This window comes from Melospiza georgiana, chromosome 3 (genome assembly GCF_028018845.1).
Source record: "Melospiza georgiana isolate bMelGeo1 chromosome 3, bMelGeo1.pri, whole genome shotgun sequence".
In the NCBI taxonomy this organism is placed as follows: domain Eukaryota; kingdom Metazoa; phylum Chordata; class Aves; order Passeriformes; family Passerellidae; genus Melospiza; species Melospiza georgiana.
Genome location: NC_080432.1, coordinates 23,107,086 through 23,178,333, shown reverse-complemented (window position 1 = coordinate 23,178,333; position 71,248 = coordinate 23,107,086). Strand labels below are relative to the sequence as shown.

At 45.4% G+C, this 71,248-nt stretch overlaps 1 protein-coding gene across 1 annotated transcript; it reads left to right on the top strand.

Moving 5' to 3' along the window:
• Positions 1-31,502: 31,502 nt before the first annotated feature.
• FOXN2 (forkhead box N2) lies at positions 31,503-62,246 on the top strand. Its single transcript, XM_058020276.1, has 6 exons — positions 31,503-31,575; positions 43,494-44,044; positions 50,704-50,828; positions 54,402-54,466; positions 57,434-57,502; positions 58,515-62,246. Exons 2-6 carry the CDS (start codon positions 43,508-43,510, stop codon positions 59,039-59,041), a joined length of 1,323 nt encoding a protein of 440 aa, XP_057876259.1. The 5' UTR covers positions 31,503-31,575; positions 43,494-43,507; the 3' UTR covers positions 59,042-62,246.
• Positions 62,247-71,248: the final 9,002 nt, after the last annotated feature.

Here is a 71,248-nt window from a genome sequence, read left to right as displayed (position 1 = left end):
CCTGGGTTGTTCTAGTTCATCTTCCTCATAATGATTCTCTCCTTCAGTTTCCATTGTGTGGCACATGATGTGATTCTTGGGGCTGCCCTGCGCAGGGCCAGGAGTTGGACTGTGAGTCTGTGATTTTATGTATTGCTATTTTAAATTAAAGTGAAACAATTTTGTTCTGTAAGATCACAGAAACAGATTCACAGCTGATATATTTTGGCTTTTCCTCATTTCCTCCAGCACAGCTATGTACAGTGATATCTTGGGGTCTGACTTCTTGTGTGCTTTCCTTATTAAAAAAAAAAAAAAAAAATCCATCAAGTGTAAGTCTAAACACAGCAGCAAATTGTTCATTAGGGGGTTTGGAGATAGGTAGCCTTCAACAACCTATGCTGTTAATACAACTTAGAATCACCTTTGAGTAGTTGTGCTGTCAATAAAATGCAGAAAGAAAATCAGTTTCCAGTCAACTTTTCATATGCAGAAACACCTGAGCTCAAAATTATGAAACTGTGTGATTTAGTATATATAAATGCCAGTGGTTTTATCTGAAAGTGCCAATATTACATGCTAATATCAGGATATACTCTTACTTGCTAGCTTTGAAAGTATTAATGCTTTGAAAGTATTAATGCTCCTGATGACTTTTTGTTTTCTGAGATACAGAACTGAGGGGGTTCAGTAGCAATTTTTCAGACATGAGCACTCTGGTTGCAGTTGATTAGTTCAGCACTTGGAACAAATGGTCTCAACATTGCCCTAATTTTGTGTGCACCTTGTGTCAGAGGCAGATGTTGCTGATCAGCAGCTGATAATGCAGGCACCATATCAGCGTGTCTGATCTTGCTTCCCCAGAAAATAAGTGGACATTGTTTTCTTCAGTGGTTAGAGGCAGCCCAAATCTCCTGCCTCCTCACACTTCAATATCTTGTTCTGTGTGGTGGGGGGAGAGGGAAGAGGAGAACCTCTTACCAGTGTGGCTTTTATGCTGTCTTTAGAGTGTCTGAGCCTTTGGTTTCTCTTATTTTCAGCCACATCTTGTACATGTGGCAATTACAGCCATGACTTATTCTGCAGAAAGCTTGTTGGGGAGGTGTGTAATTTCTGACACCGTAAATATGGGGAGAGCCATTACCAGAGGATGATCAGCTCCTCGAGGGTTATGAGCCACCACAGGGTTTAACAATTTTGGATCCATGTCACTTTGCAATGCTTTTGCCTGGGGACTGTATGAATGATTTTCTTCATCTTTAAAGATTTTTTGCTTTGAAGTTAGTTGCATTAAGATAGGAAATGTCCAAAGCTGTGCACAGTGAGCTATGGCTCCACTTATTCCCTTTTTTTTTTTTTTTTTTTTTTTTTTTTTTGAGGGGAGTGGTGTCTTTCCCCTGCAGAACAGAGGCAGAACCAGGGAGAGATGCATGGCCAGAATAACTGTAATTAATACCAAGCTCAGCATTTGGCCTCTGATGAACAACCCCTCTCTGTCTCAGGCTTCCTAAGCCAGGCCTCGCCTGGTGCTGAACCAGCAGCAGGGTTTGGACCTCTTGGACCCAAAGGAGGGCGTGAAGAGGGGTGGCACAGGGGGTGACAGCAGCAGGTGACAGCCCCATGTCCCAGCAGCTTCCTGCCTCTGCTGATTTCTGCTCCTCTGGCCAGCTCCCAAATGGGTCAGCCCCAGCCCTGGGGTGGATTTCAATAGCACTGTTACCTAGAAACTGAGCCTGTCTCTTCCTTCCACTGCTCACTGGCTGCAGGCTCAAGGGTGAAAAATTTGCTTGTGTTAGAAAACCTCAAAAAGAAAAAAAAAAAAAAGGAGAGAGGAAGAGATCCAGCTTGGTTAGCATTTCATTTCTAGACCACTGATAGTGCTGTCAACTGCTCTGCAACCTGCAAGGGGCCCCAAAATCTCCACTGAGCAAACGTGGGCTCTGCAAATCACTGATAGCTGGTGTTTGAGTCAGCACTTCCCAGCGTGTCCTGCTTGTCCTCTCTTCCAGTGAAACACACACTGAAATAGGAGCCCTGAATGTCTCCTTTCCTGATCTGAAGCAGTGGCAGAATACTGTCATTGACTGGCTTCTGTGACAAAATCTGCACAGTGGCTGACAGCCACGACACCAAATGCTATTTGCCCTTTTGTTGTTGTCAGCAGTGTTAACTCCTAATGAGCAGAGAATGACAAAGTGTGTATTCCCTTCCAGTGCACACATCCCTCTGCCACTGCTGTGGGGTGAGCTGTGGTACCTATTGCTGTGAGCAATCCTGCCTGTGCTTCAGCTGCTTTTCAGCAGCAAAACCTTTAACAGGATGTTTTCTTTCAGACTTAAGGTGTTTGCTGCACTCCTTTCATCTTGAAGGTGGATTAGGAGCAGTAGTGCCTGTGGTTACTTTAAAAAGTCCATTTATAGGTCAGGTCTGGGGTGGCTTTGGTCACAGGCTGTCCTTTGGCAGCAATCTGGTTTTGTAAAGTGGGATGGGGTCACACGAATATTTTCAAATGATTGTTTACTAAATCTTCTGGTCCAAGGTGTGTGTGTGTGTGTGTGTGTGTGTCAGAACTTTATTTCTAATAACCATGTCAGTTTATCTGTGCTTTCTGAACAGCTTGGTATGCTTGGCACAGTTTGACATGGCTTAAGTCTGTCTACAGCTGGCCTGTTGCTCAGTTTTTCCTTACACTAGAAAATATGAGGAAATTCTTTTCCTCTCTGTGGCAGTGCGTGTCCTTAATTATCCAGAAATCATCTGAGAAATCTGAACTCAGAGAAACACACTTTGATATCTGTGTGCTTGAAGCACTTTTGTTTCAAGTGCTTCTGCAGAGACACTTAGCATTTATGGAAAATCCATTATGGTCAATACATATCCTTCTAATTATATGATCAGGAGCCTGTGCAAAGTGAAAGTTCCCCATCTGGTTCAGTCAGAGATGCTTTTTCTATTTAAAAAAAAAAATTAACCTTTTCGCTATTTAATTTTCTGTTGATTTTCTCCCCACTGGACTCCTGTTTCCCTCTGCTGTTCCATTCCATGTCAGCTTGCTTCCCATCTTTTATTCCTTCCACAGTTACAAGAGGCTCTGTCCAGCAGGTCTTGCACTGGGTTCTGCCATGTGCTCATGTGCTGACACCAATGTCTGCTCCAGGAGCTCTCCCTTTCCTGACCCTTCCTGTGCTCATGCCCTCAGCTGGCCTGCCTTAAAAATTGCATATTGTTTTCCTGGGTTCTTCATTTTTTCCCCTTTTTTTTGTCTTTTTTTTTTTTTTTTTTTTTTTTTTTTTTTTTTTTTTTTTTTTTTTTTTTTTTGTTGACTCAGTGGTGATGGAGCAATGAACAAAGTTAAAGGATGCAGCTCCAGAAGTTGTTTCTTGATTTCCTAATTCTTGCGGGTTTTAAATTATTTTTTCCCCCATGCTTTGGATTTTATGCCTGACAACAGAATTGAAACAAATGAAGTGTTATAAATTTTGCTAAGCCCTCGCAGTATTTTGAGAGTAGCTCAGGAATCATGAGACTGTTTTTAAGAGATTAGAGCTCTTTTTATTTTGTCTGGGTTTTTGAGAAGTCCTTTGGCTATATTTGGGTGACATTTTCAAGCTTTGTTCCGCAACTGTGAAGGCTAAGACTTTATATTTTATAAAAAAATTGGAATTTAAGGGAGCATCACTTCAAACAACCAAATACTACATGACATAATTTGAGAGATGCCAGTTCTTCTGATCTCCCAAAATGTGTTTTTACAGTGACCCCTTCACTACATTGGAGGTCTCTGGGTTTTTATTTAATCAAGCCACTGTTTTTTTATTTGTTTTCATCCATTGCTTTTGAGCACAGCACATATGTGCAACCTGGGACAACTGTAAATTTCGTGATGGACTGGGAATAAATATTTCCATACTTAGCAAGAGCTGTTTCTTGCATTGACACTTCACCTCCCTTCCCTGGGGCTATAGGATCATTCCCAAATCCTCTCTGTGTGCAGCTGATCCAAATAGCACCTAATCCTCTTGATGCAGTTGGGTTCACTCTGAATCAGCATTTTCAGTGCTCTTAACCCCCACACTGCAGCCACACCTGTAGGGGGGCTGTTAATCTCATTTTGATCCACAGTGGTGGCCACAAACAGGTCACTCAGGGAGTGAATGTCAGCTGCTCCTCTAATTACTGCAGGAAAGTGATCCCATCATCCCGGATGGAAATGTCTCACTCCAGCCTGCAAAGCACTTTCAGTGTACTAATTCTGTTAATGCTCCATTACTGCTTCACTGGAGCTGTGTAGTCCATCTCCCAAAGTGAGGCAGTAAATCCCCAACCAATTCCAGGGAAAATGTACAGACTAAAACATCATTGACATTATTGGGCATTGTTTTCTGTTGGGCTTGCTCTGTTTCTTGAAGTTTATCTGACAGATCTTCCCTGCTAACTCTTAGCTTTAGAGGTTTTCATCCTCCACCTTGAAGGGAGTGGGATGCCAAAAAATACCCTGTGGATGTGGATCTGATCTCTCTGCTCCTTAGATACCGAAATATAAAATAAGAATATAAAGCTACACAATTGCAATACCTTAAAGATTATCAGGGCCTCAGAAAACTTGACAGTGCCACGCTTATATATATCTATAAACCAGGTTTATACATATATGTATACTAACTCCCTCAAACACAGAAGTCAAGAATGCCTTGAAACATCTGGGTAGGTATCCCTGAGCTTGATATCTTGCTTCTCATGGCATGAAAAGCTCCACAGCAGTCTCAGTCCATGAGAGATAACCTGGGCTCTGTACAACAGCAAATGTTATGGGAATAACAGAGACAGGATTCCACGCTGCCCTTCATCCAAAGTCCCCACTAGCTATGTACAAAGGGGCTTATCTTCCTAAGTTTGGAAGGCTTTAATTTTTATCTTTTTTTTTAAGTAAGCGGGGATCCTCAAACTGGCATCTTTAGAGATTCCTTGGATTTCTTCCAATCATCCTCACTGCCATTCCTCCTGAAGCCCACTTGTATGTCTCCTTTGAGATGCACAAATTGCTTTGGAATTCGTTGTCAGGCAAAGTGCTTTTGAAGAACAGAAGGAAATGTGTTGTGCTGGGAGCTGCTGGCTGGCTTGGTTTTGAAAGGAGCTCTAAATGAGGTGTGCTCACTATGACAGATCAATAAATGTGCCCAGATGCCTGAGCTGCCTCTAGGCATCCCCTGTTCACTTCTCAGCTGAACTGCAACGACTCTTGAAGACTTCCTTGGAAGTTGTAAATGGAAGGCAAAGTGAGAGCTGCTGAGCTCCTTGTAGCTCCTGGGATAGCAGGGGCTGGCTGATGGTGGCTCCTGCAGGCTCTGCTTGACTGATTCTCCCTGCATGTCCCGTCCCTGGGATCTCTGTTAGCCAAAATTCCCTTGCACTGAGTCTCATGGAGTTCATACCTCAACAGTAACTCCAAGCTGCTTTTATATTTCTGCTGCTCTTGTTTTAAATGTATGAGCTGCATAACAGTGTTATAAATTGCGATATCGTGACTTAACTGCATTGCACATCCTGCAGAGAGCAGAACCTAAAGCTCAGAGCTCACTAATTCTGGCTATAGAAAAAAATGTTCCTTCAGCCCCTTTCAAGTTAAAAAAAAAAGACCTTTATGGTTCTAAATAGAAGTCTAGTATAAAACCTTGCTGTCTGAGAGGAATTTTTTTTTTCAATGCTTAGGAACCAGTGAAGTGAGTGGTTATGCATGAGGTTGGAACGTAGCCTTAATGACAGGATGTGCTGACACTGTGCATTATCCTGCTGTGGAGTGGCTTTATTTGTACAGACACAGTGGAAGCCCCTCATGTGAGAAGGCCAGGGAGTGTCAGAGTAACTCCTGTGATTTTGTCTGAAGGTGTGACTGCATCTGGTTGGGCAGTGCCTGATTGTTTATAACACAAGGTGTTCATGTCTCCTGGGACTTGGACTGTGATAAACACCCGCATGGAAAACTGCATCTCTGTTTCCATAGGGAAGGACCCCCCTGATATAGGGAAACACCAGCCCAGCAGGTGACACACACCTTCAAGGAGCCAAGGCTGACAAGGAGAGCGTGGCACGAAGCTGTGCCCCCTCCTGCTGAACAAGGGCTCGTGCCTTTATTCCCCAGCGCTTCCCAGGGCTCCTTGGCTGAGCTCTGCTCTGCTGGCTCTGCCTTGGGCAGATGTTGAAAGCGAAGGGAGCCAACCCATCTTGTTGTTGATCAGCATCAACTCCGATTTATTGATCAAATCAGTCATCCTTTATAATGGTGTTAATTAACTTCATGCATATTGCAAAATCTGAGCTCACGATAGGTTACAGAGAAAACTCTAACCCCTCCTTTTGTTTTACAATACCTGTGGTTTGCTTATTGAAAACAGGACCAGCATTCTCACTGTGATATGAAAAGTTCTCAAAACCTTCATATCTGTTCCCAGAGTAGCTATCTGTTCCCAGAGAGCCCAAGGACAGAATGTTTTGCCTGTTATGGGAAGACTGAGAATCTTATTGTTTATAAAGTGGTGCTTGAGAGAGCCTAATTATTTATAGACTCAAGCCTGGGAAATGCTGCTACCTTTTACTTTTCCCTCAGCTGTATACCTTCATGGCCTCTTTCTTTAAGCCATGCTAGAACCAGACTCTCCACAGGCAGATGGCTGATTTCCACAAGGAGGGGCTGATTTCCACAAGGAGGGGCTGATTTCCACAAGGAGGAGCTGGCTGTTGTGGCCCCTGTGTGACCACCCTGGAACCAGGCACAGGCAGCTGTAGCAGAGCACGTGAGAGCCGCATTCGTCTTCCCACTGACGCCGGGTCCGACCTTTCCTGAGGAAAACTGGTGGTGTCCCTTGGAGCAGATGGTGAACAGGAGCTTGGTGAAACATCTGTGGTGTCATTTTTAAAGAGTCCTGTCAGGCTGTTTGAGGGCTGGAACCAGGAGATGGCTGCTTCTCCTCATTCCAGAGGTGAGCTGCCACTGAGGGCGGCGTGCCGCTGATATGGGATGGAAAATGTGACTGTGCCTCCATGCAAGAAATTGCCAGCATTCCTTTGTGATGTCCTGAGCTAGGTGAAATGTAGACTATCATCTTCCACAGTGCTGGACCTGGCCAAATTATCCAGCAGAAAATGTTCAAAGCCCAGTGGTCATGAGGGGTCTGTTGGACACACTCAGGGAAGAGGCTGCACATGTGGATTGCTCGCTGGCCCTGAGACAGCTGCAGATGGAATTCTGACAAACCCACCCTTGTCAGCCCTGCAGCCATTCTCAGGAGCCTTTAAAATCCATTGTGTTGTATTTAACTGGATATTTAGCAAATTCAGCCTGACTGAAGAATCAATGTTTCATCTCCCAGAGGTAGGAGATGTCTAAAGAGAAAATGGGCACCACTCTGTGATGGGCTGGGGAATTTGGGAATCCCAGCTGATGGGGTTTTCACAGCCATTGCTGTGAAAACTGCTGTGTTAACCACTGTGTCACCCATACCTGTCCAAGGACATTTCTGTGCACATCTGAGGTGAGTCCTGGCTCTATCAAGGCTCACAAAAGTAATGGTGGCAAGGGAAGGGGATGGGAGAGATCATGGACACAGGTTGCCCAGAGGAGCTGATGATGCCCTGTCTCTGGAGGTGTTCAAGGCCAGGCTGGATGGAGCTCTGAGCAACCTGGGCTAGTGAAAGGAGTTCCTGCCCATCACAGTGGGGTTGAAACGAGATGTTCTTTAAGGTTCCTTCCAATTCAAACCAATCTATGAGTCTTTGAGCAGCAGGAGTGACTGAGGGGAGTGTTTAGAAGGGTTATGGGGAAAGGCTGAAAGCAATGGAAAGTTTTCATCAGTGCAGAGTGTTTCACGTTGCTGGGATAACTGGGCAACGTGAGAGAAAACAATCTCTGTGCTCAACATTCCTAGGCACTGTGAATTACCAGGGCCAACATGCACTTAGATTTAGGGTGTTTGTGCTTCTGTTGGTGCTTTCTGAGCCTGCACTGATTTCCCAGCTGTGTGATCTGCTTTGTGTGCTGTCTGCACCTGACATACAGATCCTGATGTGTCAAGCCTCTTTCAGGCAGCTCAGATGCTTTGAGTTATCACTTCTACCAATAATCTTACATCCTCCAGTATTTCCTGGTAACCTGACAGATTCCTGGAGATCTTGGCTTCCAAAACAAGAGTGCCTCTTCATTTTGTGTGTGGTGAACCTGGCCTGCTGAGGGTACAGGAGATGGGCAGTGCCCCATAGATGTAGGAGGTTTCTGTGCACATCCAGGGGGTGCTGTTTTTTTGTGTGCAGAGTTTAAGAGCTGTGCCATAGATGGGTGCCTGAAAGAGACCCTGTTTCAACTTCAGAGAATACTTTGGAACTGAGGAAGTGGTGACAGACAGGCTTGTCACCAGCAAGTGTCCTGACAGGGACAGTGTTGGCAAGGGCAGGTGTTCCTCCCAGCAAACCATGTGAACCATGTGAGAGGCTGAGGAGGAGCCAACAAAAAGCATGAGGTAATTGCTATTCCTGTCAGCTGGTTTATTTCTCAGTATAACCACCCAGTGTTTACCTGTGATATCCACACAGCACCTCTGTGTGCTCCATTGTGGCAACAAAAAAATGACACAGGGATGTGCCCATTTTTCCCTTCCCCTGGGCATAAAGGGAAATCAAAGCTGGCAAACAGGTCCCTAAGAGGTATTCCTTCCCTTCAGAGGGTCCCTGGGACTGGCCCAGGTCGAATATACACGTGGCTGTACAAATATGAAAGAAAAGAAGTGAAACACAGTGACAGCAATTCAAACCCTGGATTGTCTCTCTGAGGAGTGGGATAAATGTAGGGGGAAAGAATGTAAGAAAATAAAGATAGTGTAGAAAATAATCTCACCCCTAAGGAGTTGCAGCTGGGCTAATTATCAAAGATTAAGAACAGGCCTGACTTTACCAGGCCACAGCTGTAAGCAAGGAGAAGAAGAAGCTATAAAAGAGTGGGGTGGCTGGGTGAGAAGGGAACTGGAGTCGGTGGTTGCTTTGTGAAGAGGAAAGAGTCAGTGCTCTGAGGAGATGCCCACAAGAAACACCAGGAAGGTCTGGAACTTTTGTGATAAGAGGACAGCAGTATGGAACCCCTGCAATGAGATGACAACAGATAAAGGATGACTGGCTGGTTTGGGTGCAGTAGTAGCTGTCTGCAGCAGTGGGAAAGGGATTGCAATGGAGTTAGTTCACTGAGTGAATCACACATCCCCAGAGACCTGCGTGGATCCCCTCAATGGATAGTGTGAGTATCCAGGACTGTTTATTCTCTTTGGGATCTCTGAGCATCACTGTCATAGCAAAAGCTCCTTTCTCATACATTGGTGGTGCTTCTGCTGCCTTCCTTAGTGGGGACTCGTTTGTGTCCCCCAAGAAGCAGCAATATGTGCTGAGGACTTTGCCTGTGCCTGAGTTCACACATCCCCAAGCCTGCACCCAAACTGCTGTGTTCCCTTTGCAGTACCTGTCTGCCCCACATGTGCTTCTCTCTTCTTTGTCTGCTGCCTCTTGGCTCCTCCACACTCAGGGGATGTCTGCCCCTTAAAACACTGAGCCCTAAAAACCTGCTGGAACAGTTGAAATACAGCACTGGAACACCATACTCAGCAGACTCCCTGCTTTTTTGCCTCTTTTGTTCCTCGTCACCAGTTCTGCTGTGTGCCTTCAGGACAGAGCTGTTTGTGCCTCCAGCATTAACTGTGGCTGTGAAACACCATCCTCATGCTGCTCAAATGACAAATTCTTGTCCTCAGGATGAGTTGGCCATAGCAAGGTCTGCCAGAGCCCAAACCCACCAGGCACAGGCACTGCTGGGAGTGCTGCTGCTCCAAGTGCTGCAGGTACTGGACTGGAAGCGATCACTTTTGTTATCCAACACAAGGCATCCAGGCTGACTGTTAGGTTTCATCTGATCACAAGGCAGGCTTTTATTAATCCCTTATCAATGTCGTGCTTTTGATTGAAATCTGTCTCTCTCTTTCAGTCTCCTCCCTCCTTTTCCTTGCAGGACATAAAAGACAATGGAAGGGATAGGGCCAAACTGCTCTTCTGCAGACAAGAAGCCAATTGTCTAAAAACAACACTTCATTCAAGACCACGGGAGACTGAGGACAGTGGCAGGAGCATGAATATACAAAAGTGCCTACTGTTAAGGCCACAGCTTTAAGTGTTTAAATTCAAATCACATTTCCATTTGAGGTTTGAATTTATGGCAAGAACGTACACACAAGGGTTTCAGTGTTCTAAATAAATCTCATCTTACTTCTCAGGGTATTCCTCATGGCAACACATCAGAGCTGAGTGCAAGGGAGACTTGCTCTCCTTGCTCTATGAAGGAAAAATATTGAAGGAGGTTATTTTGGTTTGGCTTGGGTTTGTGTGCTCTGTGTTAGTAAATAACACAGCCTGTCATATCTAGGCTCTGGTTTTCTGATTGTGAGGTTAGTCCTTTGCTTGGAACGCTGTTGTTCTTGGACTTTTGCCTTGAGCTGGAGGGCTTATATGTGTGGAGGAAGAGGAGGAACCGAGCTAAAAATAAAGTGGAACAAAACTCTGCTTATTGCCATGGAGTAGATAATGTTTTCCTGGATGTCTCAGCAGCCCTGTCCTTGCAGGCAGTGGGGACTGGCACAGCCTGCTTTCGTCACATGTGAGCTGCGATTATCTGTGTCCCATATCGCCCTGCTCATATTCTGCCCTGTGCTCTATCTAATATTTTGCTCATGCTGATCACAGCAGCAGCAAGAGAAGCAGGCTCCAGTTTCCATTACACATCCAGCAAGGGGCATTTGCATTGCAGATGTAAGAGGCAGGTCAAGTTCCTTTGCTCCTCGGCTCCTTGGTGTCCCTCAGCGTGACCCTGTGGTGTCTGCTCCTGCCACCGCCCTGAACTGATGGCAGATGCTGAGAGCTGCAGGGAATGCAGCACAAAAATACCTGTGTGTTCACAGAACCTGGACCAAAACCACTCACTCTGTCTCTCTGTGGAGAAGCACTGAAGGCAGGGAAGGAGGGACTTCTTGCACAGCACTCTCTGGGACAGGACTTGGCACACACAGGAGCTGAGCAGATGTTAGATTGCTTATGGGAGCTATGAGAATATCCCAAATTACATCAGATCAGCTGCAAACCCCCAGATGTGAGACTACTGCCCTTAGTCAGGATTTAGAAGAAAGCTTCTGCTGGACTGGACATTCCCTCCTTGCCAGTTTTCATGCTTTCAATGCATGACCCTAAACCCTCACCTTTGAAACCCTGTTGGTGCTGGGTGTTTGGCTAAAAGCACAGCATTGACTCAGTGCACAAATGGCTCTGTTCAGTACAGATGCCAGAGAGGCAGGCAAAATATTCAGATGTTCAAATATTTTCCATGAAAATCTCCCAGCTGAGGTTGTCTTTGACCAGCATATCAACATCCACCATCACACAGATAAACAGTGACCAAGGAAAGATCACAGAGGCCACATCCTCTGCCTGCCCAGCCATGCTCCTCTTGCACTGATAAAACATTCCTGCAGCCTTACAAGTTCAAAGAAATGGGAAAAGGGCTTCTATCAGCAATGTGGTTTTAGTCAGGTTGTTGTGAATGATTTATGCACAGTATCACAAGGTGCTCAGTTTCTGAAATATTGGTACAAGCAGAATATCATTTAGAGTTTGGGCTCAGTGTCTCAGTACTGAGGCAAGGTGTATTTTTAGATGTTTTAGAAACTAAACCATAATGATATTTCTCTGTGTGAGTAGAGCACAGAGCACTGATGATGCCTCTGGTCTCCTTTCCCAGCATGTATTGCCTGTGTTCCCTGGGCCAGTGGCTATCTCCCAAGGATCAAATCAGGGTATCCTCACAGAAAATTCCCAGGTCTGGCATTTGTTTGGTTACATTATTAGCACACCCTGTTTCTTCTTTTAGGGCAGCTAATTGAGAAGCTGCAGCAGGGCTGTCTTTTCCTGAATCCCCAAAACCACAGAGGTCCCTTTTCCTTTGCAGCACTAATTGAGAACATGCAGTCAGATTGCCTTTGGGAGAGGTGAGTTATTAAAAATCAGCCACTTGAGTACTGGTTTTGTGAGCTGGAATGATGGTAGAGGGCAGACAGGCAAATCCCTTGTGCAGAAAGCTCAGGCAGGCCATGACCTCTTGCCAAATGCAGCTGTGTGGTGCTTCAAGTGTCTCATTCTAAAGCCCTGTTCATGCCTAGGAAAGGGGCTTGTGCACCCAAAGAGGTGGATAATTTTCTTCCTGTATGGGCAGTTGTTTTAGTAAAAGATGTAATCTCTTCTTACAAACCTTGTGTCATTTAGTGGGGAACAGAAATTTGAGTGTCATATGGGTTGTGAAGGGCAGGAATTGTCCACCTGCATCCCAGTCCTGTGTCTGTGCCTTACCTCTCTAGGAAATGGATGGTGAAAAAGAAACCCTGAAGCACCCTCTACCATCATGTTTTTCCACAATAAGGCATTCTCTTTGTCTCTTCCTAGTACATTTGGTGCCTCACAGATTACTAACCCTTAAATCGCTTCCCTCCCCTTGGCTGCTGTGCATTTCATCTGGGCTGGGTGCAGAAGGAGCAGGGTGCCCAGGTGGAGCTCCCACATCAGCTCCATCCCTGCAGCCACTCGAAATTCAGGTTTTGTAGTGTCATCATAGAATTATGGAATGTCCTGAGCTGGAATTGACCCACAAGGACCATTGACTCCAACTCTGGCCCTGCCCAGAACAAACCCCAAGAGCCACACCATGCGCCTGTGAGCATTTTCCAAATGCTTCTTGAACTCTGCCAGCCTTGGTGCTGTGACACTGCCCTGGGGAGCCTGATCTAGTGCCCAGACACCCTGTGGGTGAAGAAACTTTTCCTGATATCCAAACTAAAGCTCCCCTGGCACAGCTTCAGGCCATTCCTGCTCACCAGAGAGAAGAGATCAGAGCCTGCTCCACCTCTTCCCCTCATGAGGAAGCTGTGTTGTTTGCACATGGCCTGGGACAACTCTCCCAAGGCTCCTCTGGATGCAGGACAAGGATGAGGCCTGTGCCCCAGCCTTGCTCCCCACTGCAGTGAGGCTGAAGTGACTCACTCTTCCAACCACCACTGCAACAGAGCTGGGTTTTGGTTAGCCCTCACCTTGTCATTTGAGGGTTTTGGAATTAAAAAAAAAAAAAATAAAGAAAACAGCAGCAAGGCAGCCTGGCAGCGCCATCTGTGCTGAACACTTGCCACCCCTCACCAGCTGGGATCTGCACTAAGATCTGCAGCCAGCATCTGCTGGGGAAGCTGGGGAGCCCCAGCTTCAGTATTAATGGGAGCAAATTACTATTGGAAGGGAAAAATCCTTTCTCAAAGCAACCTCAAAACCAAAACAGGAAGCAGAGTGTCACCTGGAAGCACATCCTGAGCCTGACTGGGCTGGACATGGATCATCCAAGGTGAATGGGTGGAAGCTGGCAACACTGCCTTTTTTGTGCCAGCTGAAGGTCTTGCCTTGACTCCTGAAAATTCAAATACTCAGCTCAAAGTGTCCAAGGTGTGACTCTTGAAAAAAAAAGACAGCAGGGTTTGTTCCTTCCATGAGGTAGCTCAGTGTCTTCATGGCACCTCTGGAGGTACACTATGGGTGAAGTTGGCTCTTTAAAGTCTTCACCACCTTGCCATTAAGATTGTTCTAAATCTCAGTGCTAAATTAAGTGTTGTGCTACTCTTATTCTGATTTGGTCTCCTCCAATGGCTGTTTATTAAAAAAAAAAATAGAAAAAGAAATGTGTTATAATTCTCCTTGCTCACCATTGTGACATGAAATCAAATCCAGCCCTTTCCTCTGGTTTATTACTGAGCACCACTACAGGAGGTGGTTAAGGGTTTTTTAACTGGCTGCTGCACAAGTATCACTTTAATTGCACAAAATGTGTGCTGGATATTGAGAACACTTTCAACCAGTTGTTTGCCTTGCTTGATTTGTGTGGCACCACTAATGTAATACCATCTTTACAAATTAGTTTAATTATGACTTCCCCTGTGTTATGGAAACAGAATGGAGAGCTTTTTCAAAATTTAACAGCCACACATTCTCATGTCCCATAATTTGCAATATTCTAACCAATTATCACATCAGTAAAAGCATGAAAAACAGTTTCACTGTTACAGTCATTATTGAGAATACATGGCTGTAGTTGTTGAAAATGTGCTATCTACATCTACATACATCTTAGTGAGTGCCAAAAGACTTTACTTAAAAGAATCTTGTATTTTTCAAGCAACCACAGTGCTACAAATAACCACAGTGGTGATAAACAAGTGCATTTTCTTGTGTGGTCATGGCTCAAATTGTGCTTTCAAGATGAATGTCTAATACTATCAGATTGATACAGATTTTAAATCTCTGTTGTCATAAGTGTGAATAAGGTTTGCTTTAGCAGCTGAGAAAACATATTTAAAGCTGGGAATAAATTAATATGAATAAGAGGATGTGTGGGGAGCTGTTTAATACTGCTGGGAGCAGAAAGACCAGATTTTTTCAGTTAATACAAACAGAATATTTGCATCCACATCTTAAGATGTGCACCCAGGAGTGACTGAAGGCTGCTGTATAGATGTTTTTGTTGGCAGGATTTTGTCAGCAAAGACTGCACTTGTAATGGTAAAACTTACCTTCTTCCTAGACAGATAAAATTCCCCAATTAATGTGATTAATACAGTAAAAAGACTCTACTGCTGCTGTTGGTTCTGCATGTGCTGGTGGCTTATTTTGCCACTGTTGCTTCCTCAGTGGGAGAGCATTTTTCTTGTCCTTGTGGTTCCACACTTGGTTTCAAAGTGACCATGGATGGAAGCCTTCACCTGAGCAGCCTGGAGGTAGCTGTGTGGAGTTCATGTATGGTCACATAACTTGTAGGAAAATATCCCTTCTCTGAGTCTGCAATATTATTTCAAATGCAAGAAAGCATTAAGACTTGATTCAGTTATAAAACTTAATGAAACACTGCTACAGAGGTGTTTCAGGAGCCCTGCTGGCTTCCCTTGTTCTTCATAAAGTTGCTGAACAACCTTCTGCTGTGTTTTGGTTTAACTCTCATGGGAAAGGTTTACCCTTTTGTTTCTTTGTAGCTCACTAGATGCTGACAGCCAGCACAACATTGTGCAAGACATGGGAAAAGGGAAAGGAGGGCAGGGAAAACAACAGAGGATGTACCCACCAAGCAGCTCTAAGTAGCAATACCATGGGGCTTGCACCAGCCTGATGTTCTGTGGATAAATGAAGTGAAGCTGATTCACACTGATGACTTCATTGCATTTCTGTGGAGCCCAACTGCAAAGTTCCCATTTGCCATCGAGTTCAGCATCCTGGATTTGCACATGCGGCACCCCCTGAAGAGAGAGACTCTCAGGGATGAGGCACAGCAAGGTCAGCCCTGTTGTGAGCTGCCAGCCTGCTGTTTCCCTCACTGCCAGTGCTGCTGCTCAGGCTGTGGTGGCTCAGGGAGCTGAAAGCAGACCCGACACACACCAATAGTGGCCATGTTATGCCTGGTTCGTCACACACAAGTGACTCTACATCAAAACAGTCACTTAGAGCGACATCCAGGGCTCTTTTTCAGACCCCTCCATCCATGGAAGGAGCAAGCAAAGGAAGAAGGAGACAGATGTGCAGCTGCTGCAAACACAAATCCTCCTAATGAGCTCAGTGGGGTTGAACCAGTTCCATCAGCAGAAGAAATTCCCCTCTTTTTTTCCCAGGTCTAAAATGGTGGCCTGCAGCCTGGCCCAGCCATGCCCAGCCTGAGCACTGTCACTCGCTCCCAGGAACGGTCCCTGTATTTTCAGGAAGGGATGGTGATGGCCCAAAGGAGGAGCTGAGGCCACAGTGCTGGAGCACCAGACAGTGTTGTTGGTTCATCACCTTGGTGGCTGCTGGGTTTCTTCTTGGGTGGCTCAGTTTGGCAGAGTGTGGGGCACTGAGCTGGTGTCCTTCTGTATGGCAAGGGTGTGTTTTATCAGTCAGCTGTAATCCCTCACAGCTCATTCACCCTCTCCTTAACAGACACTTTGCTTTTTTGTTACAGGGGGTAATAAATAAATAAATGTATATTTTTACATAATCAGCAACAACAAAGCTCTAGGGACTTCCTCAGAATCTGGTTGCAAACACAAGCAAAAAGACTTCTCCAGCATTTAAAACTCAGGGTTGTGCTTTGAACTTTTGCCACGTTTTTTAAACAAAGTCATCAGCAGTGATTGCATCCAGTTTGAGATCATTGCCATAATTAATTTTAATTACAGTATACTGAATTTAAACCTTGTGAAGGTTTCTTTTGTGTCCTTGTATAGCACCAATATTCACGTAAGAAAGGACATCACTCACATGCAATTTTGCAGTTTGATGTTGACTCACACAGCACCTGCCAGCTTAGCCACGCTTTGAAAATTCAAAATATGCTCCTGAAAGCAGGTTGTAGTGAATGCCAATACAATGATTACATAAACAGAGGAATCTACTGTCATGTGTAAATGCAATTTTGTAAATACCACATCACACATGTCCTCACACGTGCCCATAGGTTTTTATGGCATTCAGGGGATTGATTTTGCTGTGCCCTCATCAATCTATTCCATGTGATGATCTCAGTTTGAGGTGAGGATGCACCGTGGACAGGGATTTGATCCACACTTCCCAAATCTCTGTTAACTCTGGCTGTTTGACTGACAAATTAATCTCCTGCTCCCCCAAACTGGAGCCAGCCCCAGCTGCTGTGCCATTCAATTTTGGGAAGCTGTGAAAAACAATCAGTGCAGCTACAACTGACTTGGGGGTGAGAAACACTTGGTATGGACATAAAAGTGTTCCTGGCAGAGCAGGAGAGGCCATCTTAATACCTAATTGGCTTTATTGTCATTATACATTCCTTTGGCAACTCCCTGCAGTGTTAAAGCAAGTGATATTATTCCCTTCAGACCTCATATAAAGAGATTCTGACACAGAAATCAGAAAACCAGCAAGTGTATAAAGGTGTGATACTATTCATTTGCTTAAGAGAACATAATTTCAATTTAGTAGAAAATTAAGGAGAAGTATTTCTTTCCTGTATTTGAAACAAATGTGTGGAGAAAGTAAATTATTTACCATACAGATCTCCATATAAGCAAGTCCCTGCGTGTAGGTAAGGCTGGAAAAAATTAATTGAAAAAATGTTGGTTGAAAAATGCTTGTCTTCCTGAAATTTACTGCCACCTTGAATTAGTATTCCTCATGTTAAGTGCTTGTCAAGCACATGGCCAGTAAATAACGCGGGTGGTGTAAACAGAGCTGTGTGATCAGGAAGTTTAAAAAGGTTTGCTAATGCCTTTTGGGGGGTCTTCCTGTTTCCCAGATGAAGAGTTTTCCTGCCCAGAACACTCTCAGATGTCTGTATGAGCCTGTGTTGGCTCAGCCAACAGTTCACCTCTGTTCTGCAGATTCGAGCCACAGGATTTGTTTCCAGTTCCGCTTCCCCATTGCCTCCCATTCTCAAAGGGGAGCAGGCACAATCAGGAGTGTCCAGTGTCACCATTGTCACAGCTAACCAAATGAGAATGAAGTTGGAAAAGCTCTTGAATGGCCTCCTGGAAGCAAGTGTTTAACTCCTCGTGTTGGGATGAAAAACACAGGTTTTTGTCTGCCCTGGGAAGCGTCCAACACTAGTCTGCATCAGAATTGCTGAACAGACTGGACTTTGAGATTGAGCCAGGAGATTAATTCCTACTTTCCTGTCACAGCCTCCTTCCTCTTGAAGGTGGAAAACAAGCCAAAACCCCTAGAGCAGCGTGTCTGGCCTTTGCTGTTGGCTGCCAGGGCCCTGAGTGCAGCCATTGCCTGGCTCCTGGGATCCCCAGGCACCCCATTCCCACCCCTGGCTGCTCCTCACGTGCCTGCTGGATGTCCCCATCTGGTCATGGACCCACTGCTACGTCACCAAGCTGCTCCTTGACATGGCCACCACCCTTCACCTCTTGGACAATCCATCCATCTATCCTTGCTCCCCTTTGTTAAAGGGCAAAAATTTGTCCTGGACCAAAATACTTTATTGTCAGTACGCTTGGGGAGCTGGGCTTTACGAAGAGAGGTGTTGGAATTTCCTACAGGGAATTGGGAGACCTCTCCTTGACTGCTACCAAATTACAGGGAGGCAAACAAGTAAACCAGGGCCAAAAGGAGGTGGTGCTCTGTGGGAACTCAGCACATCACTCCTGATGTCCAGAGTCACCAAGACAACCCTTGGGGGGCTCGGAAGTCCTGGAACGTTGCCAGAAGTGCTTGGTGGCTAGACTTTGGTCCTGCACGGGACGCAACACCTGTATGAGGATGGGAGGATCACACGGGGATAAGTGGTGAAGGGATAGATTAATTATAGAGTGAAAACACAGGTTTTAGAATCTCGGTACAGGGGGGTTCTAGGAGACAAGATGGAGGAATTAGGGCGTGTCCTGTCCTTCTTCTTCTTCTTCTTGTCATCCATCTTCGATGGTGATGGTGGCACTTTGAGATTGGTTCTTACTGAATGTGCACTTGTCAATAAGGGTGAAAGGTATTGGGAGGAAAAGGTAAATATCTTACACGTAGTTTTTGGTATAAAAATAAGCAGCCGCCCCGAGGGAGGTCAGTGTGCTCGTGGCTGGCTTGCTGTGCGGACCTCTGTCGGGCCGGGAGAAAATATTGTAGATAAGAATTAATAAACAACACTGAAGAACTGAAAAACCTGAAGACTCTTTTCGTCCTTTGGAGCGCGGGCTGCCTCAAGGCCATCCAGAGCCTTACCAGGCCATTTCAACAGCCGAGACGGGACAGTGCTCCATGGAAACAGTGGTGGAGCTTAGGAGCTCAGGAAGTCTTTTCCAGAAGGTGGTGTTTGGATGGTGTTTCAGGAGTTCAAAGGGAAGGTGGCAAAGGGCCAGGAGGAGAGGCCCTTTTATTGCTGAATGACAAAGTGCAGCAGGCTCTGGGAGCTCCTGAACTGAACATAAGGAGAGGTTGGGAGAATATTGGGACACAAGGATCGTGTTACACTTGTGCTGCTCCTGTCCTCCCCTTGCCATCCACCTCGGGCCATGGCTGGGCACAGAATGATGGGCCTGAAGGGTCCTTGTCTGGAGTGGCCACCTTGTCACCTCATCAGTGGCTTTTAGGAGCAAAACACAGCCTCTCAATGATGGTTCACAGAGATCACATCTTGCTGAGGTCCTGCCTCTGCATAATTAATGATTCAGTCTTCAGAACAGGAGGGTTTGGGACAACACTGCTGCCTTCTTGTGTGGATCCTTGGCAGCATGTAGTGCTTTTTTGGTGATCAGTTTGAATGGATTGCCCTATTGGTGTCTCAAACATAGAAACAGTGAATAACACCAAATATAAGTTTTAGTATTATTTGACTGACTTTTTTTCTCAAACGTTAAGTAAATTCATCATCTTAATCAAGCAGATGTGATCTTTCAAAGTTAACAGAGCACAGTTGCTTGTTGCTGGCAGATTTAGTTATAGATCTGTGACCAAAGTTCTTCGTGAAAGCCTTGCCCTACATTAATTTTAATTGTACTTGTGCAATGTTTCTCTAGGTTAGAAGCTATAAAATATAAACTTGGTTTGTCTAACTTACCTTTCATGAGTTCCTACAATAACCAAATGAACCCTCAAGTAAGGAGTAGCAGTTTCTATGCTTCATTGTGATCCACTGAAGCTGCAGTAAAGAGGAAAAACAACAGCATGGTTCCATGCCACCTCAGACATGCCAGTGGAATAATTAATTTGGTCTTCTTGATGATCTTCTTCCATGTTTCCAAGTCAAAACTGATTTGAGCAAGACATCAGTTCAGAGAGAATTAAATTCAGTTTTTGTTCATTGTGATAATTAAAAAAACTTTGTTTTTCTCTCAATCCCCTGAGTTTGTCTAATGTTTTCCTCCCAGACAAAGGGGTCAGTGCCAGAACGGATGTCAAACAACGTAACATGAAACGTTAACGGTGATTTGCATTTTATTTTGTTTCTCATCAGGTTCCCATCTCCCCACTGACTCTCTCAGGATGAGTGTGTGCTTTCCACGTGGGTTGGAGGCTTTCCTCCACCCCCAGGTTTTGGCCAAGGCACCTGCAATGTCTGGAGGCCTTGGGCTCTCTCAAGAAAGGCAAACAAAGCAATTTTGTTAGCACAAGATCCTGTATGTGGATTAAACAGAAATAGATGGATCCTCAGCTATGGCAGAGGCTATCCCCACGCAGATGCCAGAATGTATGAGCCCACTGGACAGCTGTAATCAGGTCCAGGCAGTAATCCCTGCCAGCTGTTGCACAGATGTGCAGCTCAGAAGCATTTCTATTTCGGGAAGGCCAACAGGCACCATCTAAGTCCTCTCTCTTTGCCCACAGCACAGCCCCTCCAGTGGGATGTAGTGCCAAGGTCTGTTGGTTCCTAAATAACTCTCCAAATCATTTGAATCTAAAGATTTCTGGTGATAAAGTGTAATGGTCTGTGGAAGTGAATAGCTATTGCACACCTCGGAGCCTGATTTTGGTCTAAGTTACCCTGTCCAAATCAGGCTTCTGTAAATCAGGAGTGGCTTTCAGAAGAGAGATACAACAAAATGTATGAGAAGTGAGGCAGGAAACAATGCTCTGAAGAGGCAGAGTTTGCAGGTTTGCCAGCAGGATTGCCAGGAGGCGCAGGTGCTCTGCAGAGTGGGGTCACAGTGGCAGCTGCCTCTCTGCAGATGAGTTACAATGGGTTTCGCAGCAACTGCTCCAGCCCCAGGGGAGAGAGCCCTCCAAAGGCTCTCCAGTAACCATCCTGGCACCACAGCCTTGGGCTGACGGGGAGAAAAGGTGCTGGAGCCTGAGTTCTGGTCTCTTCTGCCTCCTTGGAAGGGCAGGGAAAGCCCCTCGTGTTGCATTGGCAGAGGCAGTGCCCATCAAATATGGGAAATAGGAGTGCAGAAGGTGCTTTTGGCTTTGTGCACCCAACTGGAGAGGTTCTCACAGACTCCAGAAAGGAAAGAAATTGCTCTGAGGCAGATTCTGTCATCCTAAACCAAGCAAGATGCCCAGGAAAATCCCAGGAAATTTACTCAAATGATGATTACTGTGCTAGAGCCCAGCCATTTGTCACTACTTTTCTTCACCTTATTGAAATCCCAGATATTCCAACTTGAACATAGTCCATTCTTTTGCTGAACTCCCATGCACACCTATAACAAAGTGCATTTATATTGAATATTTAGTATAATCTTACAGTTCAATTATACATATACAGTTAAATTATGTATACACAAACTACACATATATTCACTCATAAAGAAAATAATAATATATATATACATATATATATATGTGTGTGTGTGTATATATATATACACACATATATACAATAATCTCAGCTTCAAAAGACAAGAAAATGCAGAGGTAGAATATAACTAGAGTATAACTCTATAACTCATAGTGTTTCTGAAAGCCTTTTATGAGGGTAACCCTGAATAAGTTAAACAGTCCACTTCAGGAACACCAGCTTGGAAATTTTCTGGGGCATATGGAGAAAATTCCTTGCAATGATTACAGAGCTGTAAACTCCTGCTGAGTGGTAACCAATGCTACATGCAAATGTGGAAATTGCTTGTTAAGTGTAATGTTCAGTGATAAGTGTTTTGATTACAGTCACTTTAGGGAAATCTGATACATGGCAGCAGGGAGATTGAAGGAATATTAATTCTACCTTGGATCATCTCAAGCCTTGGGACTGGCAGAAGACAGAGAAAACTTTTCTCTCCTGGATAGCTTTAAGTTATAGATGGTTGTGAATTATTTGGGTTTTTACAGGTGAAAGAAAGAGCAGGACATTATAGCCTGTCAGAGTGCAGAACCACCCCACAGGCATCCCCAGGTACAGAACACACCCTGCCAGATCTCCAAAGCTCAGCAGGCAGCTTCACTGGCCAAAACATAATCTTGCACTGGAAAAAAAAAGAAAATCCTGGTCATAAAACCACAACTTTTCCCCAAGGATGTAGGAGCAATACTTGTCATGAAACTAATTTTTTTTCTGAAGACATTGAAAATAAGATGTGGAGAAATGCCTTCTGGTGAGGGCTCCATAGCTCAGAGACTGGGACGTGGTGTTGGGTCTTCCTCCCCAGCACCATCTCTGTGCAAAGTGGCCTCTTAAAACTGGCTCTGCTTACAGACTATGGCCTGGAGGACAGCATATGTATCTTCCCACCCTGTTCCCTCTCTCACCTTGGATTTGGGAGCCCCTCATTAGGCATATCTAGGTTATCAGAAGCATTTGCATCTGAGCTCTGATTTTTTTTATTTGCCTCTGATCTCTGATTCAATCCTCTTATTTTTTCCCCTGATGGATTCATATGAGGGCAAACCACTTCATTTTTGAAAAATACAAATGAAAAGTAACAGAATGTGGGGAATTTACGCTGCTGATTCCTGACATTTTAATGAACTCTGGTCTCATTCTGGCACCAAGCATGTCTGGTCAAAGCAGCCCCCTTAGGGCAATGACAGGCTCATAAATGAATCTCAGACAGCATTTTTGTGGATTTTCCCCATTGCATATTCAACACAGACTTGTGCTTGGTGAATAAAACAAAGGGTTTAAGGACTATCTTTAACTGGACACCAAAATTCTGATTGTCCCAAAAGAGAGCCAACAACAATAATCTGGGGAAGGAGAGGGAGGATGACTATCCTTTGGTTCCTGACTAAAACCAGCCTCAGATGGGGACCAGGACATTTTCTAGACATACATGTGCAGACACATGATTTTGCTCAGAATTGCTTTTTGTCCTTCCAGCATTCAGCCCATCCTCTATTTTATCTGCTTTTTATCAGTTTGTAAATTCCCATTCACAAACGGAAACATCCCTGGGGAGCTTCCATCCTTGCAGCTGGATGCCATGGTGATATGAGCCTGAGAGGTGCTGTGCTGCACGTTCCTGGGCTGAGAGGGACCTGCCAGCCCTGCTTGGGCTGTGGCAGCTGCCAAAGCCACCCAGCTGAAGGGCTGGAGATGCCACTTGAGCATCTCAAGGGCCATTCCCCAGCAGGATGTGTCAGCTTGTGTAGAGGGCTACACCCCCAGTCATTACTGGCACAGCTACCTCAATACCTGGCAGATCCATGATCCACAGGATTAATGCTGGCAAGCCAGCTGTCGGCACTTTGATAGTGAAGTGGGTTAAAACCTTGATAATCTGTGAGTGATGGGTATTGTGAAGGTGCCTAAAAGGACTGGCTCGCAGAGAAAAGGCTTCCCACACTCAGCCAGGACCATTAGTGGCATATGGTTTGCTGGCTGCAGTAAGCACATGAATATGTCAACCAAACAAAATGCTGCATGATCATTATGCTGCCCTTAATCAAGTGGAAGGCACCTTCCTGAATGCCACAGAGAAATGCACCAGCTGCTGTTGAATAGGCTTCCTTCCCTCCAAATATGACCATAACCAACAGGACATCTGAGTCCAGATTGTTTTCCAACACCTCATCCATCTCCTGCTCTGACTCATGAGATTACATCCAGCATCAGTGCACTGAACAGGACAAAACTTATTCCATATCCAGTAGTTCCAACACAGTTGATCCTTCTGCCCAGCATATCCTGCCCAGGCAATGAGAGAATGAAATAGTATTTTTGTCTCCAGAATAAAGAAGCTATTTCAACCACCCTTCTCTCCTGTGCCTTTTATACTCTGAGTGATGGCAATGTCACAGGTCAATATCCTTATCTACTTGGTATGCCTTCATTCCATTTCTCCAAGGCAGCCCCTCAGAAACAGCCAGCAGGAGCCATACCAGCCCCCAGCATGTGGGGATAAGGGATTCAGTGCTCATCCCCTGAATAAGAATGTTTAACAAAAGTGTAGTTTTGACTGTCAGAGACTGTGCAGCAACCAGACTCAAGGTCCTTGACCATTATCTCTCTAACATTTCCAGACCGGGAGCCTGTCTGAAATCATTGACTGGAACAGGCTGTGACTTTTCACTTCATGATGGAATATCATCCATGTGAGAGTGAATTTCTTAGCTTGCTTGAAAAATTCATTGGGAATTGGTTTGTACCAGACCAGCCATTGCTATTTGCCTCACACAAGGACCACATTTCCTGAGTTTCTCTTTCATGGAGAAATTATCAAGCAACTTCAGGAATGGGGGGAGATTCAGACAAAGCGTAAATTCCCTGTTGAACCAGGCTGCAAACCCACAATTTTCAATGTACCTGGAGTCTGAAACCATGTTGGCCACAGACAGGAAAGACCAGAACTCCACACTACTCTCCTTAGGAGCTCATATCATATCCTGAAGTCACTGGAACTGGTAGCTTGTGCTGCCTGAATCAACACTTTGATACCAGTGATGGCATAACTCTACAGCAATCTCTTGACATAAAAGCTTTGGTTGTGGATTAAGCCCAGCTGGACATTAAGCCACTCTCACACAGCTGCTCTCTCAACCCCCTCCCCCCTCCCCACCCCACTGGAATGGGAGGGAGAATCAAAGTAAACCTCATAGGTTAGAGAGATTGAGAACATTTTAATAGAGAGATAGGAACAGTTTAATAATGGAAAATACAGTAAAATTCAGAAATTATGGTGAATAAGAATGATAATTAAAAGGGAAAAAACAAGTGATGTGCTCAACACAATTACTCCCCACCTGCTGACAGATGCCAGACCCTCCCCTTCCTGAACCCAGATCGTCCCCTCTTCCAGGTAACTCCCCTCAGTTTATGTACTGGGAATAATGTTCCCTGGTGTGGAATATCCCTTTGGTCAGTTCAGGTCACCTGTCCCAGCTATGCTCCCTCTCAGGTTTTTTGGGTACCTCCTCACTGACAGAATGTGAGACAAGGAAAAAAGTCCTTGCCTTTGGACAAAGATGACTCAGCAAAACCCAAAACATCAGTGTGCTATCAACACCATTCTTATTCCAAATCCAAAACACAGCACTGCAACAGCTACTGAGAAGAAATTAACTCTGTCCTGGCTGAAACCACTGCACAAAGTACCCAGGAAGACACAAGGAGCTGGTAGGCTGATCGCTTTGTCCCATGCCAGGTGCTCCTTGCTTTGTAAGTGCCATGTGCAAAGGGGACATTCAGAGAGCATGTCCCAGACCTGTCCTCCCAGCCCTGCAAAGCTTGTGCATTACTCTAGCTGACCATGAGGATGGCATCACCTGTAACATGAGCCCAAAAACATCCAACAGCACAGGGCTGTCCTAATTCAGCCAAAACACATCCTGATGGCAGGATGAAAGCAAATCTCTCTGGGGATTATTTCAGAGATGTGAACCCCAGCCCACCACTGCACAATGATGAGATGCTGCTCCCCTCCCAGGCCCCTCCTGTATGAACTCATCTGTATTAGAGGAGATTATAATAACCAGCTGCCTCAGTTGGCGTTTTGAAGCTAAGCGCTTGTAAATGCTTGAAGATATTTGTATTAAAGATAGGCTAAGCAAAAGCTGGTATGAGAAGTAAAGCTTATAATGTGCAGAAAGATTGGGGGGTAGCTTTCAGGTTTTTCATTGGGCTTTAAATCATACCTTTTATTTTGAATAATAATGTGAAACCATAAAACTTTGTTACTGAGAGGCACCACAATGAATATTTTGCATTGAAATCAAAATAGTTTCTTTTAAAAGTACTCAGGTGCTCTTCAAGCTACCAAGCCCTCAGTCAGATATTTAACCTCAAATCAGAATTTGAACTACTGCCATTTGTCTTAAAATTTAAAGCATCAGCACAATAATGAACCACAAGTAAATTCATTTCAAGTGCTGCTGAAGACAAGTTGAAAGCCAATTGTTAAACAAGCAACTACTCTCCTAATCACAACAAAAAGAGAGTGCCATAACATAAGGTGAAAATAAGCAGAATACAAACAGAACACACCATTGATTGAGTCCTTCATTATCTAGGATAGCTTTTAATGGAGGAACCTTCCTGTGTGTCACTGCTCTTATCTCTCCAAAGGCAGTATGCACACACTGTAAAAATCAGTCTCTTCATTTTCTGCTTGAAAAGATCATTGTGAAAAAAAGGTGTCAGGGACTGTAGGTCATGCTGATTTATTGGCAATTAAATCTGCAGGATTTCTGCACTCTTTTCAAAACAAAGTATCTCTGGGTAATTCAGCCTGGCACATTACATAGAGGGCTGGATACTAAAAGGCATGAATCTTTTTGTTTGTGCACAACAAAAACAATTGACTTGGTCTTATTTAGGAAATTGCTACTATTTTCTGTCAGGTATTTGTATTACCCACAAGGAGAGGGAGGTAAGTTACCTCTCAGCACTGCATGATTCTTTCCAATAATTAAGATGCTGATTTTATTCCTCATCTTTTGTTGAGGATAGCAAGTCTACAGACAAACTTCTCCTGCTTAAGAGTAAATAGATGACAGTGCTAAATATATGATGTCTTGCTAAGGTAGACCACATTTGCTTTGCTCCATGATTGATTTGTCCATTCTTCAATAAGTTCTTCTGCACAAGCTTTCAAATGAGACTGCCTCTTATCTGGTCTCCTTGTGTGTATTTTCCAGCTGTATTATTTAGAAGATTAAAACAAAAAACAAAAAAAAAACCCAAAACCAAAAACAAAACAAAACAAAAAAGTTACCCTCAAGTTACACAGCTAAACTGGAAAAAAAAATTCACTATTCTGTTTTTGCAAAACCATCTCATGCAGGTTTAGGCTTACATCATTCACTGAGCTAGCATAAGCTATACCACACAAACAGGTGCAATTAGGATTGATATTCCCAAAGTGTTTCCCAGGGCAGAAATATTCTCAGTTTCTTTCTGATAAAGGTAACTTCTTAACTCTACAAACATTTTTGGAGATCTGATATTGAAAAGTCCTAATATTTTGATACATTTAATCCAGTTCTTGAACGTATGACATACTGTAACCAACACTGCATATTTTTCCCATCAGTGGTTGTATGGTTAAGAATCATCTAAATATTAGTTTTTACAGGTAACATTCCCTCTACAGCTTCCTTTATGGTTTACCTGCTTGTCTGAGGTCTGGATTTACACTGGTGAGATGTTTATAGAAAGGTAGGTCTTGGCAGATACTAACAGACCCTCAGTCCTAGGAGGAGCTGCTAAGGGGAAAAGGAAAAAGCTGAGGGCATATTCAGTCCCTAAAATGAGTGACTGTGGACCTGTCTGTACAACAAGAACAAGAACTTCAGCACTGACTCCATTCAGGACACAGAGTTGAGGGAGAGCAAATGAGGCAGGCAGCAGGGTGGTGGAAGAAGAAATACTGTGAGCCACAAACTGCACCATGTCCCTTGTGGCTTTGCCTAGGGCTAGGGAAGAGATCAAATGCTAAACTAGGCTGGTGGTAGGAGACAGCAAAGCAGGAGCCAGATAGAAACCACAAGCAGAGAGTTACGGTGTGGGAGCTGAATAGGCAGGCACACCAACCTGGAGTCACAGGAAGTGCCTTTGAAGTTATTTCTTCAAACAGGGCTGTCAATGCAAATCAGAGATGCCACCTGCAATGAGTATTCCTAGAAGAAGCAGGTGTCCAGCCAGTGCTGGGCCAGCATTTCCCTCACGGCATCCCTGAGCAGAAAGAAAAGAAAAGCTCGCCAGAGCTGTGAACAACAGCCTGGTGTGCTCCCATGGAAGAGACAATGCTGCTCCCAGATGGATTAACCTGTTAACTCTTATGCCAGCTCTTTACAGGGTGATACACCAGGGGCAGGTCACCAGGATCAAAGGGCTTGTGGTTTCATGAGGAGAAGTGCTGAGACACCGTGAAGCCTGGCTGACTGCTCACACGTGTGACAGAAATCCCAGCACAATATCTGGGGCTCACTGGCTCTTGGAGCACACACCCATGGCATTGCACCTCCAGCACTGCCCCTCTGCTTTGCAGCAGTTCCCTTCTTACCCTTCCCTGCTCTCCACACTCTTGGGAGCAGCCTGGGAGCACGGAACATGCTCTGTGCTTTAGATGACAGCTCGGGAGAGGAGGTGCTTTCGTGGTGCTGGGTGGCACAGGTCAGCAATGCATCCCTTGGAGGGTCCCTGCTGTGTCCTCTCCTCTCAGGAGAAGGAAATTGCAGCTGCCAGGAAGCAGGGGTTATCCTCTCAATGGGCTTGTCCTCCACAGGACAGGTTTGGATGGCTGTGCTCCATGAAGGCTCAGAGAGCCTTCTCCCAGCATGCCCCTTCTCCATCCACATCTTGCATTGAAATGAGAGGAAATCAGAGGATATTGACCCTGACATGGGAGAGGTGTAAAGCCTGACTTTCTGCCCATAGCAGAAAACAACCCAAACAACAAAACCACTTCATGTTTTTCTAAGCTTTTTCCTGCATTCAACCACCTGTGGTGATGGCAAATCACCCAGAACCATGGCAGTGCCCTGAAGGGGAGAGGACAGCCAGAGGCTGGTAGAACCCAGGCAGGAGGCAGGAAGGAGGGCTGCAGGGATGACAGCTGCCTTGGCAAAGCAGGCACGGCTGTCCTTCAGTGGGCAGGACATTCGAGGACAGCCTGGAGCTGGGCCAGGAGGCACCAGCAGCCTCTGTGAGTCTGTCTTGGCTCAAAGCAGGAGGTGACAAGGGCACGGTGGAGGGCACCTCCTGCCACCTCCTCAGCACCTGCCTCAGCTCCTGCAGTCCATCTTCCCCACACCTCCTTCGGGGGGGCTGCAGGAGGTGATGGGGAACCGTGCAGGGACCCACACAGAGCACCATGACTAATGTCTGTCCCACCTGCTTTAAAGGTCTGTGCTGGAAAATAGCCCCGTGTCCTTGTCATATTTATTGGATGAGTTTTGTTTTGCGTGATTGCTGTTCCCCTGTAGGTTTCCCTCCATAGCTCTGAGTGGAAAACTAAGATGGCACAAGAGGGAGACCAAGGTGGCCCATGGGCTCAGACTGCCAGCAGCCATCCTGGGACAGGGGACACTGCAGGAAAAAATGAGTCAATGCCTTCAGGCTGAAATGTGGAGCAAGCAGCTTTCAGCTTCTTGGAGGTGATATAATGCACACCGATGGCCTTGGCTCTGCCCATGCCCTCCATCCCCTGCTTCCCCCTGCTCTCACTAATCACATGCAGAATTCAGCAGGAAAATGGATTGTGGTGAGAGGAAGCAGGGATCAAATGTGGTGCGGACACTGAGCAGAGACAAACACAGTTCCCTTGATCATCTGCCTGCTGCCTGGGCACTAACTGAGGCATCCTGATGCTGACTGAGGTTGCCAGTCAGGAAATCAGTACAGGCAGGGACAAACATCAGGAGAGGTGTGAGTGTAGGCCTAATGACCCAAAAATTCTCTGCACCCCACTAGGCCAGGCCAGCTACAGTTCCTCTAACCCTGCACAGACAGGCTGCTGCAGCACTGCAAGTGTCCATGCATGGCTGGGAGGCTTAGCTCTGCCTGCTGAGCCTTACAGGGATGAGCAGGACATGAAGCAGAGAGTTTAAGCTTCTCTAAGAGGCTGGACTTTCTTTTGTCCCCTGTCTCAGATGCACTGCTGCAGCCTCCAGTGAGTCCACGGGCTGCCAAAGAGTGAAGGTGACTGTGGTTGGAGCTGGAGATGCAGAAGGTGCTCCAGAAAACCTCATATCTTGGTTACTGTCTTCATTGAGAAAAATTGGTAGATTTTGAAAAATCTACCAATGTAGAAATCTAGTATGGCATAAAGCCAAAAAGACCTAGCATGGGGATGCTGAGGAATAAGGAGGACTGAGGAAGATAAAGGTGGCAATGTTTTTCAGGAGGAGTAGAAACATTTTATTTTATTTGAAGTTTTGTGCTCCAAGCTGGTTCAAATAAAATGCCAGTTCAAAGGCCAAGTTTCATTTTTGTTTCTTTGAGGGGGTGTTGACTTCAGGGCACTTACAGCTTTTATCTTTTTAATTCTTGTTTGGTTTTGTGGTGTTTTTTCCCACTAAAGGGGGAGAGAGTGTGCATTCCTATTGAACTCAGATTGCATTTTTAAGGGGTTAGTGGAAAGAACCTGTGAGCAGACCCACTTTCAATGCCAGGGTGTAAATGCAACCAAAGGTTGAGAACAGACACCACCTTTGCTGGCCCAAACTCGACCTTCCACCTAATAAATTGAAGCTGGAGGGATCCTGGAGTCAAACGTCTCTCTTTCAGGTTGCCGCCTAGCAGGGCAAAAGTCAGAGCAACACACCCTGATCCCAACGGGCAAACAGTGCTGGGCCCTGCTCCTGCCTCTGCCAAGGCAGCTGAGGGGTGCAGGGCACACAAGGCACGCTGGTGTGCACCTTCAGAGGGACAGCAATTCAGGCAAAAGAGCCTCTTACGGGCAAAGCATTGCTGGTACCAGCAGTGCTAGGTCTATTTTTAATGATTTGGGAATGGAGGATGCTTTCAGCAATACATAATTAATACAAGTGCACTTCTGTTGTCTGCCGAGAGGGTGGGAAGGCCCCGGCGAACTTCTGAGGCTGTGAAAGGAAAAAGAAAAGGATGAAAGGATCATAATGCAATCAATCAGTGGAAATTAGGTAGGAGCTAAATGAAAGTTGCTGAGAATAGTTTATTCTGATCAGAAATCTGTGGTTGGGCTCTGTTTCTGAAGATGGCCATGCTTCATGGTGCAGTGGAAGGAGCCTCCCTGTCACTGGATTCGATCTGCCTGCTATAACCCCGAGCCTGATATATCCTTACTCTTAAAAAACCCAAGAGGTTGCTGTCTGAAACTGTTTCAAATAAAAAAAAGAAACAACTCAACCAGTAGTTCCTCCCAAGGTGGAGTGGAGGAATTTCCTTGAAACGCATTCCCATCCTTCCTTAGAAATAAAATTATCACGAGGTAAGCTTCAGCTGTATCCTTCAGAAGGTGAGGAAACCTTGGGAAAGTGATTAAACCTTTTTTTTTTTTTTTTTTTTTTTTTTTTTTTTTTTTTTTGCTGTGAAAGATCAGCTCCGAAACAAGACAAGGAAGACAAGGAACTTCCCGGGGTCCTTCCTCTTTATGATGTTGTAAGTAAAACTGCAAGTGCGTGCAGAGCTGTCCAAGCCCGGGGAGCGAACAGCAGAGCTCTTGCCCTGGAAAGCCGAAAGCACAAGCGGCCGGCAAGGCAGGGCAAACACGGCGGCTTCATTTTTGTCAAGAGGATAAAAAAAAAAAAAAAAAAAGTATACATATATGTATACATAAAGAAGGGAAGTGAAACTAAAAGGAGGGTTTCTGCACTTCTATTTTAAAATTTTTAAAATTTAGAAAGCGTGGTATTTCTGGGGGGGAAAAGGGAACTTTTCCGAGGCGGGGTGCGCAGCCCCTCAGCCGCTCCCAGCCCTCACGGCCCCGGCGGTGCCAGAGGCGGTGCCGGCGGCGGGGGAGGGCGGGAGCGAGGGAAGGCGGCCGGGAAGGAGGAGGCGGTGGCGGCGGCAGGGGGGCCGTGCTTGCTCGCGGTTGCCATGGGGAGCGGGAGGGCGGCGCCGCCGCCGCTGCGCAGGGAGCAGCTGCTCCCTGACACATCCCCCCGCTGCCATATTGTGTCCGCCGCCGGCCGCGCGGCTTCATGACCGCGGTGAGTGCCGCCCGCGCCCGCCGCCCCCGCGGCCCCACGCCTGCCCGGGCTGCCCCCGCGCCTCCCTCGGGTTTAGCTCTCGCCTTTCCCCTGGGTTTAGGGGGTGAGTTTTTTTTGTTCCCGACGCTCCGCGAGGGTTTCGTGGGGGAAGGGGGAAAGCGCGGGGAGTGTGGCGGCGGGTCCCGCTGGTGCCGGGGAAGCGGGGCGGGGGAGGGCGGTGTGGCCGGTGTGTCCCCTCATTCCCCGCGTGGGGACGACGCGCGGAGGCGGCGCTTCCCCTCTCCAGCCGCTCCCGGTGCCGGTGCGTGGGAACGGGGGGGTCCCCGTGCACCCGCGGCTCCTCCTCCTCCCGGCGCGGCCCCGCGGAGCTTCCGCCCTCCCTCCCTCCCTCCCGCGGGGTGTACGCGGGTGATCCCCCCTCCTTCACCGCTGCCCGGCGGGGCCAGCCCGCGCTCCTTGCGCGCTTCCAGCTGCGGGCATGGAAAGCGCGGCCGGCACCTGGGAGCGCGGCCCCGCCGTGCCCCTCGCCGCCGGGTCACCCCCGTCGGAGCCAGGCGCTTCCCTCGGTGAAATAAAGGCGCGTTCGGCCTCGTTCCCCCGAGCGGCGGGAAGCCCCCGGGGACGTGCGGAGCATCCGTGGCTTGTGGAGCTGGGGGCAGTGCGGGAGAGGCGCTCCGGGGTTCCCGCGTTTTGGGGTAAAATCCAGGAAACTGCTGGCGGAGTGCTCGGGGTCAGGCTGGGATCTGCACGTGGCCCTTCGGAGTTTTCCCGTCTTTTTCGGGGTTTTTTGGTGAAGTTGGGCCATGAGTTGGTGGCGGCAGCAGCGGAGCAGCATCCCACTGCCTTCCTGCCTTGCCCTGCTTGGACACACCGGCGTGCTTGTGCTCAGCTTCTGTGCGAGCGGAAGCTGGCTTTTGTGGGTGAGGGTTTGGATTATGACAGGGCCCAAACAAATAGTAAAAGGAACAAAGAAATAAAATAAACCTTGAAGAGGACCCGATAAACTCATGTTCCCGCCGAGGTGCCTGCCTGTGGATGGATGCTGTGTTCTGAATGTGGAGTTAAACGTGCTGAATTATGGTAGACTTAAATGCTGAGAAAGCATTTTGATTAGCATTGTGCCTAGTCTATGAAATTAAGATAACTTTATATATAATTTACCACCTATGTATGTGTATATATGCACACAGACACTCTCCAGATCTTGTTATTGGTGGGCTTACATTCAGACAAATTTAGTAATAGGTGGGTTGTAATATATTGACATATGAATCATTTAACTTCAGTTGTGTTTCTTGGATTGGGGACTTTTTTCCCCTCCTTAAAGTCTGGTGTGATGCTACATCTATGCAAGAAAAATTCAGCTGGCATTATCTTACGTCAGGAAACTTGAAGTAGTTTGAAGGTTGCTTGGTTTTTGTTTTTTTTTTTTCCCTTGGCAGGTGCCTACTCACATTTCCCAAGCTCTGCAGAAGGTAGCTGGAGCTCTGTAGTAGCAATTAGTGCAGCCCAGGGCTCGAGCTGGTGAACTTAGCTGGGTGCCAGGGTGTGTTATCTCTGAGCTCAGCCACGGTGCTGCAGCAGATCAGCTTCTGCTGGGGTTCACTTGTGTCCACCTGTGCCACTTAACTTTTGTAGAAACAGAGAGGAGGTGGTGATTCTCACTTTGTGTGTTTGAGTTGCCTGAAATACATATAGGACTTTTCTGTGCTTTTGTTTGTTATCAGATGTGCCCATGAACTGATCAGTGCTGCTGTGCAGTGTCTACACTTGCAGACTCTGGTGGAGATGCTGTGCTGGCTGCCCTGCAGGTCCTGAAGGGAGTTGGAGGCACTGGCCCTGTATCAATCCAGGCTTGTGGCCCTGAGCACTCTCAGGGACCTTGCTGGGATAAAACTTGATTGTTGTCTTTGTTGGGAGTGTCTGGACCAGAGGATGAAGTTGTGACCTGCTTTGGGTGCTGCTGCTGGGGCTGCTGTGCTGAAGGACCTCCTCAGGGATATTTCAGCCCAGAAGTAAGGTATTTTTTGTCTAAAAGGGGCCCCAGTTAAGGAGCGTGCTGCCTCAACAGCTCCAGCCCCCACAGAATTTCTGCTTGAGGAGCCTTTCAGTGTCCTCCAGAGAGCTCGGGATTCAGGGCACCAGCATTGCCAGCAACTCTCTGTCAGGATGTGCCAGTCCAGTAAGTAATGGAGCAGCTAGAGGTGTGTGCAATGGTCCTGCTGAAGGAGAAGTACTGCCTGGCAAGTGAGTGGAGTGCCTTGGAAACAAGACAGAGGCTTAGGGACATGTCAGGCTGATTTTTGCCATCTTTATTAGTCACAGGCTCTGTTCCACTCAGTGCAATAGACTTGAAAACCTGACACGTTGAGCAAAAGCAAACTCTTCTGGTGAATGAGGTAGTTTGGCATCTGAAGATGCTCTGCATGGGTATGGTTCAAACTGGTGAGAAAGCAGCACAAGTTTTCATGTTGGATTCACTGGGGTTGCAATTCCACCTTCCTGCTCTGTCAGTTCCACCCTGCCTACACATTGTTGGGGTTAAAAGGAGCTGGTATTTACAAGAGGAAGTACCCCAGGCTCTCAGAAGGCTTTTTCCATGTGCAGGTTTGTGATACCTTATCAGAAAGAGCTGCACAGAGGGATTATAGCCAGCGAGGTGGCAGAAAGGATGGGCTTTGGGAGGAGTGATAGTGTGCCCTCAGCCACTGCTGCCATGCACCTCTTGATGCTGTTCCCTGCTCTGGGATAGTCTTACTGCACTGCTGTGGTGCAAAGCAACCTTGGATGGAAATGGATGGAAAGCAGCCTCTAGTCTCCATTAGTACATGGCTGTCAGCAGTCCCGATGAATGCTCACAACCTTTTAGCAACTTCTGGGTTATTCCCTTTGGCTCCTTGAGCATTTGCCATTCTTCCCCTCCTGGTAAATGAGTGCATTTTGTGTAAGGATGTCACTGCACTGATGGTAACTTTTCCTGAGGGAAGTGGATGGAGGCAGTGAGTGCCTCATCCCGGTGTGCGTGTGCTGCCACTCCAACACTGAAACGGTGTTGGGCAACTTCCTGCAGCTCGGGGTGACTCATGGTGGAGCCCAGCTCTGCTCTCAACAAGTGCTTGCTTGCAAACCCTGTCCACATGGGGAGGCTCCCTGTGCCTGCATCTGGGCTCTTTCCAGATCCAGTGGCTGCCAGAGAGGACACAAGAGACCCCTGGGATGCTGCTTCACTTTTTTCCTGGCTTGATCTTTATGTGTGATAGGTGTGTGTTTGTTCCCTGGCACGTTGCACCTGCTGATTTGGGGATGGTGCTGGGTGATGGTGAGCTCTCCATTTCATCCTCACCACGCTGGCCTAAGGCACCAGTTCCATGAGCTCTCCATCTCATCCTCACCATGCTGGGTGAAGGCACCAATTCCATGAGCTCTCCATCTCATCCTCACCATGCTGGGTAAAGGCACCAATTCCATGAGCTCTCCATCTCACATCGTCACCATGCTGGGTGAAGGCACCAGTTCCATGAGCTCTCCATCTCATCCTCACCACGCTGGCCTAAGGCACCAATTCCATGAGCTCTCCATCTCATCCTCACCATGCTGGCTGAAGGCACCAGTTCCATGAGCTCTCCATCTCACATCCTCATCATGCTGGGTGAAGGCACCAGTTCCATGAGCTCTGCATCTCACTGTGCTGGGTAAAGGCACACAGTGATGTTCCATGGTGCTTCCAAAATACAATTTAGGTCAGACAGCTTGCAGTGCTTGGGTAATAAATTACATGGAATGGAAGAAGTACTGCCTGATGCCAGCCAGCATCTTTATGACCCCTGGTGCTCTGCCTGCTCCCTGTAAAACATTGTGGCTGTGGGAGCACGAGGCTTGGGTCACTCCAGGCTGGGAGGGTGCTCAGTGCTGGCCTGTGTGGTCAGCAGCTGGGAAACATGGCAGCTGTGTTTGGGGCAGGAATACCCATTTTATTGAGTGGCTGCTCAGGGGCACCAGGACCATTTTAAGATAAGCCTGTAATTTGTGCAGATAGGAATACTTACACTGAAAGTCAATGATGTGGATTTTGACTTTTTTTTTTTTCTGAATATGTTCAAAATGTTTTCTAGAAATGTTCAGACTAGACTTAGTGCTCCCTATTTCCTCAAGGGTTGGAGAATGTTAGGGACTCCATTAAATTGACTTCTGCAGGCATCATCACCCACCCCTACTCTTCTGCACACTCAGTCTTGCTGTCTTCTCTCAGGTTATTTCCAGTACATTCCTACCTTGCAGTTTGTCACTACTTTTAGTTTCCCAGTTTAAGTGTGGTCCCGTGCTTTCTTTTCAGCAGTGTCACTGGGTTTTGTTGTGCTTAGATTTGGGGCAAGTACATGGTTGCCTAAAAGCTGAGTACTGGGTATGAAGAGAGCTCAGCACCTGGAGAAGTTTCATGAAGTAGAGCTGAAGGACTGGGAACTGGGAAGTTTCCTGCTAAGCAGCATCCACTCATTCCTCATCCTCTGGTGAGTGAGGATCATCCCCAGACCAGTTATCAGCCAGTCTGGTTTGGTTTAGGGATGTTGAGTAGTCAAAAATAGGAGGGTTTTTTGTTTGCTTTCTTCTTTGTTTAAATAGGAAGCCAAATTCCACACTGGTGGAATGAAATTAAAAGCAGGTTGGCCAGGGAGGTCAGCACAGTGAAGAGCATTGCTTTGCCTTCCCTGGGCTCTGGAGGAAATCTTGCACTTTGTGAGCAGGAGCTGGGAAGCAGCAGGTGGGGACAGCTTTGCAGTCACCAAGTTGTCCTGGTAGTGTGGTTTTGTGATACAGCTCCAGTGGGGCTTTCCAGTTAAATCTTGCAGAAGGGTCACTTGGGGTGAAGCTTCAGGTTGTTGTTTTTCACTGGAAATCAGGAGTTTGGGTTCTTTAAAGGCAGAAAAGCTGTGTGGAAAAGATAGCTTCATGCTTTCTAGCATTGGTACATTGGTACTGACACCAGCTGAAATGTAGCTGTGTTCGCTTCTGTTTCAAGAGGATGGTAGGGAAACACAAAGAAAAGTTACCCTGGAAAGGGAAATAATCAGAATTATTCTGCAAGTCATTTGCTCAAGTGGCTCACTTGTGAACATATCAGTGGTTTACATTTTTTTGCATTTTAGTCCACTTAGCAAGCACAGTATTGAATTTGAGGAGAATGACCCATAAGCATCTCTTGAAAAGCTATTGGCTGTAAAGCATTTTTCTTGAAAGCACTTGTTTCCCTCCCCTCCCCTTTTTGTGTCTTACCAAAGGTTTTTCTCAATAGTTAAATTTCAGTGCTTTTTTGGGTTTCTTATTTTTTAATATTATTTTCATGTCCCAATTTCTCTGTTAGACTGTTGTTATGTGCATGTTTTAAATCTGAGGCCCGGGGAGCCAGGTCCAACAGTGACTGCAGCCTTTGGAAAAGCTTCACATTTGCAAAGTGGAATAAATGTCCCAGAGACTCTGGGTAATGTACAGGGTCTGGATTGGGATCAGGGCATATCTGAGCTCACATACCATTTTCTTTCAGATATTTGTTTCAAACAAACCACTTATGTATGTGCATATGTGTGTATTAATTTAAAAAATGCGAACTTTTAAGAAAAAAAAGTTAGATGAAATCTTCCTCTTGCTCCCTGCCCTTTCCAGGGCTATGATAAGGGTTTGTTTAATCCCTTCCCTAGTGCAGGATTTCTTAACTTTCCTTAATATTGAACCTTTGAATTGGTTTTTGTTACTTTTTTTCCCCACCCTGCCTTTAATTATATCACAGGGTGTGGGAGAACACTGACATGAGAGTCTTGGAAGTATTTCTGCAAATTCCTGGAAAACCTCTCTTCCTCTTTGAGCCCACCAATGCCAAGGTTCAAATGAAGCCCCTGAGCTTCTGGCTTGTCCCGTTCCTTGGTTGATGGGTTTTATTTTCAGTCTGGATTTGAGAAGGTGATAAGTGCCTTTTTAATGTTTTTTTTTTTAAACCCATTATTTTTAATTTTCCTCAGCTTTGCAGGCCAGGAGGAGCAGGAAGTGCCCTGCCTGCTGCAGGTGCTGCCCCTGGGAGCATCTCTGCATGTCCTTTGTCACCCAGGGGTTCATGTCTTCCACGGACACTGGGTCCCAGCTTGCTGAAATCTGTGCCTGAGAGGTGGTTTTATCCTCAGAAGACTGTAATGCCTTTAGTTGTCTTGGATACAGACATCATACAGTGTTATAATCAAATATAGGCCTTCCTCAGGGCTGGGGGAGGGTCTCAGCTGACCTCCAGCAGGGCTGGGGGGTGTGCAGGGCATGGGCAGCTCCAGACGAGGAAGGTGATGGGGGAAAGGCTGAATTAGTAGGGGGCAAAGTGGTTTGGTGTCATCCTTTTAATGCTCCTGGTCAGGCAGATGGGTGCTTTTTATTGATGGGTTTGCATTAGTGTGAGGGGGGTTTTTTGTTTGTTTGTTTATTTGTTTGGGTCATTTTGTTTGTTTGTTTTTGTTGGGTTTTTTGTTGCTCTTCCCTCCAACGTGCAAAGACTTGTAGCTGGTGCTGTGCTATGTGCCCAATGACTTGGAAGTTTATCCTCAGCTTGGGTAGGTGAGCAGTGCCAGTCATTTATGTGTCTAATTCTTGGGCTGTTTTGACAACACATATTGATGTATTTGAGGCAGGACAAGCCCTGATGTGTGTTGTAGATGCAAGGGAATATGAAAAATCAATAGAGGAGTTTGCTGTTGGTGTAGTTTGCATGCAAAAGCAGGTACCAATTGTCTTAAATCCTCTCACGGAGCCTGTTTGTGTCAGGACAGAAGTTGTGTGTAAAGCACACCTGCCTGGCTCTGTGACTGAGGGTGCACACCCTGAGCTTGGTGTGCAAAGAGTGGGTGCAGAGCTGCTGTCATTAATGGGATATGGCTGAAAATATTTTTTCCTGGATAAAATTATGTTCCACTCCTCAGACTTGGGCAATGCATGGTAAGATTTTATTTTTATTTTTAAACCTGGAGGGAAATCACTGCCCTGTTGGCAGGTTCCAGGTCTTCCCACTATTAGCAGAGGTGACCTAGTTGCTTGGCTGGTCCTGCAGAAACAAAAAGGTGCATTTAGTTGTGGAGAAGGTTGTCCTAACCTGGGGCACTGATGCTGTGCAGGTGCCAAAAGGGCACCTTTCATCTGGTGCCACTGTAAAGAAGGATCAAGCAGCAAGAGCAGCTCTGTTTTCATGCTAGCTTGGTGTGGACAAGGCTGGGGCACCTTCTGACAAAAAGGCTGAATTCTTTCTTGCCAGTTCAGTGAGTCCAAGCATGGTGACCATTGAAATGATACCTGCACACTTACACCTGCAATGCTGCTGAGTTTGGAGGAGGTCATCTTTGCTGGGATGGTGGCATCTGCCACAGCTTTGGCCTGGATTCTGCTGGAACTGAGACTTCTCCCAAGAAGGGAGAAGTGCTTCCCTGCTTTCCTGAGGATCTGCTCAAGTGGACTTCCAGTTTTGTTAAAGGGTTGGCCTTTATTAAAGCAGCTTTGTCTTCATTAAATGCTCACACAACAAAGCATTTGCTCCTGTGGCAGAACATAGCAGTGCTGAAGATCTTCCATCAAAATTCAGTCATAGCTGGGGGTCTTTGTGGGAGCACACAAACCTGGTTTTACCCAGGTGTGCTCTGCTAGGCTGAGGACCTTTCAGTGCTCATCACCTTCCCCAAACTTAGCTCTCTAGTGAGTTTGGGAGAGGGCTGCAAAAAATATTACCAAAAATGGAGCTCCCTCTGATCTGTTTGTGCTTCTCTGGGCTGCTGCCTTGGTACACTTGGCCTTAATCAGCCCCTTCAGACCTGGGCTCTGCTGCTTGGGTTGTGAGTGCTGTGGAGGAGCAGGTCTTCACTGGGCTCTGGGTGCTGCACTGGCGTGGATTAGCAGGGAGGTCTGCTCCTGGCTTTTATGTGATGCCAAAAATCACACTGCTGGAAGAAGGTTGTGGCTCTCACCTCTTTTCTGATGCACCCTAACTTTTATTTGAGCAGCCTCAGTTGACTTGGCAGCCTTTTAATCTTCTTACCCTGGAATCATAGTCCTCTGTCTGTAATTACCAATGCAAGGTGATGTGCACCTCCATTGTGAGGAGCATTTGAGGAGTAAATGCTTTGTTTGGCCTTTCTTTTGAAGGAACCAACATGAATGGAACTCCTAAGGAACTCAAGGAGATGCATCCTTGAGTTCCTTAGGATTGGGATGCATGAGGTTCTGCTTCCAGCTGGAAGTGGTAATACCGGTGAAGAGCAATGTGCTGTGTCACTCTGTACTTTTGGGTAGGGTAAAGCACATGGGCAGAGCACAAACTCTTCCATGTTTTTCAGAGGTGTGCTTAAATCATATTGATTTTGCATTTGCCTGGCTGGAGGTTGCCTTCTTGGCTCTGCTTACAGGGCTGGGGCTGTCCCCTTGGGAATTATCAAAACATCTGAACTGGAGAGCTGCTGCTGTGCTCTTTCCTTCTCACACTTTGCTCTCTTTGCTTTCTTTGCTCTCACTGTGGTTTTTCTGCTGGGTCATCCCTGAGCACAAAACCCTGCCAGCTTACAGCAGAGATGGCTTTGGTGGATTCCGTGACCCTTATGTAAAACATGAAACCCCAAATATTGGAAGTGGTAATCTTGAAAATGGCATCTTGGAAGCTGTGTTCTCACAGTTGTGGCAGTCAGAACACACATGGAGGAAAAAATTGTGGATTTTGGATGTCATTAAGGGTCTGTGTGAATGAAGAAGGGTTCTGGAGAGCTCACAATCCGACCACTTATGTGCCTTCACATATGCTCCAGTGACATGGGTGTTGCTCCTGTGATTATATTTTTTTCTTATTTATTAGTTGATGATAGTCTAATAATAATAGTCTAATAATGTCTAGAAAAAATAAATTAATTTCTGATGTGTTCATATAGAAGGTGTGTGAGGTGGTGAACTAGGAAAAGAACGTAATGAGATGTGGATTCTTGTAATACATCTAAGAAACGTGACACTAACCTATATTATTTACTTTTAATAATATTTATAACTTTTTATATTTAATAATTTAATTTTTATTATTTAAGTGTATTACCTGCAAATAATTTTTATTTTCATGTAGGGCATTAGGTATGCTAATGATTCTCTTCTGTAATACAGTAGCATGCAAACAAATAGTGCATTGAACCACAAAGTCTGCCTGATTATAAGTGCCAGCTTCATCACTTGTTTTATTTTTTCCCTTATATTTTTGACCAGACTAAGTGTGCCCAGGCCATTTTTGTGTTGAAAACAGATTTCATTGCCCCCTTTCCCCTAAGAAAAGAATTCAGTGACCTCAGTGTATGTGTGTGTCAGCATGTGTGTGCTCCTGATCTGCCACGCTGACGGGAGATTTGTAAAGGGAGATTTTGTGCAACATGAACTGGGAGCTAAAATTACCAAAACACAGCTGGGAGGTGTGAGCTCCTGTGTAGCTGCCTAAAGAGGTGCTCAACCAGGGGGCAAAGTTAATCATTAGAAAGAGAGCAGAGCAGCTCACGTTGCAGCAGAGTTGGGGTTTGTCTCTCTGTATGAATTTTATCACTAGCTCTTTGTTTGGTTTTTTTTTCCTTAATTTAAGAAAGGATTGAAGCAGTGACATGAGCATATGTATATATGGCTGTGTTTAAAGGCAGCCATCTCTGACTGCCAATATGAATCTGCTCTGGTGCCTTGGGGGAGAAGTAAATCGTAGGGAGAGCAAAGCTATTTTTGACCAGCTATTTGAGCAGCTCACTTTGCTTTAATTTTTTTTTTCTTTTTATTATACTGACTGAGCTGGTAGCTAATCATACCCATCCCTGCACTTAATAGAAATAAGAAACAGAAGGTAAAAAATTTATGCATGTTTTCCAGCACTGCTGCTGGTAAGCATGAGTTCAGGTGCTGTTGTCAACACAGCTTTGCAATAGCTGGTGCAAAAGTGCATGAGCAGATGAAGAGAGGAACAAAAATTGCTGGTGGAAACACGGTGTGTTTCCTGGGGGAGGCCAAAATTCTGCACCTCATGACTGCCTGGCCCCAGGCAGGGGCTGGCAGGGCTGGGGAGCATAACAGGGATTGTCCTGTTGCCTTTCTGTCACCCCTCCATTGCTCCCTTTCTCCAGAACAAGGGGCTGGGCCCTGTTCTGCCAGGGACATGGTGAGGCTGCCAGGCTGGAGCTGCCTGGGGCTGGGGCTGGCACAGCCAGGCAGTGGGCCCTTGGTAGGAGGAGATGCAAGAGCGAGGAGACAAGTGTTTACTGCAAACTGGGGTGAGAAAACATGCAGTAACTGTGTAGAGCTGTCTGGTGAGATGTGATATGGGAACTGTCCTCATCTTGAGCTCTGGCACTGGGAGCTGGAGCATGAAACCAGAATGATAGTGCTTACAGGGACAGGGGACTGGAAGGGGGATTGGGTGTTTCTCTGGTTGTTTTCTTGGATCTGTTTACAGTTGATACAAACCTCAGCTTTGCTCTTTGCTATTTACAGCTATGAGCTGCATCCATGGTTGGAGTGTCTTACGTCTGTGTGGTACATGTGTGTGTACAAGTACACTCCCTACATCTGTACAGTGCTCACATCAGCAGGAAGAAAGCAGCTGTTCCCATAACACAGTTTGCTAGAAGACCCCTTTTGAAACTCTACAAGCAAGGTGGTGTCTGTTGGTGTGATGCCTCTAAAGGATGGGTGGCCTGTTAGACCTTGCATTGAGTGGCAGTGTTTTACAGATAATAATGTTATGATTAGGGTTTTAGTGCTTTGTTCTTCTGGGATTTTTTTTATCTAAGTGGTGAGCCATTGCTCCTGCAGGTCTGAGCTGCCCCCCCAGTGTTTTGTCCCTTTCTGTTGAGAACTGGTCCCAGCACACTCTGCTCTGCAGGGAAGCCCAGGTTAGGGCAGCAAACCCTTGCAGGAGGGGAAAAAGATCCTGTGGGCCCAGGCAGCTCTGTGGGACACAGGTGATGAACAGATAGGCTGGCCAGGTCTTCCCCTGTTAGAAACAGGCAGCAGCACTTGGGAATGACTGTGACTTGATTTCATTGGCACCGAGACCACAAATAGATTTTATGCTGATTTAAGTTTTGCAATTCCTTTTTCACTCTTTGGACACCAAAGACAAACACTCCTAAACAGGGTCAGTTTACAATATAATGAGTAACTTTAAGAGTTAGTGTGAGATCTGAACGGATTAGATCCTACATGTTAAGGTTTTTTTTGAGGTTTCAGGTGTTGCTATGAAAATAGCTCTTATTTCTATGTCTGAATTGGTGTTTCTAGATAGATACAGTAGTTTCCAAGTGCTACCCATAAGTTCTGTTATAAACCAAGGGGAATTTATGCTCATGAGTTTACTGGGAGGCTCCTGTTGGACCCTGGCCCTCACCAGTGGCTTCAGCGTTCGTGCATGGGTGTCACAGACATCTTTTCATGAAAAATCCTTTCCTTAGGATTTTTCCTCCTGAGAAGCTGAGAGGCCTCAGGAACAAAATGTAAACATTGATTATCTGCTGCTGTGGAATGCAACAGGTGCATCTGTGACTGGTCTCATGTTGGTTTGTTTGTAATTAATGGCCAACCACAGTCAGCTGGCTCGGGCTCTCTGTCCGAGACAGAAGCTTTGTTATCATTCTTTCAGATTCTATTCTTAGCTTGCCTGCTGATGAAACCTTTTCTTCTATTCTTTTAGTATAGTTTTAATGTAATATATATCATAAAATAATAAATCAAACCTTCTGAAACATGGAGTCAGATGCTCGTCTCTTCCCTCATCCAAGAACCCCTGTGAACACCGTCACACATGGGGATGATGCAGCCCCGTGCTTGGGTTTGGTGAGCTCCTGCTGAGCATGGCTGTGGTAGTTTGCAGTGATTTCTGACCATCTCCTTTGTTGCAGACGAGTCAAGCTAAATGGGTCCAGTCACTGGGATGACTCCGGATAAGAAAGCTGAAACGCCGGGAGCAGAGAAAGCCGCGGGACTACGGCAGTGCCATGGGATGGGCAGCCTGCCCGACGCGGGCCACGCCGGCAAGCCAAAGGCCACCGTGGTGGACAGAGATTCAGCAGATGATGAGCTCACAAATTTGAACTGGCTGCACGAAAGTACTAACCTGCTAACAAACTTCAGCCTCGGCAGCGAGGGCCTGCCCATTGTTAGCCCCTTGTACGACATCGAGGGGGACAGCGTGCCATCCTTCTCGCCGTCCTGCTACCAGAACCCTGAGAAAAAATCCTCCACTTCCAAACCCCCTTACTCTTTCAGCCTTCTCATTTACATGGCGATTGAGCAGTCCCCCAACAAGAGCTTGCCAGTCAAGGAAATCTACAGCTGGATCCTGGAGCGCTTCCCCTACTTCGCCACGGCCCCCACCGGCTGGAAGAACTCGGTCCGACACAACCTCTCCTTGAACAAGTGTTTCCGAAAGGTGGAGAAAAGCCATGGCAAGGTGAGGCCTGGCAGGAGGGAGGGGGAGCAGGTTGGAAATTCAGGGAGAAATGGAGAAGGTTCTGTTGTTCTTGAGCACAGTTTTGTTTGGGTTGTTTTCACCCCACCGTGTCCTCTTAATGCTTTATTTGCAGATGGAGGTGGTTTGGAAATGCTGCTTCTGTGAAATCACAGGATGACAAAAGTCACTGGGTTTTGTTATTTATTGTTCACCTAGGTACACCCAGCTGTGGTGCATCCTTTTAAAATGTGGCACACATACAATTGCAAAGGACTCTTGTTTCCATTTACTTAAAATTTTATTAGCCTGCGATAACCAGCCTGAAATTTCAGATAACTCTCTGAGGATTTCTTCTTGATGAAGAAATCTTAAAGTAGTGCTTTCTCTATTTTTTCTCTGTTTTCCAGTGCTGAAATTCTGGGGTATGTTCCTCCTTCCCTGCTTTTCCAGCATGGCCATGGCTACAGTTGCACTGGCAAGCAGAGGAGATTATGGGATGCCAACCAGCTTCCCTGCTTGGCTAGCAGGGATGTTGCCCCTCTGGGTGCAGATGTGGTCCCCTGCAAGGTGCCCTTGCTTGTGGGCACACTGGATGTGCGTGGTTGGGTGTTCCTCAGTCCAACAGCTTTCTCAGATATTAAATTGACTCTTCCACTTGTGATCTCCTGTTACACTTAGCACAGCTCTAGCTTTCCAATAACCATTTAATCCCTGCATTTAATGGACTGTAATGCTTTAGCATCTGTCATAAGATAAGATGTGTGTCTCTGTGTGGTGCACACAGTCTTCTTAAAGTCAAGGATACTCTTTTCTGTACAAGATCTTTCTTCTGATTTATATGATTTTACTAGTGGCTTCCTCCCTCCCTCCCTCATTCCCCATCTTGTTCCTCAAAGAGCTGGCTGTGACTTAAATAAACTAACAAACCACATACTGAAAGTCAACAAACAAGTCCCGTGCTTGGAGGTCAGGCTCGGTGGTAGCAGGCTTGTTATCAGAAATGCCTGCAATGCTTGGAGTGCTTGACAGCTTCTCACTGCAGAGAGGGGTCCTGGAGCTGAGTGGGCACTGGGGAGGACTGCCTTGTACACCACTGCTTCTCAATATTCCTGCTTCTGCATTAAATTGTTAGGGTTGTCACAAGCAGCAGCTTTGCCCTGAAAAAAAAATTGACTTTTTATTGCAATGTGGCAAGTCCATTAATTACCCCAGTGCTGAATCCTGCTGAGTGTTAGGGTGAGCTCTTAACGTGGCCCAAGGTGCTGTGATGGGGTAACTGAGATGCTCAAGTGTCTCTGTGTGGAGGACTGGATCTGAGCGGGGACCACACACTGCTTTAGGTGCCAGAAGTGCTGTTAAAGGCCTGGGTGGCTCTGTCCAAGGAGGGGGGCATGAATTTCAGAAAAATTATAGCAGGAAAGGGAAATCTAAACTGGTCTGAGTTCCTTCTGTCTGTGGATCTGCCCTTAAATGCTCTGATGTTTTCCAGCCTCATGGGTTAGGAGTTACCAGTCAGACTTGTTGTCTTGGCATTTGGGTGGCAGGAGCTTGACACTGCCTGGTCCCCTGCTTACCCTGGCATCTCCATGGGCACTGCTGGGCTCAGAGGATGGCTTGCTGCTCAATGTGACATCTCTAGTAGGAAGAGCAAAATGCAGAATCTCCCACTGCTGCCAGGAAGGTGATGCTGATGTGCTCTGTCAGTGGTTTCCCAGGGCTCCAGAAACTGCACAGCTCTGTAATTCTAAAGAACAGAAACTGTGCTTACCAAAAAATATCACCCCAGAAAAGCCCCTCATGAAACTTTGCTGGAGCTTCCTCATTTCCAACAAACAGCAGTTCAGTCTTTACCCTCTGCCTCCTTAGAAAAGGACCAGATGAGGGTACTGCTCCAAATTCTTCCTGCAAAATAATTCTGTGGCACACAGCAGCATGCCTGGACCCCGTGGGAGTTGATCTGGCAGGTGATGGAAATGCTACAGACCCCTTTGGATGAGCTCCTCAGGTGTCACTTCTTGGAGCAAGCAGCAGCTGCTCACAAGCTCATTTTGCTGATCCTGTTGCATGTACCCATGTTCTATCCGTGCCTCTGGGTGCTTCCCTGAAAGGGCAAGATAATTTTGTATTTTTTTCCTTTTTGTTCTTTGTTGATGGCATTTTGTACTTTAAAGGGAACAGGCAATCAGCTTCCTTCTATGCCAAGTGCCTGTGGAAGCAGAAAGGTCCATGGCATGTGGTATCAGAGGAGCCTGGTTTATTTGCTTACATCAGGGTATGAAGGGTTTTACAGCCTTTCAAATGAACCTGAGTTCTTGTCTTGGAAGAGTCCAAGAAGTCTGACAGTAGGGGATGGATGCTCTGTGTCTCTGCATCCCAGGGCAGGCTCTACTCTGACACTTCCCTGGCTATTGCTGCAGCTGTCAGCTGTGCAATCACCTCTTTGAGGTCAGGCAGCAAAAGGAGGAAGAGTCCATCCTCATCTTTGCCATAATGCACTTCCAATCCAAAACAAAATGCCAGCATGTTAAAGGAAAGCTGATTTTTCCCCACTTCCCCCCCATAGCTGCCACTGCAGGGCAGTTTCAGGATTCTTGCACTGGGCTCATTTTGGCTGGTGCTGAGCTGGAAGAGTTGCTGCAGGAGCCTGCTTGCTGTGCCCTCATGGCTCTGGGATTGTCCACAAGGCCTGCTGGAGCAGATCTGAGCAGAACACCCAAGGCACAAAGAGGTGACCCCTCAGCACCAGCTCCCTTATTCTGCAGAGCTCTTCCCACCAGACTGTGCCCCTTCATGTTGCAGATACAGCTCTGGGTGGCCATAGCTGTGGTTGTGATTGTTCTGTGTGTATATTTGCATCAGCCAGCTGGATACCTGCAGGCTGCAGGGCTTCAGGGGTCTAGGGCAGCATCCAACAGAGACTGGGGGAACACTGTCCTTGCTTGGACCACTGGAAAAAAATTACATGTTGTGCTTTTCTTTTGATGAGTGGTGTTGAAGGGAAAGTGCCTTGAGATGCCTCATGAGCCAGCCTTGCAGTCAACAGGAGGAACTTGTGCCATGGGATCAGGATGGATGGACATCATCACCCTGCCAAAATACCATTGCCTGCTCTGTGTGCACATAGCACACTGCTGCTGTACCCAAGTGGTGTGTCAGGGTTTATCCCATGAGCTGAAACACCTTTTCTTTTAGAGCTGCAGCAGAGAATATGTGTGCAATCGGCCAGGCAGATGAGATTCCCAGTGGCTCTGTGGTAATGGTGGTGATGAACATCAAGGGTTGATGCTGGAGCAGTCCCAGGGACACGTGCTTGCCTTGCAGTGTTGCTGCTGTGGCCCTGGTGCCCCTGAAGGTGTGGAGGTGTGACTGTGAGTCAGTGATGCTCAGCAGACACAGCTGAAGCTCCTTGCATCTTAAGCACTGTGGTGCTGCCTTGGGCTTGGGGAGAGGCGCCTACGCTGTGACGTTGCTTTTCCTGAGGGAGCAGCATCTGATCTACAGCACAGGAGGACCTCAGGTGAAAAGGGGTTTGGGGCTGAAAGCCATGGAGAGTCTCCCTGCTCTTTGTTTAGATTTTTTTTATGATTATGGCACTGGGAGTTATTAATTAATTGATGCTGAGGAGAAAAGGTGTGAGGAGGCAGGATTAGTATCAAACATTAATTTGGCAGGCCCCTGCTTGCATGGATGTGGCTGTCACTGTTTTCTCTAGAGGCTGGGCTTGAACATCTTCAACAAACATCCTTTTCTTGGTAAATATCTGGTTTGGGTGTTTGTGGTAGATTATTTTTTTTGTCAAGAGATGATGATAAACAACGTGTAGCTTTTCAGGTATTTGGGCGAGGAGCAGGGCAGGTGCCATCCATAAGCCCTGGGAGATAGGAGAGAGATGCCTTTTCTGTGGTTAACCTTTTGGTGGGTGTATTTTATGCCTCCTTGCACACAGTATTTTTCTGTCATTCACCTTGCTCAGGTGGATGCAGCTGGTGACCACTGTCCATCCCTGATGGAGCCAGGACTGCTGCCAGGTGTGAAGCTCATGGAGAGCTCTCTGCAGCACAGGGACATGTGCCTGCTGCAGGGAGCCTGAGCCACCAGCACCAGCTGAGCTCTGCTTTGGTTGCTCCTCACACTGGTGGGGTGGTGGTAAAGGATAAGGCTGGATCATGGGAGGCATTTTGTCTCCAGCCCACATTTCTGTAATCCAGCCCTGAAATGCTTACTGTCTTTACAAAGTAGCTCCAATACTTTAAAATGCAGGAATTCTTTTCTTTTCTTTTCTTTTCTTTATTTTTGCCTAGATAAAATCCTGCAAGTCAAATCAGAAACATTAGAAAGATGCAGAAGAGGTGACAGACCAGAAACTAATCTCAGAACTCTGTGATTGCCCCTGTTTTGAGTTGCAGAGTAAGAAGAGCCTGATGGCCTCTTTTCACTAACTCTAGGGGCATTTTTCTCTAGATCTTAAGTACAAGTTACACCTACATTTCATTCCAACACTTGCCTCACTGTTGAAGTGAAATACTAACCTCCAAAGGCAGTTTAGCATTTTAGAGTGTCCTGAATTGCTAGGAGAAATGGCACAGTCTGTTCTGGCTTGTGTTAAAGCTGGATGTTGATTCTGTGGCATTTCCAGCTCCAGCTGTGGCAGGCTGTCCCCTGGCATGTGACACTTGATTTCAGACCTGGGCTGGACTTTCCTGCCCCTGTCTTTGTTAAGCAGAGGGTGCAAGCAAAGCACAGGAGCAGGTCCATCATCTCTTCAGCTCAGTGTCTACTTTTAGCATCTCCCAAGGTGGGTGGAAGTGTGGTTTCACATTACACATGACCCAAGGAAGGAGTCACCCTGTTTACTGCCTGTTGCATTGGATCTGTCAGTATCTGGATGGCTTCAGGGTGTGCCCAGGTTCAGCTTGCTGTTGCAACACCCACCCAAAATCCTGGTGTTATGTTGTCAGGGCAGCAAACTGGAGGAGTACCTTGCTGGGAAGATCAAAGAGGGAAACTAACCCCCAGCAGCTGAGCTGAATGAGGCATGAAGCAAAAGTGCTCACCTAAAGTAGCAGATAAGGTAGCAGATAGACAGTGTAGAGAAGTGGTTTGCTGCTCGGGGGACTTTCTGCTGCTCCCTGGGGGCAACAGCCTCCAAACTGGGAAAGGAAGGGGGGAAAAAAAGCCAGCTGGACTTGGTTGGGGTACTGGGGAAAGGGGTCTGGGAGAAATAAAGTATCAGGGTGTAAGTCTGTCACTGAGATGACGGATAGAGCCAGCTGGGAGGATGCCTACTGTTAGTATCTGGGTGGTTAAATCATCCTGCCAGCCACCATGGCTGTTTATTAATTAAAAGTAAGCTCATTGATAAGTATCTTACAGACTGTGCTCAGTTTTAGCTTGAAAAGGTAAGTATAAGGAAGATTCAGGTTAAAAAAAATAACTTGGAGAGATGCAGCAGCTCAGAGATCTTTGTTAAAGGCAGTGGCTTTAGCTGCAATTGCAGCTGCATCTCTTTCTTAGCTGGGGGTCTCCTGGCTTGATTTTTCTCTCTTGATAGCAAGGTACTTCCTCCTCTCAGAAAACCCCTATAACTTAAATAGAACCACAGATTTAAAAGTTTTGTAAGTCCTTTTTAGTCTGGAGTAAATCATGGAGCATCCATCCATAAATTGGAATTATTGCCCCCCATGATTCTGGCAGGAGGAGGCCAGCTGGCCACTGTGGGCTCACAGGAGCTTCTCCATGAAGTTTGGGTTTCTGCCCTGATATTCAGCCCCCAAAAATCCTTTAGGAGGATCTTACTGTTCAGGTGTACAGCTGCCCCATCCTTCAGCAATGTACATTTCCATTTCTGTAGCATCTGTTTTTCCAAAAAAAACTGGTGCTGCTACGTGCAGAGCTTTTAGCTGATCTGTCAGGTCAGTGATTATAGAATTTCTATTATATAACAGAAATATTTAATTAAGTTGCAAGAAGTAGCAGGCTCAAAAAAAATTAGGTCCTTTATTTAGTAATTTTGTGAAGAAAGCTTTGAGACAAGCAAGAGGTGCTTTATCTTCCTTAAGTTTCAATATACCACATTTAATATCAAGAATGACTAGCACAGGGGTGCTTACATTGTGCATCAAAAATACATTCATTAGGTGTTCAGATTCTGAGAAAGTGGGAATAATCCATTTTGTGGCTGGACATTGAGCAAGATCCTTTTCCAGGGTGGTATAAAGTTTATTGAGTATGTGTCTATATCTAAACCAAGGGGAAGGTGCTTTGGTTTCTTACCTAGAAACATGTTAAAGAAAAGTTTGCTGATGCCTGGACAGGTCCCTAAACTCACAGCTGTGTTTATTGAGTGTTAAAATAAGGTTTATAGCATTTAGGTGACAAGTGGGATTGGGAATGGGGCTTTAGAGAAGGGGTTTTGGAGATGCTATCATGACCTGCAAGATGGGTGCTTCCATAGTGTATAATGAGGGTCTCTGGGCCATTTTCTCAATTTTGGGACCATCCAGGATGGACCTGCCCTGTGGATTTTGTGTGTCAGCTGTGCAGTGGTGTGTGCCTACATACAATCATTGCACTGTGCTGCAGCTTGGGGGTATTAAATCAGAAAGGACTGTACCAGCCTGGTCCTGGATTTTCTAATTTGCTGTGTTTCTTCATTGCAGGTGAATGGAAAAGGGTCCTTGTGGTGCGTTGACCCAAAATACAAACCTAATCTTGTCCAAGCACTGAAAAAACAGCCTTTTTCCTCAGCACTTGCATTTTATACTCCACCAGCATCACCACCCAGGTAGGTGGAGTTCCCATCCCAGCAGCTCCATCCAGATGGCACAGGGTGTTGAAGTGCTGATACCTGCAGCCACCTGAGAGCAGAGTTTGTGTGGGCTTAGGTGGGACCAGCTGGGTGAGGTGGGGAGATGCAGTGAGCTCAGGATTCCCAGACAGCACATCTGGGGTGTGTTCAAGGCTCTTATTAACTGTGGGAGAGTTTTAAAGAAGAAGGTCAGGGGTGTGCTGGCTGCTTTCTGGAGAATCTCTGCATTTGAAATTTCTGCAAATGAAATTTCAATTTCTGCAAAGAGAGCAGGCAGTCCTGGGAACTGGAGCAAAATCCTCTTTCAAGCACAGTCCATCAGGACTCCTGTTGTGGGGGAGGTGGGTGTCTTTTCCTGTAAGTCACTTGTCTGGATATAAAATGTATCTATTCTGTGCTTTTGTGGAAAACAATCAACTTTTCCACAGTCTGAAGTGCTGAGATGCTGCCCTGAGAGGGTTGTTTTTTTCTGAGGCTGTTTAAAAGCATTTTGCAGCAGGGATGGAAAAGAGCCTTTGCCATACGTGTAGTTTGGGGTGGGCCATGCAAGACTTGTGAAACCAGGACTTCCTTACCAACACAGTTTAAGATTGGGCACTAGATTTTGGGGAGTTTGGAGTCAAACTCATGTAGAGTTTGACTCAGAGTCCCTGAGCAGAGGAAGAGGAGCAGCAGCTGTTGGGGCAGGAGGACGGAACGCAGCGCAGCACGTTGGGTGAGCTGGGTTCTGAGGAAGGCATGTGGCTGGTTTGTCAAGTCCAGGAAAGAATTTGGGTGAGATAAGAGGTCATTAAGGTGTTTGTACATTGCCCTATGCCTTAACCTTACTGCAAGGAGTTTCCTGAACAAGCAGGAGGAGCTGGGATTCCTGGAGCAGGGTGTGAGACTGATAGCACTGAGCAGACATTTCTCAGGGTCCAAAAGGACACTGGCCCTGGGAGATGGCACCCCTGTGCAAGCCTTAGGGGCTCAGGATTTTTGTGTGGTGTGGGCTTGTCCAGTGGGGTTTGCAGCCCACAAGATAAAGCCAGTTGTCTCTGGTCTCTCTCCCACCCAGAGCCATCCTGGGCTGGAACAAGCCAGGCAGAAATATCCTGTTTTCCAGCTTTCTCTTGGAATTGAGAGCACTGCTAAAATAACCCTGAAACATTGAAGTGTTAAGAAATAGATTAGAAACAATGAAATGACTGGTGGTACTGCTTGGGGTTTATGAGAATAAAGATTATTGAAATGTCTGTAATTGGGCTCTGGAGGAGAATGCTTTCACAGGCTGTAATGTCTCTGTGTAAGGGTATGGAGCTCTGGTTTTGGGTACAACTCAAGGGGAGGTTTGGTCCCTGAAAGCTTTAATGCTCTGTCTGTGTTAGCACAGCCAGCCTTTAAAATGTAGAGAATAATACAGATGGGAAGTTGTCTGTCCTGCCAGAGGTGCAGAGGACTGACACACTCAGCCTAGGGCAGGGTATTCAGAGCCTTGACCAGTTAAGCTTTTAAAATCTCCAGGGTCTCCAAGATCAGTGCAGCTCAAGTTGTGTTAAGTGTGGTCTACTTAGCTTGGATAAATGCAACATACCAAAATTAGGTGTGAGGAAGGAGACATTTCATCTGCATGCTTAAGTATTTGGAAGAGCTGGACTTTAATTTGAAGCTGTTGTTTTTGGTAACTTTTTTTTTCCCCATACTGAAGGACTAGTCACACTTGCCAACAATTTCAAGGAAATCCTGGATCTAATGAAGCCACATGGCAAAATTCCCACTGACTTCAACACGAGAAGAGTTTTGCAGTGCTTGTATTTATGAGTACAAGAAAATAAGAAACAACATATTAAGATAGCAAACTGTTCCCTAATGAAAGCTGGTTTATTTTCCTTCAATAATAAAAAACATTTATGTGACTTTCCATCACACCCAGAAAAACAGATTTATTTTTTCCCATTCTGTGCTTAGATTTGATTTAAATTTTGGCCTAATTTTGGGGAAGGGCCCCCAAGGATCTGATTTGTTGTAGAAAGGGAGGAAGCCCAGAGGTTCAGCTGGAGAGAGGCTGAAATACTGTCCAAATTTATCTTCAGAGTGATCCTAAAATTCAGCTGTGGCAGTCTCTGAATTTTCCAGTGGGAAGACTGGAATTCATGATTATTTTACAGTGTGTTTGTGGGGAGTCTGCCTATCATTCAGCATGATTTTAAAATAAAATTTAGGCTGTTGCTTTGAGCAGAAGCTTTCCAAAACTGTAATCTGTGTCTAGTGACACTGAAATTTGTATTATCATAAATGATTGGCATGCCTGATGCATTTTATTTCTGCACAGCTTGTTCAACAAGTCCTTGTGAAGCCCCTGGCTGCATTCTGGTTCTAGTGCCACACGAGTGACAGCCCTGGGGACAGCCACAGTCCTCCTCTTGCTCATACCTTATGCGTGGCTTGTCTTAATCAATACCAGGCATTAATTTACTTTGGGGGAGCTCTGTGTGGACATGATTTTTGAAGGGTCTGAGCTTAGACAAAAGGATGATGATGTTTAGCATCTCTCTGTACAATGGGTCTGAGGGCTGCAAAGCCAGCCATTTGGGGTCAGACCATTGCTTTCCTTTATTTTTAAATTTTTTTCCCCCCACCCATTTTTGGATCTGTTCCCTTTGCACTCTGTGTCTGTTACAAGAAGAGATACCAGACAGTGAACCCTGTTTTTGCACATTTTTCCCATTCAGCTGAAGTTTCTCTTGCACGTTGGGCTTGAAAATTCTGTCATCACCCTTCAGATTGTTCTAGCAGCACTATAAAAGATGCACATTGCTACACTTCATGCAATTTTAATAGTGTGTACTATTTTTGTTGTAGTTACTTGTAACTGCTCACTTACATATTTATAATAAACTGAATAATTAGGACTGGGTGTGTAGCAGAAAAAAAACATGTGAAAGCTTTAACTTGCCCTTTATTTTGTAAGGGATTTAAGGGTACCTTGGGGCAAAGCTAGTCTGATTATGAAAAACTGCCCTGGATAGCATCAACTTTAAAATCAGCAGTTGTCTTGATTTGGTTTTTAATTTAGTATTACTTTTTGTTTTTGTTAATTGCCCATCACTGCTTGGAAAAGCAAATAATCACAACTGGTCCTTACCTGTCCTTTTTAGTACATAAAACCTACATATGTACAAAACATTAGCTCATCCCTGTATGAGCTAATGTTTTGTACCTATGTAGGTTTTATGTACTAAAAAATACATATCTTTGTTTAAATCCAGCCTTTAGGCAGGTATAGAAAATCTGTAGCAGTCAGTGACTGTTGCCCAACAGTGTTTTTGCTTAGTGTGTGTATTTGGAGGTGTTTTCCACGTGCTGGGGATGGCTTAAATAGTGCTACACAAACTGTGAACCAGGGCTGAGCCATCTACTGAGGGCAGCAGAAATCACTTGCTTTCCTGTGGTGAATAGGGTTGGTTTTGTTGTTAGCCTTCTGTGATGATAATATTGTGTCTGCCGTACTTTGCACAAATCATTTGCCTGATCAGGGCTTGCCTTTGAGCTGTTGAATTTCTTTTCCAGTCGGTCGTCGTCCCCTCACTACCTGACTTCAGTCCTTCAGCAGAACCACGGCCGAGCTCTCAAAGGTAAACTTGGAATTTCCTTTCACTCTCCTCCCCTGGTTTTGGTCACAAGCATGGACTGCAGCCCAGCTGATGTTGTCTCTGTCCCTGCTCTGAAGGGTTTGCCAGATGACAAAAGAACCCAGATGTAGTGTTATATTAGCTACTCGTGTGTTAATTTTAAATCCATGAGGTGAAGTTCAAGGTGTAATTGGGGCCGTCTTGTTCTGACAGCAAAATATTCAGCACATGCATCACTCCCAAGTATGACCTACTTAATGAGTAGTTCAGCAGAAAACTAATCTGAAAGCTGCACAATTCTTTATCAGTTTTATTGGCCAAGAACTGAGAACCAAAGGTAGCAAATGTTAGTGTATAAAACTTGTTGGTACCAAGAGGGAGCTAGAAAGTCTGCTGGGGCTTGCAGCATTTCTTTTGAAGAAACCAGTTGAGCACAGCTCTTGCACCTCGCTAATAAAGCTTAATTAGGCTTGTCCTAGACAAAAATAATAATAATAATTTCGGGTTTTAAAGTGCTGAAAATTGAACAGTACTAATTTTTTAAAGGGTTGAGTCAAACAGTGTTGCAGAGGGGTGTTGTTACAGCCCTTTCAGCAGGATAGTGAAAGGCACTGCCCAGGTGGGACCTGAGCAGACATCCAGCTTCTTGATGTGCTGGCTTAGAGGTGAGAAGGTTGCTTTTAGTTTTTGGCCACAAACTAGGAGCTTGGTTAGGCAGCAAAGCCAAAGCTTTTTGGAGACCAAGCACCTGGCCTACAGGTGATGATGGCCATGCACCCCAGAGGTGGTACCTGGGTGCCAAGGAAACATCCCTTGGCTGGCTGGCTGCTGCAGGGTGCTGGATCTGGGGTTCCCAGGGCTTGTTGGAGAGCACAGGAAACCCCTCTTCTCCTAAGGATTTTGCTGACGTGTCCTGTGACAGGTTTGGAGGTTGCCAGTCTGATGTTGCCCCATCCATTTAGCCACAACAGAGGTGCCAAAATAATGACAGGTATCTGGTATCATTTGGTTTCTGCTTGTGGGGGAGCCTGTTCAGCATTTCTTTGGCATTAGAGGCAAGCCATTCATGTTCCTGGGGTCCCACAGGGCAGCTCTTGTGCAGATGAACAGAATTCCTTGTAATAAGGTGCTTCCTCAGCCATTCTGCTGGAGAAGTGTAAATTTGGGAAATACTGCACTGTTGAGAAGAGCAATCACAAATGAAGCCAAAGCACATTGTCAGTGACACAGACAATGCTAAGAAGCCACTGCAGAAGTGCCTCTCCTCATTCTTTGGGAGTGTTAAGGTGCAGAAATACTCTTTGTAGGTAGTAACCCTGCATTGCATTAATGGCTTGATTGCTTGCCATTTTAATGAGGTGGTGCTTATATACCAACATCAGATGATAAAATAAAATATCTGGCATAGCAAGTGAGGAATGGGAATATTTTACTTCCTGATTACACTAGTGAAGGAAAGTAATTCTTCATGTTTTATTTTTCTACTTCTTTTTGTCAGTTGAGTGCATATAACCTATGAATTCAGGGGCTCTGTTTCTGCCAGAGAAAGCCAAAGCAGAAGGAAAAAAAAATCATATTAATATAATGGGGTAGAGCCTAAAGTATGCTGGATTTAAAATGAAAGGCATGGAAAATAAGGGGGGGGAATTTGTATGTTTTATAAGCTGTATTGGGAACAGCAGCTCAGTCCCCTTACCATCTTGGTACAACATTCCCAAGGTGTCATGTTCTTCAAATTTCTCCTTGACCAGGGGTGAAGTTAGGGAGGATTATCAAGATAAGGAAGCCACACTGCCAAACTCTGCAATCCCCCCTGCCAGTACTACCCTCCCCTTAAATTCAGTAATGCAGTTAATGCTGTAATGTGGGGAAGAAAGCAAATGCTATCAGAAATGGCACTGCTGATGCTGTGCTTTGACAGTTCCCCCCACAGCTGCAGTTCAGCAGGGCTGAGAGCCTGTTCTGCTGCTGCTGCTCCCCTCCAGCCCTGTTCTCCTCTCACTGCTCATGCATATGTACATAGCTACCTACACCCAGATGAGATCTTCTGCTCTCAGACACCCAGCTCTTGTGAGAGCTCACTGTCTCTGTGCTCCTGTTTGCCTGGCTAGTCCCCCATAGCTGTTTCTGTTCTGTGTAAGGAGTATCCATCCTCCATTGCAGAAGTGAGCCAGAGAAAGGATTGGATTTCCTCTTCTTTAAAGGGCACGAGTGTGTCCTGAAATGAGTGGGAAAGGCGTGCTTGTTTCTTTTCCCTTTCACCTTGTTCTGGTTAGAAATGCCACTCTCTGCCCTGTTACCCTCAAGGTGCCTTTCAGAAATGTAAGCAATCCACTCTGTAAAGGATGGCATTTGCAGCAGTGCTTCTCACTGCAGCTGACAGTGCCACAATTCACCTCAGCCTTTCCTGTGTGCCTATTTATTATTTACATCTCCCTGCTCTCTAGATTGAGCAGTTCAGTGCCCTTTTCCCCCTTGTAGTCTCAATTTTTTCTGTTTGACTTATTAGTGTGGAAAATTCTGCTGGAGGAGGGAGGTGTGCTGAATTAGTGCTGCATTAATGGGCCCTGCACATGCACACAGCCAGGCTGTGGAGCTGCTGAGGTGCTTTGCTGTGCCATGGGTCTAATCTTTCTCTCCCAACTGGTACAAACAAAAGGCACTTGTTAAGTATAGCAACAGCATTGTCACATGAAAGTCTAATTGTGTCACTGATTCTTGGCTTTGGTGAGTGCAATGTGAGAGCTCGGCCTTTGAATGTCATAGTTAAGGTATGAGGCTGATCTGGAACAGGATTGAGCTGTGCAAGGGTCATGCTTTGTCTGAGTTTGTACATTCCTCCCACCCTTGCTCTTTGGTGTAGGTCAGTACAGGCAAATATATATATATTTGTATTTTTTGTATATTTTAGAGGCTTCATCTTGTTCAGGCTTACCTGAGTTCTAACATTTTGCTGCTTCTGCTTCACAGAATCTGATATTGATGCTGCTACTGCAATGATGCTGTTAAATACTTCCATTCAGCAAGGGATGCTGGACTGTAAGCATAAGCCATTTTACTCTTGTTTTTCTTCTCTACTCACTAACTAAATACTTTCTCTGTAAAATTTCAGGAAACAAGTATGGTCTAGTTTCCAAACAGTAAGAGTAGTCAAGAAGCAATTCTGGTTTAATTATTCTTTCAGCTAGCATTGCAAGAGTTTTATTAGAAGCAACCTTTTTTTTCTTTTCCCCAATAATTTAGATTTTTTTCTGCAAAGTTCTATCCCTGCCATCCCTGTGCTAGATATTAAGAAGAGTTTCTTGGCTATTTTGATGCCTTGTGAAGGCTGACCTAGAACAGAGACTAGATGGAGTTAAAGAATAAAGTAGGGATTTATTAGAAGGCTTCAGTAGATACACCTGAGGATAGAGGTGTATAGATAGAGGTGTATAGATAGATATAGATAGAACAGAGACTAGATGGAGTTAAAGAATAAAGTAGGTATTTATTAGAAGGCCTCAGTAGATACACCTTAAGAGTCCAGCCAGGGCTACACCCAAGATGAACCCAAAATGGTCACAAAATGCCTGACTGGTCACAGGGTCTCACACTTTTATAAGTTCTGGTCCATTAGCATATTGGAGTTAATTGTCCAATTATAGCTTTAGGTTATGAAGTCCCATCCTTCTTGTTTTTCTCTCTTCAATCCACCATTGTTTATACTCTTGGGCCTGGAATTTGGATCATTTGTCCTTGGTCCCCAGCTAGAGAAGGAATTATTTTGTCTAAATACTTTGTGAAGAGAGCTCACCATCCCCTAATATGAGGCTCAGAACACCAAAAGCAGTACAGAATCTGAAAAATGTAAAAGCCAAAACCTGAGGCTTCATTTCCCCCTCTGCTCCTTTAGCTCTTAGCTGAGATTAGGTGGTGACAGCTGTCCTCTGTGGGTGACAGTAAATGGGCACGTTGTGCCTTCAACTGCTGGAATTCAGTTTCCCTCGCAGCCAGCCAGGCACAGGTGATCTCGCTGGGCCATTTGCCCACTGACACCTCTCATTGCTCACAGGTGAGAAACCTCAGCCTCTGAAGACCCCCAAGAAGAGGAGCTACGGCAGCGCCTTCGACGCCCCCAGCTCCATCAGCCTGCCCGAGGGCGATTCCGCGGCCGCCAACATCGACCCGAGCGAGGACCACAACTACAGCGCCAGCTCCGTGGGCTCCGTGGGCTCCCAGCGCTGCGCCTCGCGCTCCAGCGTGTCCTCCCTGTCCTCCCTGGACGAGGTGTACGAGTTCATCTCCAAGGCCAGCCACGAGGGCAGCGACGGCAGCGAGGGCTTCCACAGCGAGGCGGACACGGACGGCGACTACGAGGACGATCCCCTGGGGGACAGTGGCTATGCGGCCCAGCCGTGTGGAGATGGCTCCGAGGAGAGCCAGCCCAGCCAGAAAGTACTCGAGGAGCTGTGCCAGGAGATCGACGAGGAGCTGAAGGAGGCGGCGGGGTCTCTGCTCCACCTCGCCGGCATCCAAACGTGCTTGAGTTCCTTAATAAGTACTGCAAAGACCCACTGTCACAAGCAGAGGAAAAAATAGTGTGTTTGTCAGTGTTGAATATATACATATATTTTTTTTAATTGTGGCAATATTCTTCTACTTTTGCCCTTCACAAGGGAGATCAAAGCCATAAGAGGACTCACTGCTTTTTTTTTTTTTTTTTTTTTTAATTTTTGGCGCAAACTATAATTTAGCCATTTATTTTTAAATCACCATCTAAAAAGAAAATATTTAATCTTCTCAAATTAGAAGATATGCATGACTTGTGGAAACCCAAAAGCATACTTCTTAATGATCAATTCTTATTTTTTTTTCTTTTCAATAGTTGACTTTATTTTTTTTCAGAGATGTGTTTGTTCAGATGCACACTGTGGATCATATTTACATCTCTGCTGGCCCCATCTGCAGAGGTGAATTTTGTTCTGTCTAAGGGCTCTGACTTCCATGTAAAGGATTCAAATTCATTTTGCAATAAGAGAATCTCTTTATAGTTCCTAGACATCCTTCAGCCAAAAATTTTTTTTTTTGTGGTATGTTGAAATTCATCCCTATTTTTCTTTTAAAATCAGTGGTGATTACTTACATCTTCCTGTAGATTATGCCTTTTTTTTTTTAATTTTCTGTTCAAAAATGGGTAAGCAGTTCTGTTGGAGTGGGTTTTAACAGTACTGTACATACAAGGATGCCTTAAGTATGTTGCAGAATTGTATACAGCTATCCAAGGTCATCTTTCCTGTTGCTGAAAGGTAGCATGATGTGCCATAAACGTTCTCACCAAGGTGAAGCTACTGCTTCCACCAGGTGTTGGGCAAGCTGGGTGAAAATTAGGAGCAGAGCCACTTAGGAAGCCAATGTGCACTGTTGAAAACAGTGCTGGATTCAGCCAAAAGTTAACCTTTCCCTAAGGGAGTATTTTCCTGGCTATTTGAATGCCTTTCTTAGACTAGTGTGGGTTTTTTGCCCCTTTTTTCTTTCTTTTTTTTCCTTATTTGTCAGTCTCTTCACAAATCCTGAGCTGTCTACTTGCAATGCAAACACAGCCATGCTGCTGAAGGTCTGTTGCTCTGAGGGCCCATTCCAGTGCCTCTTGAAGAACACGGTGGTGCTCCTGCTGACTCAATGGCTGTTGGATCAAGCCTGAAATATTTGAGGTTCTTGGTGTTTTGGAATTTAAAGCACAAACACTAGGAGAGAAAAAAAAAGGTTTTTGCGGGTTTTTTTTGTTGGTTTGGTTTTGTTTTTTTTTCTTTTTCCAATTCAGTTTTAAGAATGATTTGTTTTATTTCTTGAAAGGGAAGGAAAATACTCTGCTTCATTCCTGTTAGCCTACACCTGTAACAGGGCAATGTGTGTGCAGACATGTGTGTGTTCTGGCTATCACAAGTGCTGCATTAGCCAATTAGATCTGGTATTGGATGTAATACTGATGGGTAGTAGGGGTAAAACTCGCCATTTAAAGGAAGATTAAGTACCAACAGCAGTGGTTCTTAGGATTTCAGGAGCTGAAGATGTGAACGCTTGGTGGAACTGCTTCTTCTTGCTCATGGGTTGCTTTTGAACTCTCATGGAAAACTGTGAAGGGCAGAGCTGGTGTCAGTGTGAAAAGGAGGGTTCAGGTACACAGAAATGCTGTGGGCAGCCTGAGGTTTGCTCAGTGCCATGATTTTAGTGTCACACTCTTGCAGAGGGGTGCCGCTGCCTGGCTCCTGCTGAAGTGGTTGCAGCTTTCTGTGGCTTCCAGTGAAGGTATTCTGGAAGCTGTGTTCACAGTCAGCTTCATGGTTTGATTTGGTTCTGAATTATTTTTTGCCTCAGATGAACTTGGAGGGTGTTAGTACTTATTGGGAGTGTGGCTGTGCTGCTGTTAACCCTGGAGTTGGTGACGATGACTTCAGCGTCTGAGGGATTGGGATGCTAGATTTAATCACCATATGCAGTGACCAGTGAGAACCAGTTCCTGACCAGCAGTTAGCAGCAGAAGCTGCATCCCATCCATCCTTACAGCTGGGAGAACTGGAATGGTGGAAGGGGGGAGCAGCCTTTCCTGGGACACAGAGCCGTGCAGCGGGGCCGTGCTCTTCCTGCCCTTCCTGCTTTGCTGTCTTCCCTCTCTGCTTCCAAAGAGGAAGGCAGATGAGCTGTGCCCCTGCCCTGTCCCACTCCTTGTCCCAGGCTCTGCCCACGTGTTTGGCAGCTCAGCTGTGGAACACCTCTCTTGGCAGTGGGAGAAGAGCTGCCCTTCCTTTCTCTTACATATCTGTTGGGTTCGGGTTTGTTTGCCACCTCAGTTAAAGACCCTGGTGTATATAGTATAAATGGAGTATAATTAAAAGTTATTTTGATTGTTGGGCTTTGGGTTTTTTTAGTGACATATGTAAAATGTTGATGCCAATGGTTGACTTGGATACATTTTGGCAAGAAAAGTATTAATGAACCACATTCAGTTCTCTAAATGCAGTGAAGAAGTGTATGAGACCTGTGTTCATGGGAGGTTGCTCTGTTCAGGGTAAATCTGATGTGATTACTGTACAAACCTGTACTGGCTTTTCAGATTCCAGTCCTAAATTACTGATCTGCAGAAGTCACATCAAATGTTTTTAAATCCAACTGCAAAATGGAAGTTGTGTGGTTTGCAACTTTTCAACAACCTGAAAAGTACAAGCTTTAATTAAAGCAAAGTATACTCATACACGTTAATAATGGTGTGGTCAAAATATTTATTGAAAAGAAAAGGTAAAATATTTTAAATGTTGCACCTGCTATTTTATCTTAAAGCACATTCTTCACACCTAACTGCCAGTGCCATTATCAAGTCAGTTTTATAAATGTACATTTCTTCAAACTAAAAAGTGCATAATTAAAAGTATTATGTTACTGCCATATAGTGATATAAAACATTTTATAATTGCCAATTCATTGTAACTATTATTTATTTAAAAGTGAATTGTAAGAATGCTTTCTGATCAAATGAACCAGAGTTGTTTTAAAACCATTCCCGTTAGCTTGTTTCTAATGTAGCATAAGCAGTGTCCTTGGGTTTGTTTAGAATAATTTTGCCAGTAGGTGACCAATTCTAACCCTTTTTCCTCTGGTTTAGTCCTTTACCCGTTTTAAAGACGATTTACAAAAGTTTAGTTTTTGTATGCTAATCTCTGTTAATTAAAATGTTTATAAATTTTATTTTTACCAAAGAGATGCAATTCATTATGACAAAATATTGCAGAATAAACTTTGTTTTATAACATTTGTGACTTTTCTGCCCACATTTTTCATTCAGATGATCAAAGGGGCTTTTCTAAAATAAACAGCATTGCAAACAGAAAGGCTGTGTTCTCTCTTTGTCTGCAGACCCTGCCTGTGGTCTCAGATGGTGCTGGACATTCCACCCTCCCATTTGAACCTCTTCTAGGAGACTGGACTAGTGTGAAAATCCCAGTGTGTGATTCATTGTGGGCTGGGTAAGATGTTTGCATGTGTCTGGAAGTCATCTGTGAAATACCTATCAGTCCACAGCAGGATTTGCTTACAGCCACATTCATCCATAGCTGGCCCCTCATGTTTGAAGAGCATCTCATTAAGGTTTCACCCTTTAACCTGGAACCTAAGGAATGTTTTGACATCTTGGAAGTTGCTGAAAGCACTACTGCCTGACTTGTGCCCTCCTGTGCAAAGCACTTGTTTAAGCAGAAGTAGCTTGAATCTTTTGCTGATGAAACATCTGTGATTATTTGCTGTTCTGTGCCTGTATTGCTGTGGCCAAGCTGCTTGGATGAGACTCAAAGATCAACAGCCTAGTACAGGACAGGTAGTTAAAAAAATGGGTCCCTGGATAAAGCAGCATAGGTCTTGCTTGTTTATTTTTTTTTCAGTGTTTACTTTCTCTAGATAATGATTTATGATGTCTGTTGGTTCTTTATACAGAAAGCACACAGGTGGCAAACACCCCTCTTACTAGCAGCAATAATATTCCCCATCCCATTTTATACCTCAGCTTGCTGCTCCTGGGCCAGCTTTTCTCCCAAATGCACACACATGGTGTGTGCCCTTGCAGTGCCCAAGAGGGAGGTTTCCACCAGAGCAGGAAAACGAGATGTGACATGATGTTTATCTCTGTTAAAAGCAGACATTGTCCATCTCTTGTATTTTTATTTGTTTAACCCACTGGTATCTCTGAGTTAAGCTTGCTCTCTAGGATCTGATGACAATACAACCTCAGTACTTCAGGTGATTACAGAGACTTGTTTTATTGCTGTATCTAACAAAATTTAAATCACACATTACACAATATGTGTGCACTATTAATATATTTGATTTAGTGTTCATTTTAATAGACTAATGAGAGAACAACTGCACTAATTAGTTTGGACAAAATCACAGCCATGTATCATATGTTAATGATACCTTTCTAATTGTTATTTCACTATATTATTCTGAGAACCTTGAGCTTGTTGTTAAATTTCCCAGGAGTGCTTTCCTCTGTTATGACTTTGCTGGAAATTATCCTCTGTATGGAGCCACAACTCTCAAAATAAAGCATTAACTGCAGCAATTATGCACTTACACCAGCTGTATTTTAAGGACAGTTGTTGAAGAAGTACCTAATAGATTAGATATATTTGGAAAAAATGGTTGTCTAAATTTGACACAGATGACTATGGTTATTCTTTCACATGTGTTGAGGTTACAGTTAGCTGTAAATATTCTTATTTTGAGTAGTCTGAGTGAATATAGCTTAGAGGTAATTACATAGTAGTCCAGCAGTGCTGTTACTGTGAACTTTCCCAGCATATTTTGCCATAAAAATCTTCCCTGTTTTTACCCATGAGGGTGGTTATCACATCTGGGAAGGTGGAGCAATATCACCTCTGCTTGAATTTTCAGTCTTCAGAACTGAAGTCTTTGGTTGGTGTTTTTTCTCCCCTTTCCTTCAGAAGCTGCCTGCTTTTACTGCTGTAAACTCCTCAGAGCTGACATAGAATCACCACCTACCCTCTGCCAGGGTTCATTTGAACAGCTCTTCGTTAAACAGCAGCCTGTTTATTTTCCTATTGCATCACTACAAAAGCAATCATTTCCCTCCTTAGACTCTTGACTTGTTAAACAAACCAGAATTATTTGTTTTCCCTTTGGAAGACATGATCCTCATTCCTCTTAACCACTTTTCTGTACCTCAGTACCAGGCTGAAGCCAGCCTGCTGCCACATGCACGAGGAGGAGAGTGAAAACCACTCTTCTGGAGTGCTTTTTTCTGAAACCTGGCCTCAATATTTCCCTGCTTTTGCAGCACTCTTGCCTGCATGGCCTTCACCTGCTCACATGCAATTGAGTAATCCTATTGTCAGCTAGTATGTCCCTATCTTTGTTCTCCTCCATCACTGCCAAATGGTGAGGCCCCAGCCAGCAGGAAATTTGGTAGTTCATGCCTGCAATTTGATTTAATGAGATCTGTCATGATCGTTGTGATCCCTCCTGGTGACATTCCTGCTCACCAGGAGCAGCTTTTTGGCACAGCCTGCCCAAAATAAAGAAAGAAGGACCTGTCTGTGCTCTTTCAATGTTCAGAGAAGGACATCCAGTGTCCTAAATCTAGATATGTCTACCTGAGTGTTGTTTTTATGCTGGTTTCCATAATCTCCATTTCCCTGAAATCTTGACTCTCCAGGCCCTAATGGCCAGGGTACTAGGTTGGACTGAATACCCACTTTCTGTGTCATTCCAGAGGTACTGATAGCAGTTCAGAATCTGGGTATTTTCATACTTAGAAATGCAAGATGGGTCCTACCAGACTAACCTCAGATACTCTGATGTGCTTATGTGCTTTAGAGTTGCCAGGCAGATGTTCAGAAATATCTCTGTAGGTGCCTGTACCAACCTTAACACAGAACTGCTTTGAAAAACAGATTTTGTGACTCAATGGCTTTTTTTTAAATTCAATTAACTTGGTATCTTGGTTCCTTACTAAAAGCCAGTAGGTTCCCAGTTGTTACAAGTGCTAAAATTAGCTCAGCAAACTGAATTTTTGGTTATTTTCAGTAAGGGTACATTTTATTCTCTCTCACTGGCTTTGGAGGTTTCCATGCTCTGAACACAGTCAAGCCTCCACAAAGAGCAGGCATTTTGCTTTTTTTTTTTTTGGCTCTGAGTAATTTAAAAGATGAAAACTCCACCTGTTGAGTTTGGCTGTGATGTGCTGGCCGACACGTCCCGCTGCTCTGCGCACGCTCTTCCCTGGGGTCAGGTGAGGTGTGGGCAGAGCTGAGCCATTCCAAAAGTGAAGATGTTTCCTTAAATCTCTGGGTATTAACCAGAGTGCAATCGTGTTGGCTGCTGCCTTCAAACATGATGTCACCTTGCCCCAATCAGAGCCCATTTTCTGGGAGCGTGATGTGAACTCCCCAGAGAAGCATCCTCTGAGTGACAGCAGCATCCCGTGCGGCCGTTGCTAGGCGACAAGATTCGGCTTTCAGCAGGATCTAATTTTAAAGTATTTAACCCTAGATCTGTCAAGGTTCATTATTTCCAGTGTGCTGCTTAATCCCTACTTGTTGGTGCCCAACTTCACAAATGCCCTGCTCCTCGCAGTGGTGCTGTTTTATTTGTCACAGATAATGTCTCAGAACGAGGAGAAGCAAAATCGCCCCAGGTAGAGCTCGATACCAAATTCCGTTTTAGCTCTGATCTATACACAGAAATATGGGACACAATTAGAGGTGAAAATCCTGCATTGTTGTTCTGGGAATCTTCCTTTCTTTGCTGGCTTGTGCAAGGGACTCACCCCTGCTTTCCTTCTAAGGAATGCTGGATTTCAAGTGAACGAGTGCTGGTGGCAATAACAATTAGGCTTCAATTTTTAGTAATATTATGTGTCCTCTTGTTTCTAGCTGTATTTCATCTAGCTTAAGCAGCTTGTCATCTTATCTAAAGGCATTTGAAGAAAATTATGTCATTTTAAAATTTGAGGGGTTTTAATACCGGAAAACTTTAGTTCTTTTAAATCATTACAGATAATGATGAAGATAATTATCGATAATTCTACAGAGATTTTTTGTTGGTGTTTTTTGTGGGGATTGTTTGGTGTGGCTTTTTTTATAGTTAACTGCATTTTATTTCTTTCTAAAATGTAGAGGGCTGGAATACTACTCAGGTATAAAAAAAAAAAAAAAAGAAAAAAAGAAAATAAAAATCTGACCAGCTGTGTCACTCTTTGATTAATTACTACACATCCCTGTAAGTGCACTCAAGTCCACTGCTACCTTCTTAATGTGATATCTCATTCAGCTGAGATAATGCTGCTATAACTGGTCAGTATCATAACAACAACAACAAAAGAAAAAACACTGAGAACTGCACAAGCCCTTCCTCCCCACAACTGCATTAAAATTTTTAAAAAATTTAGATTATTCATATTTTGAATGCTAATAGTTCATCTCAGCCTCATAATCCCACCTAGGATTCTTCCTCCTCCTGTTGTTAGGGTTTGAAACTGACACCACCTTGCTCCTTGTGCTGTATCTCCTTCCCAGTTCACTAATGCACAAAGACAAACCAGTCCCTGCCAAAGCACTTTTCTCAGCAGTTGATTTGATCAGGATATTCTCCTGCTGCCTTTTAATCCTCCCTTCCACTGCTCCAAGCTCCCATTCCTATCTGTGGGCTCATGCTGCCCAAAATCCTGTTTGTGGCTTTCTGCTCCTGCGTGGTGTGTTGTGCCTTCTCCCTGTGCTGTCAGTGAGGAGCCCTGCCCCACATCTCCTCCATCCCCTTCTTTTGCATCCTGGTCTTTACGCATCAGAGACTTGGCTTTAGCTCATTCCAAAAGTCCAAATTATTCCCAGAGGCACCACAATCCTTTTAAAAACAATCATAAAAAGTAGATCATGAACAGGTGTCATTCTGATCAAAATGTTTCCTAAACTCCTGGTGGACCTCCCAGCTCTCTCCTTTCTCTGCTCATGTGTCTGTCACCAGAGAGAAGACAAAGCCACGACATCTTTGCTGTGGTAACAGCTCCAGGTTTATGGATGGATGTTCCTTGCATGGCTAAGTCAGGACTTCTTCCCAAGGCTTGCAGATCTGTATCACAACTGGGGCACACGAGAGAGCATCCACTCCTCATTCCACAATCTTCACAATGCTCCTCCTCCATTATTTCTTTCTCTGTAAAATCAGGTAATTTCTCTCCTGGGATTTAATGTATATTGCTTTTATTTTTCTTTCACCAGCAAACGTGCAAGACTCAGGGATTTCAGTGTGGGCAGTTCTAGCCAGGCTGAGGTTTCTCAGCTATGGCCCCTGCAAGTGTGAAGAAAGCAAGAAACGAGGCTGTAGAAGATGCAGAGATCTTCAACAAAAGATGGCAGAGTTTGGGAAGAGGTTTCACTTCCCTGCAGAGTGGGAATTCCACATTCAAACCCCAAACTTTATGAGCTGTTACTAAGTTCTGCTGGTTTCTGGAGTGAGTATCAGGATTTGCTGTGGAGGGACAGCAGTTCCTGCTGCTGCACGCAGGGCTGGTATGTGCTGTACCCACGTGGAATGTGAGCTGCAAAGTTCAGCTCTGACTTATCACAGGCAGCTGCCTGCTCACTTTTTCCATCCTCTCGTCCTCAGCAATTTCTTTCTGTACAAAGGCACCGCTCCCCTGGCCACGCACACACCCTATAGATGACTCAAGCTATTCAACCTATGGGCTGGGAAGGGACATGAGAGAGAGAAAGAGAGAGACTTGTTCCCATTTCTATTTTTAAATGCTGTGAGAACACCGAAATCACGATAATGAATAATAACTAAACTGGTCTGTGAGGTGCACTATCTGTACATACACATACCTTTTTTTTTTCTTTCTTTCTTTAGTTTTTTTTTTTTACTGCTTGCCCTTTTCTATCAGAGCAATCAGGTTTTGCCGAGGTGAAGGGTTATTCTTAACGAGCAGCAAGTTACAGTCACCATGAGAAATAACGAGCGTGCACTGTGAGCACACATCCTGCTGTTCAGACTTGCCGTTGCTACGAGAACAGAAACAAAACACCAGTTTCGGCTGCTCGCAGCTTCTGAGGATGTGGTTTATTTGCTGCTTGTGATAGTCTGATGACTGAAGATGGCTCCCTTCCAATCATTTTTGAATTTTTCCTGTCTCTTAGAAACCCTTTTGTTGTGAGTGCTTTTGAGGACATAAGTGATGACAATGAAGTTTATTTTCCCAAAGCATAGAAAACATGCTGGATAAGCTGAAACATGTTCTTTGTTTATTTCTTTATCTGCACCTATTCCCAGGGTCTGTGAGTAAAAGTTTTGACAAATAAGACAGAGGAAAAGACACGGTTTGAGAAGGGAGGAGAAATGAGCCTGAAAGTAGGATGATTGTGAAACAATCACTGTAATTCTTAAATAAATCCGTTGTCTTGAGATAGCCCCCAGAATTCAACACCCATTGTAGCAGCTGCTGAGCACAGACACAGGGAAGGACAGTCTCTGTCTATCCTTTGCTGTCTGTTCTCCCCATGGAAACAAAACTGCCATGAGTGTTGGGAGGGATTCCTTTGCTCCACACGTCACCTCTGAGCTTGCATTAAGCCCTGCTGCCGTAACCTGTATTTATTCCCGTGGGTGGGGCACAGAAGGCTGTATTTTGGGGGTCCTGTGCCAACCACCCCACACTGCTTGGCATTCCACCCCCGTGAGCTCTCCCACTCCAAACTCCTGCCAAGAGGAGCAGTCCCTTGCAATTACTGAGTCAGTGCTGAGGGAGCCTCAGGACACCACGCTGTGGTGACACGTCCCTGAGTGCTGGGACAGCCTTACTCTCCAGGGAGAGGTGAGAATTAAGGATGTGCTTGAGAGGAAACAGAACAAGGAAGACATTTTTTGCACAGCTGATGTTTGGGGAAGTAGCACTCACAGCTGCCACAGCAAATCAAGTGGATGAATCTGAGAATTTCCCGCAAAGGAGTGAAAAAAACCTCAATAAACCAGCAAGCTAACTTCGGTCACCTGTGTTTTCAGGGAAATTTGCTGAAGCTGTTTGCCAAGAGCCACCATGGGATAACTGATAAATTACAATGTTGTATGTTCTTGATATTACAGGGACTCTGGGATCTGTGAGAAACTGGGCAAGAGACAGAACCACTGTAAAACACAAGAGGCTGGCCTGATTCTCAAATACACTGCAGTAGGGCTGCTCTGGTGAGCCTAAAAATCCTGCAGCCAGCTCTCAGCTTAAAGCAGTAAGGGAACCCAGCTTTTATTTGCTCCTTTCACTTGTTCCAAGCAACTGGCATTGCCTCCTGTGATAAATGCCCTATATGAAGTACACTTGGGTCTTATCACTCTGTGTGGATGCAGGAGAATAAATTCTGTGCTCTTCCACTCCGAGTGCTCTCTGCCCAGCCAGGAGCACTGCTGCTGTCAGTGGGGAAGCAATTCATTCTGCCACAACCAGGCACTGTAATTCCCTGAGCTCCTCTCCCAGCTTTCAGCTGTGAAACCTCTCTGCCAGCATTCACTGCACCAGACAGGGGAGAGCTGCATCCCAAAAGCATCTCTGGAGGCAGCACAACCTTGGAAGTGCTTGCAAAGTGTGTTCAAAGTATTTCAGTGCAACATTTCAATGAAAGACACATCCTAGAAAATGCAAACTTAAAAGTACAGGTTGGAGTCAAATGTACAGGCTTTAAATAATTTTGCTATACAAAATTTACTGCACTGACATGTAACGATATACCATGGAAGGCATGCTGCTCTTATCCCTGATCTGTTTGCAGCAGTTGCAAACCTCTTTGCTTCACTAGAAAACTTCTGTAAGGGATGCAAAATGGAGTGGAAAGAGAAGTGTATCTGCTCTAATAGTTCAAAACTAGAACTTCCTTATTTCTTATTCCAGGATTGCTGTTTAAGCTCTTCTAGTCAAGCAGAACAGCAGCAAGATCATTTGGATGAATGACGACAGTGTGTGTTTTGCCTATCTCCCCTTTTACACTTCCTAAAAATGCACAGGGCTGTTGCTGGCAATAGGGATCAGCAACATGTCCTCCAACACTAAAGCTTCCTGTGGAGACACAAACATGTTTACTAATCTGGCCCCTGTGTCATATTTAGGGCTTGCCAACTTAACTACTGTGATAAGCAAAAGAACAGCACACACCAAGCCTCAAGACTAAGGAAAAAAATGAGCTTCCATTATGGGCACCTTCTATCCACTCCTACTGGAGGGGAACAAAGACAAAAGGAGGTAACAAAAAGATGATTTATCACCTCTAGCACTACCCACTACTGAGGAGCAGCTATGAAGACACCGTGCTGAAATCAAGTGGAAAAAAATGATACCATGGAAACAGAACAAAAATAATAATTTGCTGCTACATCTCTGTCCTAGACCAGGAAGCCCTTAACCTGCAAATCACCAGATGCTCAGCATATACTGGTGAAGTCTCATCACATTTTTGCCTTATTACACTTTTCCTTACACATCTGTTTCCAGTCATGTTCAGAAACAAAATTCTGCATTGACTGGCAGTACCAAATACACCTTTGATGATGTTTTCATTTTCTGCTTGAAGTGTGCTGATGGTTGTATGCACATTTGAATGTTTGGCCAGTCTGAGGATAAAGAAGCAAATATGAGGTAAGTAGCAGAGTCTCAGCAATGTCAGAAGGAGGATGAATGCTGGAGAAGCTCAAAGGTGGCTCTGAAAAAGAGACCTACACGCTGGAGAGAAGGGAGCAGAGAAGGGCCCCTCCAGGACAACACTGGGTGCAGAAAGCCAGGATCACAAAATCAGAGAATTGTCAGGGTTGGAAGGGATCTGAGGAAATCACTCATTGCAACCCCTCTGCCAGAGCAGGGTCACCTGGAGCAGGTGGCACAGGACGTGTCCAGGTGGGCTCTGGATGTCTGCAGGGAGGGCGACTCCACAACCCCCCTGGGCAGCTGTGCCAGGGCTCTGCCACCCTCAGTGTAAAGAAATTGAGTGCACAATTGCTCCGACACCCTCAGTGTAAAGGAGCAATGTCTGTAAACTGAAACACAAGAAGTTCCACCTCATGCTGAGGTGGAATTTCTTGTGTTTCAGTTTACAGACATTGCTCCTCATCCTCTGGGCACCACTGAACAGAGTCTGGCACCCTCCCCTTTGCCACCCTGAGATATTTACATGCATTGATGAGATCCCCTCTCAGTGATGCCCCAGACTGTGGAATTCGGGTTTCTGCACGGAGAGGGCAATGCATGGCCCGGGATCTACCCGTGCT

What these genes read in the sequence shown, in the direction of transcription:
- FOXN2 (XM_058020276.1), top strand. Translation starts at nt 43,508, where the DNA reads ATGGGTCCAGTCACTGGGATGACTCCGGATAAGAAAGCTGAAACGCCG. An exon ending in TGGAGAAAAGCCATGGCAAG is followed by an intron (nt 44,045 to 50,703) that starts GTGAGGCCTGGC and finishes TCTTCATTGCAG; the next exon opens with GTGAATGGAAAAGGGTCCTT. An exon ending in CCACCAGCATCACCACCCAG is followed by an intron (nt 50,829 to 54,401) that starts GTAGGTGGAGTT and finishes TTTCTTTTCCAG; the next exon opens with TCGGTCGTCGTCCCCTCACT.